General features: G+C 38.8%; 1 protein-coding gene and 1 long non-coding RNA gene across 2 annotated transcripts; both read left to right on the top strand.

The window, feature by feature from the left end:
* Nucleotides 1-18611: 18611 nt before the first annotated feature.
* Nucleotides 18612-21244, top strand: scrt1b (scratch family zinc finger 1b). Its single transcript, NM_001014347.2, is given in 2 exon segments — nt 18612-19125; nt 19926-21244. Coding segments are annotated over 2 exon segments (840 nt in total). The 5' UTR covers nt 18612-19010; the 3' UTR covers nt 20651-21244.
* Nucleotides 21245-38389: 17145 nt separating this feature from the next.
* Nucleotides 38390-40791, top strand: LOC147833378 (uncharacterized). The gene is made up of 2 exons (XR_015512336.1): nt 38390-38567; nt 40434-40791. It is a non-coding gene; the product is annotated as an uncharacterized LOC147833378 (long non-coding RNA).
* Nucleotides 40792-72089: the final 31298 nt, after the last annotated feature.

The raw sequence follows: 72089 nt of genomic DNA, 5'->3' as shown, positions 1-72089 counted from the left end.
TAAATTTAGAGATTTCCCTTTTTGCTCAGCTCCTTCTTTACCACAATGGACCGATACATTGACTGCATTACTGCTGCCGCTGCACCAATCCGCCTGTCAATCTCACGTTCCATCCTTCCCTCTTTTGTAAACAAAACCCCAAGATACTTGAACTCCTCCATCTGGGGTATGGACTGTCCTTCAACCTGGTTTCATGCAGACTTTATATTTTTAATATAAAAATACATTTACACGATACAATAAAATTTGTAATTTTATTGCAATTTTATTTGAATATAAATTGTGTTTTTATGAATAATTCATGACAAAATACAGTGAATTTTACTTACATTTTTAAGGCAATGTCACTGTGTTCTTGCTATTTGTCACTGATTTTGTTTGGCATCATACGCTAAAGCAGATGATTAAATACATTCAATCTGTCCAGTGTTAGATATATTAAAACATGAGACAAAAAACACGTGTTCTTTCACTGTGTTTTAACCATGCGGCAAAATTTCACTCTCAAGTAATTTGTCTTTCACACTGACAGTGAAAAATATGCATGATGCCACACAATCACAGCCAGTCAGGACAAATGAAGTTCGATATCCGGGAAGAAGGAGCAGGGTTTTCATCAGTGAGAATCAGCAGTTTAAATTATTGCCATGGGATTTTGGTGCTTGTCACGCTTTCATGCTGCACAAAGAGAATTACATTTGAAGTCTTCAGTAAAACACAAATTTGAGTTTTCAATAATTCAAATTCAGTTGTAATGTTGACTTGTTTTTATTTTGAATATAATGAATAGTTCTACATGAAAGACCAGGGAGATGCATACAATATTTAATTACATTCATTTGACAAGAGTATTATTTAACAAAGTATTACTTAACAAAATAAAGAATTTCTTTGGTAGAGGTCCCGTTCGTAGCTTGAATCAGAAGCTTGTGGATCCAGTTATAACTGCAGAGGACGAAGGCTGTGATGGAGCCTATCCCCCTTGACAGGGCCAACCTGTTGGTGGTGAAGTGAATGATGGATGAATGTCAGCGTCTGTCATGTGATGGACGCTGGACAATGGAGTTGGGAATCCAAATGCAGGTTTATTTCAAGAATGTACAGGCAGGCAACAGTCAACAAATAGTGAATCCTGGATCGTGGTCAAAGAACAGTTGAATGGTCATTACCAGCGGCAAGCAGCAGGGCAGAGGTCAAACACAGCAAGGCAAGAGAAACGCATTGTAATGTACACTAAACAGATAAACAAGTCTCAACCCAGATGTGTGTGTACTGTATGTGTGTCATACCGGCCAACACTCCCATTTTTCCCGGGAGTCTCCCGTATTTCAGACCCGTCTTCCGCCTGTCTCCCGTATTGTTATATTTCCCGGAAAACTACAATGCTAGCACTCATTGTTAGTCTTAAAGTGAACAATTAATTGGTGCAACTTAATTTGCGGGAAAAAAGTTTGTTTGGGTAGTCTTTAATCAAAATCTAACCATTGGAATGGCTGTCCTTCTTTAATGACATCGGTTTGACTGCGTGAGTGAAATATGCTTAGCCACGCCCCTCCAATCATTAGAATGCTGTGAGAGGAGTCCAAAAATAACCCCGCTGCATACTCAGTATTTAATTTAAATAAAATACACCTTTTGATATTTTGGGCTTTCTGGCTTTTAGTAAAGTGTTTTTTTTCTGTTTTCTTTGTCACATTGTACCAATTTGTTCATGTCGATTTTAGTTGCAGAACATTCACTCACCGGCCACTTTATTAGGTACAGCTTACTAGTACCAGGTTGGACTGCCTTAATCCTTTTTGGCAGGAATTCAACAAGATTCTGGAACTATTTCTTAGAGATTTTGGTCCATACTGACATGATAGCATCACGCAGTTGCTGCAAATTTGTCGGCTGCTTATCCATGATGCGAATCTCCTGTTCCACCACATCCCAAAGGTGCTCTATTGAATTGAGGTCTGGTGACTATGGAGGCCATTTGAGTACAATGAACTCATTGTCATGCTCAAGAAACCAGTCTGAGATGATCAACACTTTGTGACATGGTGCGTTATCCTGTTGGAAGTAGCCATAAGAAGAGGAGTATACTGTGGTCATAAAGGGATGGACATGGTCAGCAGCATTACTCTGACGTTGACATAATGCTCAGTTGGTACTAATGGGCCCAAAGTGTGCCAAAAAAATATCCCTCATACCATTACACCACCACCACCAGCCTGAACCATTAAAACAAGGCTGGATGGATCCATGCTTTCATGTTGTTGAAGCCAAATTCTGACCCTACCATCTGAATGTCACAACAGAAATCGAGAGTTATCAGACCAGGCAATATTTTTTCAATCTTCTATTGTTCAATTTTGGTGAGCCTGTGTGAATTGTTGCCTCAGTTTCCTGTTTCTAGCTGACAGGAGTGGCACCCAGTGTTGTCTTTTGCTGTTAAGCTGCTGTTGCCCATCTGCCTTCAGCTTGGACACGTTGTGCATTCAGAGATGCTCTTCTGCATACCTTGAAACGAGTGGTAATATGAGTTACTGTTGCCTTTCTATCAGTTCTAACCAATCTGGCCATTCTCCTCTGTTCTCTGACATCAACAAGGCATTTGCGCTCATAGAACTGCCCCTCACTGCATATTTTCTTTTTTCTAACCATTCTTTGTAAACCCTAGAGATGATTGTGTTTGAAAATTCCTTTCTTGCCCATTCAGGTGCTCTGTTTGAAATGCAGCAGATCATATTGACCATGGCTGCATCCCAGACTGCCTACTTCTCAGTAGGTACTGCGTTTAAATTTAAACATACTACTCGGCCCTTGGAAAAGTATGTTTTTTACAGTATGAACGTAAGAAATATGAATGAAAATTGGATGGACTACATCCACCATTTTATCATGGTCACGTGACCTACCTGCTTCAGTTACATCGCTTCACTCCCATTCATGACTTTTCTTGCAGGGCATCATGGGATAGCGCAGCGTGCATGGGATGTAGTAAGTCATTCGGATACTTCTCGCATACAGTGATGGGTTGCAGCTGGAAGGGCATCTGCTGCGTAAAACATATGCTGGATAAGTTCGCGGTTCATTCCGCTGTGGCGACCCCAGATTAATAAAGGGACTAAGTTAAAAAGAAAATGAATGAATGAATGAATATTATGAAAAGCAAACAAGAATTTGGACCTGACTTCATCCAAACATTAATTTTTTTATGCTAGAAAGTATGCAAATTAGCACACATTTAATTAAACAAACTCTCATTTGCATATTTAAAAATATCGCTCCAAAAAATGGCGTACAAAAATGTTTGCAATCCTTTATAGAATCAATTAACCGAGTAAGTATTAGTTAACAATGAACTTTTCTTTCTTACTCGATTCACCTGCAGTGTCTTGCCTTGAAGTGTTTTTAAAGCATTTACTCCCGTCCTAATTCAAGCAGCGACCGCTATAAGCAATATTATTCCAGCATCTTCAGTGTAATAAGTGCATCTATGCCAGCGCGTCTGCCAGTGAAGTGAATGGAGTCAGATGAGCTAATTATCTCTTCCAGACTTCATGCTTAAGAGCAAAGAAGGCCTTGCTCTCAGACTCCAGCAGAGAGACGATAAACTTCACAATCACACACACAAACACACACACACACACATAGACTCATCTCTAGGATCATTGGCACACACGTCTTGGATATTAGGCAGATCTTTCTTTCCGTACGCTGGTAAATTGCTTACTTCCCTTCAACTCTGAGGCTGATTATCTTCCATCAGTGAGCGCTTGGTTTTTGTAGGGTCTTGTACTCGAGGGAGCGGGTTCAGAATAAACATGCTAATCAGATTAATTCATTTGACCTTGTCCTTTTTGTCTGCGGGGTTAGAGTTCTCTGCCAAGTCATGTCTATTTTCTAATGCCTCCTTACCCTTCCCCTCCCCTTTACTTTCTCTCTGTCTTTTCTTTTCATCATGATCTGTTAATTATATGGTCATTGTCTGCTGTATGTTGTTACATTGTGCGCCGCCATTCACAGTGGCTGGTCTGATTCATTCATACGAGGAAACAATGGTGCGCTGCGAGAATAATCAGCTTTTTGCGCTGCTGAGCTTTAACAGGTCAAACGCAGAGGGCGATGGGGACAAACCCAAAGCTGCTTCTGGAGAGTCAATGAAAGATGTTTTCAGGAGTTTGATTAACAGTGGTGTGGATTAACTTATGAAGTTTATAGGACATATATCAGTTTCATGTCAGTCCTTTGTAGTACTGTTGGAGATTATTTATTTATTATAATTTATTTGTACTTTTTATTGTTTTTTGGTATGGGTTGATAATGGTTATTTTGTTGGTACTAGCCAGTATAAGTCAGTATCAAAGCCAAATCTGTAACTAGTAAATAGTAAATTAGTAATTAGTACACCAAAATGTATACTTCATGGGGAAATATTATATTGAATTTTAATAAAGAGAAGAAATCAAGAGAAACAATAACACAAAGTTATTGTTTGTAATTTCATTTTTGAATAACTTTTGATTTTAAATTAATTAAAAATATTCTTCTATTCATAAAGATAGGTGACCAAACTGTTTAATAAAACAATTTTTTGTGTAAATCCACCAAATTTTGTTATCTATATTCACAAAGAAATTGATAAAAATGATGTACATGGATATATACAGTATATATAAATATATGCCGTTGAAGTCAGTTATTAGCCACCCTTTGTTTTGTTTTGTTTTTTGTTTTGTTTTTTTAAATCTCAGTATGTCTGATTTTTTTTTTTATTCTAGAGAAAATAAAAGCAGTTTTTAATTTTCAAAAAAAGGTCAGATAGATAGATTGATTGATTGATTGATTTATTAATTTGTATAACAATTTATTTGTGGGGATATTTTTTAATATTGACCCTTGTGATTATTATTATTATTATTATTATGTAAATTTATAATTTAATAAATGTGTATTATTTAAATTTCTTTCAAGTGTATTTTATAAAAGTACAAATTAATATCACTATGTAATAGTTATTATTATTAAAAATAATGATTAAATACTTATTGTATTTAATATATTCATTTATTCATTCATTCATTTTCTTTTTGGATCAGTCCCTTTATTAATCAGGGGTCGCCACAGCGGAATGAACCACCAACTTATCCAGCATATGTTTTACAAAGCGAATGCCCTTCCAGCTGCAACACAACACTGGGAAACACCCATACACTTTCATTCACTCTCATACTTTACAGCCAATTTAGCTTATTCGATTCATGTGCATGTCTTTAAGGGGGAAACCGGAGCACCCGGAGGAAACCCACTCCAACACGGGAAGAACATGCAAACTCCACACAGAAATGCCAACTCACCCAGACGGAGCTCGAACATTCTTGCTCTTAGGCGATCATGCTACCCACTAACCCCAATAATATCTGGATGCAGCTTTTATGACGCAAGCTGAGATTGCATCACTCAGCGATGCAATGTCAGACACAATGCTCTCAAATTGAGCGAGTAACGTATCTGTGATGGGTAGGGGTGGGGTTAGGTGAGCCCATTAAAAAACATTGGATGCAACTCAGATTGCACTGCACCAGGTCTGCATCCAGACCCCTCTCACTAAGCCACCATGGCGCCCTTTTATTTTGTATTTATTTATGAGATAAATTATTTACTATTACAATAAGATTCATTTTTTAACAGTATTTAATGCAGTAAGTACTAATGATCAATACATTTGTTACAGTGTTTTGAAGTCTTTGTTAACATTAATTAAACATGCAGCTGTTCATGGCTATTTTATGTTAACTGCGTTGAATACTCTTTATGAGTGCACTATTTCAATATTAGGTTGCATTAATTAATGCTGAAATTTAACATTAACTAGGAACAAATATTCTTAACTAATGTTCAAATATACAGTATATATGAAATGTAAAAGAAAAATGGGTCAGAATAGCTAATCACTCTTGAAGAACAGCATATCTGCCATGTTAGTGTTTCTATTCCCTCTGGTTACGCTGCATTTTTATCTGACCCACAGTTCCCCAATGTTTTTTTTTTTTTTTTTTGCAGCATGATTTTGCTTAACCAATCGAGTTAAAATCTCTCGTGTCTTACGCCTAAAAATCCTTTCGCACCCTCACATACACACACACACCCTCGCAAACACACTCTCCTACAGTACAATGACAAGCCTCTCCATTATGAAACTATCTCCAGCCAAAGTGTCCAATTATCGGACCTACTCAGCTGAGTCTTCACACATGGAAGGGCACAAACCGAGGCCAGCGCACACCGCACAAAACTCTCCCTTTCGCTTTCTTCTCCCTCCTTTCACAAGTCGGGTACACAGTGTGAAAAAAAGAGCCCGGAAAAAGAAAGACGGAGGAGAGAATGGGCAAAAATCAAACACCATTTGCATAATGTGGCTTTTGTCCCCGTTTTCAGTCTCTTTAACTATCACATCTAATTAGAGCTCCAGACTGCCAGCCAGAGATAGAGCTCTTTCTCCCTCTCTCTCTCTCTCTCTCTGTGTGTGTGTGTGTTTGGGTCTGTTTTCACGATTGTGTGAGATAAAGAGGCTTCGCCGAGTCCCAGGCTGGCTCATTCCTCTCCCGAGAGACTGCTTATGACAAATAAGATTAATGTAGTCCCTCTGTCACCAGACCGCAGTCCTGCAAGTGATAGGTGACTTTTTTCAGCTGCTAGTCGAAGTACATGCTGGTCAGCGAACGCTTGAGCTGTTGGCCATTTGGACCCTGATGGAGAGCGGCCAAACGGCGGGGTCAGACACGGGGTCACCGACTGTTACCCGCAGACTGGGCTGTAATTGCGGCAGGGAATACAAACCCTGATTTAGAAATGTTTTTGTGAGACTCCTGCTCCTGTCTTGTAGCCAAGACACACGTGCCATGGGAGAAGCGTGGTGAGGGCACCCTCTGGTCTGTTTGTGTTTTAATGAAATATAATTCTGAACCCATCTGCTTGTCAGAGATGCTGCCAGGTAGGCTATGCTGCTATTCACGTAAACAGGAAATCTGACAGCTAGGATGTTTAGGGAAAATTTTTTTTATTTTTGTCCAAATATGAAGAATGATTGGACTTTATAATGAAATATAGCTTTCATTTTTTTTTTGCTGTGTTATTATTTTTGTCTCTTTTTTTTGTTAGCATTTTCCTTTGCCTCAGGTTTTTTTTGATTTGTGCTTAAGGTTGACAGCTTGACTGAACAGACGGTATTCATTATTTCTATTAGGTGGGGCAATAGAGAACTTACAAATAATCATTTGCTGGATGTTGTGCTTTTAGGCCAGACTGACAACCTCAGTAGCTATGTTTTGTGTAAAAAGATGTGAATTAGACTTATGCCCTAAACTGGAATTTCTCATAAAACATTTGCAAAAAAACGTGAAAGAGAACAATATTGTCATTTCCTCATAAACTGATGCCATATATAAGAAAGAAAAATGGAATTGGCTTGCTTTTATCATATATAATAAATTACTTGCATTGAACATTACAAGATGTCATGGTGGTGCAGTGGGTAGCACGATCGCCTCACAGCAAGAAGGTGACTGGTTTGAGCCCCGACTGGGCCAGTTGGCATTTCTGTGTGGAGTTTGCATGTTCTCCCCGTGTTCACGTGGATTTCCTCCGGGTGCTCCGATTTCCCCCATAGTCCAAAGACATGTGCTGTAGGTCAATTAAATAAGCTAATTATTGCAAGAGTGTATAGGTGTTTCCCAGTGTTGGGTTACGGTTAGAAGGGCATCCGTGCTGGATTAGTTTGTGGTTTGTTCCGCTGTGGTGACCCCAGATTAATAAAGGGACTAAGGCGAAAAGAAAAAAAATGAATGAATGAATGAATGAATGAACATTAAAAAATACAATGAACGTTAAGTGACTTTTGCAGACATGAGCCTCTCAAAACAGTTCAGAGGGGTTTGGCTGTAATCAATTAATGCATACACACTGAAACAAGTGTTGCATGCAAAACTGTTGCAAACAATTTGTTTGTGTTGAATTTAAACAAACAAATTAAGTTTAGAAATGTTCAACTTAATTTGTTTGTTTAAATTCAGCCCAAATAAATTGTTTACAACCTCTTAACATAAAGAAATTGAGTAAATCCAAGGAATCATCTTTGAATATTTTTTTTCAGTGCACCTTACCCTGCCCCTAATCCTACCCTTCACTGTGACGTCACTTTCTCTAAGTCTCAGTATGAATCTGGGAGGTAATAATACTGTGATGACAGACTTTGGCTAAAGCATTTTAGAATGACCAAAACAACATTTCACATGAGGCGGCTTGATAGCTCAGTGGTTAGCACTGTCGCCTCACAGCAAGAAGGCCACTGTTTGGAGTCCTGGCTGGGCCAGTTGGCATTTCTGGGTGAAGTTTGTTTGCATGTTCTCCCTGTTTTGGCGTGGGTTTCCTCCAGATGGTCCAGTTTTCCCCACAGTCCAAAGACGTTTTTTTTGTCACATGATCTGTTAAAACAAAATCACATGATTTTGATTGATGCACATGCTGCAATTTATTCGGTAAATGCATTTCCATTGTAGTAAGCGCACATTTTATCTTATTTGATAAAATGTTTATTCTACTCAGTTGTGCGCATATTTTTTTTTTTCAAATGCATTTTCTACATTTAATGCATTTTGTCTTCTGGGGTGCAAAGAATGTTATTGATAAAAGGGGTAAGTGTATCTAGAACAGTAATCCTGAATATCAAACTGCATTATTCAGTTAAACTTTAATCTTCATCTTATTATTAATTATCTTAACTGTTAGTTAATTAAATAAAGTGTAACTTTTACTTTTGCTAAAGCATGCACATTCATGAATAAGTAAATGTGGGTGTGACGATGGTGTAGTGGTTCAAGCCCCGACTGGGTCAGTTGGCATTTCTTTGTGGAGTTTGCATGTTCTCCCCATGTTGGTGTGGATTTTCTCCAGGTGCTCCGGTTTCCCGCACAGTTTAAAGACATGTGGTACAGGTGAATTGAATAAGCTACTTGTACATAGTGTATGTGTGTGAATGTGAGAGTGTATGGGGAGTGTATAGATCGCGATAGAGATTTTTAAATATATAAAAGCATGAACGCAGTTATAAATATATTAAAACAAGTGTTTGTTTGTTGCAGCTGGTGTATTCTGGGAAATTTTCTTACCCCTTGGTTTCGAGTGTATTCCAGAAAAATCTTCGGCTATCTACCCTTTCCCCTTTGCCCTACACCTTCAAGCTAAAGAGAATTTGGACACCCCTACTGCTTCACAGGAACGCATAAAACGATGGGTAAGGGTAAGGGCTAAGGGTTAGAATTGGAATTGGGCCTTACACTACAAAGATTTTTATTTTGCCCATTTTTTTTTTTCTCTTCAAATGTTAAGAGTGATAAAAATTATTTTGTGCTCATTTAAAATAGAGTTGCAGAAAAAATTTATTCCTCTCACACAAGTTTGCTGTCTTCAGTAGTTTGTTGTTGTTTTTGTTTTGTTTCCTGTTTCTTTTCATGCTATGAAACAACAGACCAGTTCAGAGTTGACACTTTGTGGACCAGAAGCATAATTACCAGAAGTAAATAGTCCAGAAAGATTTTAAAGTTACATAAACAATTAATCAATTAATTAAAAGCTTTTTTTTGTATTTTCTGTTATAATTTGTCTTCATTTCTTCTTATTTTTTAAAATATGTGTTTTTTTTAGTAGACTTTATTTTTAGTTTATTCATTCATTCGTTCATTCATTTACCTTTGGCTTAGTCCTTTATTAATCAGGGGTCACCGCAGCATAATTAACCACTAACTATTCGGGCATAAGTTTTACAAAATGAATGCCCTTTCAGCCACATTCCAGATTTTTAGTTTATTTTACTTAAAATTAATTCAGAATAATTCAAACCTTTTTTCCTGTTCATCATCTCAACTGATTATTTTGTTTTTGTCTCAAAAAATTTGGAAACATTTAAGATTTTTTGACATTTTAGGAAGCACATATCTGCTCACAAAGGCTGCATTAAAAAACAATAAAAACAGTAACATTAGCTACATTTCCATCCACCTATTTTTATGCGCATTTTGAAAAACGGTTGATAGAAATGCCAAGATGCACATAAATTTTGAAAATGCGCATTAAAAAAAATATGTGCGTAACTGAGCAGGATAAACTTTTTATTTGATTAGAAAAGATGCGCATAAACTCGATGGAAACCCTTTTAGAGAACAAATTCCAACATGCACATAAAAAAATTAAGGTGATTTTCTTATAAGAGATCATGTGATAATAAAATATGTGTAAATGGATGAACCAGCAGGCTGAGCACATTGTAAAACATCTAAGATGTTTTTTTTTTTTTTTTTAAACGTCTTAATCATTTTAGTTTTTGTGTTATTATATTATTAATTACCTCCAGAACTGTCAAGAACGTCTGTGCTCCACGTCTCAAGCTTTTAAACACCACCATGTGTTCATTGCGTGTCGGCATACTGTCTTCTGAGGTGCAAGCCATTTATTAAAGAAAGAAAAGACTTACGCAGCTTCTACCGCAGTAAATTCCATTTTTACTGTTGATATTTGGGACCAGTTAATCAGGAAGAGACGATTTTGTTCTTCTATTCACATGTTTTATATGCAATATTTCAGTTTTGCGCATAAAGTTTATTTACATCTTTGGATGGAAACATATCTATTGTAAAGTATCAATTTAATTTAAACTATCATTTTTTTGTGTGATTTAAATTGAAATGTGATTTAAAGTTATTTAAATGTTATTTATTTATTCTGACATGATGGTGATTGGCACTGTTGCCTCACAGCAAGAAAGTCGCTGGTTCTAGTCCCAGCTGGGTCAGTTGGCATTTCTGTGTGGCTTAGTACGCAGTTTATGGGTGTTTTCCAGTACTGGATTGCCGCTGCAACGCCATCCACTGTGTAAAACATATGCTGGAATAGTTGGTGGGTCCTTCTGCTGTGGTGACCCCTGATACAAAAGGGACTAAGATGAAGGAAAATGGATGAATGAATGATTTAACAAAAAAAAATTATGAAATGTTATGAATTAAACACAATAATCTGCTTAATGCTTATATGGTATTTATAAGATATTTAATAATTAAACATCTCTATATTCTAGATATCCCAGAGTATCTAACATTCCTACCTGTTTTATAGACTAACCATGTACTGTACCTCATGAGATTGGTGGTCTCATATGATACAGTGGTTAAACTGATGCCTTCCAGCTCACCCCATGTCACAAAGCACCCCTAATCTCCCTCATATTAATCAAAATACCCAATTCAACAGGAATCTGATCCCAGGTCATTTTCTTCCCCCACCCAAGTCCACTTTGAGCGATTCGTCTCCCCGCAGTGACCTGAAAAATCATCTAAGAGGCTTTTCAAACGAATCTGGAGGTGGATTGGTACGTGCGTGTGTGTGTGTTTACGTGTAGAAGCAGGCTATAATATCACCTCAGCGCGAGTGTTAATATCTCTCTCCCTCGGCTCCGTGTCTTACGGTTCAGAAGGATGTAACCTCTGATCACTTCTGACACACCATTGTTTGACTGTCGGCAGAATTAAATGATATCTCTCTCTCTCTTTTCTTGCGGAATTCCCAGTCTCTGGTATGTTGCTCTTTCACAGAAAGGCTTGTCAAGTATAGAAATGCAATTTCACTGATTCAAGGCAATTACCTCGGAGCCTCTCTCCTCATCAGGATGAAGAAAGTACAAAGGCGCAGATGGAGGCTGACTCTTGTAAAGGAAAGAGCTCGAGGCGAAGATCCGCCGCAGCCCCACTGACACTTGCGTGGTGATGACTTAAATCGCTCAAGCGCTCGAGACAAAGAGGAGGAGAGAATCCTAATTACCCACCATCGCTTGCATCATCCTCAATTTGCTGTGAATGTGGGGGGAAAGAGAGAGAGAAAGAGAGTTTGTAGTACACATTACATTGTTGTGCCACCCACCAACTTTGGTGTTTGTTTGCTTGGTTTGCCAATGTGGTTTGTTTTTTACTCAAAGTCACAAGAAAAGAAAAGAAAACAAAACAAACAAAAAAATAGATTGCAATGTGTGTTTTACACCTAGACCAGCATTTCTGGCCTGTTGAGAATTGCACTCAGCAATATTTAGTGTTATTATTGCGACAGCAGGCTGAAGGATAATATCCAGCAGTCTACTTTATTTGTGCGCTGAGACCACTGTTGTTGTAGCTGGAGTGTGAAGGATTGTCTATGAGATCAAGTTTTACAGCAAATTGTGCATGCTTATTTGCTGTACCTTACCTTTTCATTTTTTTGTCTACATCTGATGCTCATTTAAAGACAAATAATTTAACTAATGTGAAATGAGCTGTTTTAAAAAAAAACTTCTATGTTGTGTTCTTCTGTTAGCGTACGTTAACTAATGTAGTTAACAAAGTTGAACAAATGAAAGGTACAAAAAGTCATTATTTCTACTTTTAGACATTTTAATTTTATTAAATACATACACTCACCAGCCACTTTATTAGTTACACCTGTCCAACTGCTTGTTAACGCAAATTTCTAATCAGCCAATCCCATGGCAGCAACTCAATCCATTTAGACATGGTCAAAAAGATCTGCTGCAGTTCAAACTGAGCATCAGAATGGGGAAGAAAGCTGCCGTGACTTTGAACACGGCATAGTTGTTGGTGCCAGACAGGCTTGTTTGAGTATTTCAGAAACTGCTGATCTACTGGGATTTTCACGCACAACTATCTCTAGGGTTTACAGTGATGCAGGGTGCACATGCCTTGTTGATGCCAGAAGTCAGAGAATAGCCAGACTGATTCCAGCTGATAGAAAGGCAACAGTAACTCAAATAACCACTCGTTACAACTGAGGTATGCAGAAGAGCATCTCTGAATGCACAACACGTTGAACCTTGAGGCAGATGGGCTACAGTAGCAGAAGACCACACTGGGTGCCATTCCTGCCACCTAAAAACAGGAAATTAGGGATAGAATTCACACAGGCTCACCAAAACTGGACAATAGAAGATTGGAAAAACGTTTCTTGGTCTGAGTCTCGATTTCTGTTGCGACATTTGGATGGTAGGGTCAGAATTTGGATTTAACAACATGAAAGAATGAATCCATCCTGCCTTGAATTGACGATTTATGCTGGTGGTGGTGTAATGGTGTGGGGGATATTTTCTTGGTACACTTTGGGCCCAATAGTACCAATTAAGCATTGAGTCAACACCACTGCCTACCTGAGAGGTGTTGCTGACCATGTCCATCACTTTATGACCACAGTGTATCCATCTTCTGATGGCTACTTCCAGCAGAATAATGCACCATGTCATAAAGCGTGAATCATCTCAGACTGGTTTCTTGAACATGACAACAAATTTTACTGTACTCTACAGTCACCAGATCTCAATCCAATAAAACACCTTTGGTATTTGGTGCAACGGGAGATTAATATCATGGATGTTCAACCTATAAATCTGAAGCAACTGTGTGATCTATTATGTTAATATGGACAAATCTTTGAGAAATATTTCTAGTACCTTGTTGAATGCCACAAAGGATTAAGGCAGTTCTGAAGGCAAAAGTTCGTCCAACCCAGTACTAGTGAGGTGTACCTAATAAAGAGGCCGGTTAGTGTGTATACATACATACATACATACATACATACATACATACATACATACATACATACATACATAAAAAATAATTTCCAATTATGGCTGCACATTGTATCAAAAAAACATATCGTTATCACATAATAGCATTTGCAACATCCATATCATAGAAATATGCAATAAATTAAATTAAATTAATATTATGTGCTGTATTCATAGGTTACTCAAATCTGACCAATCAGATGGGACCTTTACTATCTGTATCCTCACCTCTGCAGGGGGTGCTGTTAGGTGAACCTTGAGCTGAAAGGCGAAAGACAAAAGAGTAAAATGACGAGAGCCAATAAGAATCAGAATTTCTGCTGAGGTTTTTTAGTCCTTTGTGGTGTTTTAAAATTTCAGATTTAATTAGCTCAGAAAAAAATATGAACTGTTTATTCTAGTATAATTGTTATAAATATTTTTTTAAGGTTTGTAAGTATCGTAAGATATATTGTTATTGCAACACTTAACAACCATACCATGTTATCATGCTGCCCTAAAAAACACTTCAAGAACAGATTTTAATGTGCAAGTCTCCATGAATACATTTAAAATATTGTAAAACCAGTGATGCATATACATTAAAAAATAAGAAAAAGAATTGTCCAGCACACATAATACATTGCTTTTAGTTAAGTTTCCAGATTTGTGTGAAAGGGGAAGGATTTGACATTGCCATCTATACATGAAACTTTTTCAAAGATGCAAAAGAACTTTGTAATTATTAGTTTACCTACTGAGCAATATTAATTAATTACATGTAGAATACTTATATATAGTTAGAATGTGGGTTAGGTTTAGGGTTAGCGGCATTTAATTATGCATGCATAAGTGTAATAAATATAGTATTTCATGATAAAATAGTACATAGAACATTTGTATGCCTTAAAATTAAGTGTTATCATTTTTTTTTTTTAAAGAAATTGTTAATGTATTTGTTATGTTTTGTAATAATATTTGATATCATAACTTGAATGATTTCCCCTCAAAACCTTGGATCACTCTTTGGGTTAAAGGAAAATATTCCCTTTTAGCCCTGAACTGAAAGAACATACACTGCAACAAGGTAAGCGCAGAACAGCATATTTTCCCAGGGTCAACTTACTGTTTTCAGACCGTTTACCTGTTTGTGTTAATCTCTACAACACTGCGACTAAACTCTTCTCTGAAACTCTTTCCTTCATTTCCTTGAAGTGATTTTTCGAGTTCCCCTTTGCTGCTCCTTGCCCCCCTCCATCTCCGCCTTGTTCCCACTAGGCTCCATCTGCTCGTGAAGGAGCCGCAGCAGCTGCAGAGCCTGAATGTGCTGCTCCTCTGCCACTGCACACGAGCACCAGCTGTAAACTAGAGCCTACGCAGCCTATAGTACTGCTGCTGAAAACACTCACAGATTAGCCAGGTGATTAGTTACTGATGGCACAGAGTGGAAGTGCCGGGTAAACAATATAGAAACTACACGTTTGTCTGTGAAGCTTACTTTATATTCTCACATATTTTATAAAGACTTGTAGTATTGCATACGGCTCAAAATTGGGTTTTTCCACAAATATGGTGTTGAAGACTCATTTCGTTTTCTCCCCAAAAACAATTTGATTTTCTGATTGTACAGAGCATTTTAAATCAGATATATATATATATATATATATATATATATATATATATATATATATATATATATATATATATATATATATATATATATAATTTTTTTTTTTTTTTTAATGAACCTCAGTCCTGATCCTAATTGTTAAGACAATTACAGGATTTTAACGCTTTAATTGCAAAATTCACAAATGATGTCACTGATTTGGTGAAAAACACACAAAATGACACATTTTTAATATAAAAAGTTATTGTGGACTGCTACCCCCTAGTCTTGGAAATGTGAACAATACTACTAACTTAGACAATACTAACTTTGATTCATTGTTAGATTTTAATTTTTTCTCCCTATTTGTTGTTGTTGGCTGTTTTTGCCCCATTGACTTCTATTATAACTACATTTGATGGTGCATCAATACACAGTCTTTGTTTTTGTTTACTCCATGTAGTTCTGAGAGCTGAGATGCAGATTTGATTTTTTCAGACACATCAAGGTTAGTGCGTAAAGAACACACACACACACACACACACACACACACACACACACACACACACACACACACACACACACACACACACACACACACTTTAATTTGCTGCTATACTCCATAAAAAAAAATCCAGAACAGAAACAAAGCTTTTTTGCACAGGCCTATTAAAAGGGTTAATGATCTCAACTAATGATCAACAGTAAAAATAATACAAATTTTATCTCTTCCCAACAGAGTGCATGATTATATGGTGTCATTGTTTTGTCATCAAAAAAATGTCTTTATAATAGAAGTCAATAAGGCAAAAACAGTAAATAAGGTATACAAAAAAATGAAAATCAATCAGAAACTATCAATGTTGTTTCACATGTTCACATGACATGAGTTTTTCCTCAAATATGGCATAGAACACTCTTAAGTTTCCCCCAAAAAACATTTAGATTTTCTGATTGTAAAGAGCATTTTAATGTAGGTTTTCCTCTGCAAGGAAACACTTGTGCAATAGAAAGGCTCCATACAGGGAAGTCTGGTGAAAGGGGTGGTTCTTTTTTCTCAAAAAGTCAACCTTTTTGCAGGTATTCACCTCATTTTCTATTTAATTAGTAAGGTTTAATAGGTTGCACTTTTTTTTTTTTTTTTTTTTGCTGAATTAGCTGGCTGGTTGGTTGGTCATCATAACCACACTTGTTGATGTAACAAAAACATTTCCTTGATTTAGAACGAAGAAATATACTTATTTTTTTCAATATAAATGTATTAAAATGCATAACATTAGGGGGAAAAAGTGGAATCTGTTGCTGTTAGAAATCTGTTACTGTTAAGTTTTAAATGAAAAACTAGCATATTGTCATTTAAATATCATTAATTAAAATAAGAAACTTGTCACACATTAAATTTTTCCTTAGTCATACTGAAGCGACAGCCAACAGAGGATTATGCTTGGTGTTAAAGCCTTTTTTGATGGGTTATTTTCACAAGTTACTGTGGCATAGCAGTCAAAATGTGACAAATGAGTTCATGTGGGACAAATTCCGGACCTTTGTCAGTGAGGGGTGGGTCTTTCACAGTGGATCTTGCGTGTCAGGATTGCCTTCTAAGGCCCATTCTGTTTTTAATGTAGATATTTGGCGCCAGTTAATCAGGAAGTGACGGTTTTGTTTGCTTTGACTTGTTGGATGGAAACGCACATCTTTATTTGCACATCTTTTATGCGAAAATCCAGTTTTGCATAAAAAGTTAATATGCATTTTTTTAGATTGAAACGAATAATGAACATACATTTTAGGGTTGAAGATTAATATCAGTTACTGTTAGCTTTTTTGTAGTATGTCAGTGCCAAAGGCCTATAGTGGTTAGTGTTCCAACAAATAGCACAGAAGTGCTCAAGGCGAATCCATGCCCTCCCTCTACTCCCCTCACTTTCCTGTCTGTAATTTCCACTGTCCAGTACATTAAAGGTGAAAACTCTGAAAAATTTATTATTATTAAAAAAGCATGTCAAATATGTAAAACTACTGTAACAGCATCTTAGTCTATTATTCTTGATTTTTTTGTAATTAAATTTACCACACATAGACACACACACACACACACACGATTACCATCACTCTTGCCACCATTTATATTGTAAAAGCAATTGCCTTTCAAATTAATATAAACAAGTGTTTTGTGGAGTTTGCAGATGTACTGTATTGTGTGGAAACTTTAGAGATGGTGCAAGTGGGGTTAATAAGCAATGTATAGGGAAATGTTTGAGCTGTTAAACCTTTTTACATCCTTTTAGAAACTTCTGAGCTATATTCCAACTAATGGTTTGTTTAATGTGCAATTTTCATAAACCTAAATCTATTACAAATAACAGAGAGATTTGGCGTTTAAAAGGATAGTTTAAAGGCCCAGATTTGCCTGAGGCTCTGGATTGAATGTAATAATGTTGTAAATAATGTTCAGTTTCTGGCACAGACCATGCATTAATTATTATTATTATCTTTGCCTGTAGGCTTGTCGCTAGCTATTGATGGTATTTAATGAATCATCAAGGTTCAAAGTTTCAGCTAAAATAGTATTGTACGGTCTGCTGAAAAAAAAGCCACCTACATCTTTTTAGAGAGTGATAAGTTTAGCAGAAGGTTTAGCAGCATTTTTGGGGGGTGAACTATCCCTTTATGTAACAGTTAATGATAGCAAGGATTAAAAAGCGGGAAATGCGTGTTTAAGAGCAGTGTAAAAAGGTAAAAATGTCAGGTATACTGATATCTTCTTGTGGCATGAAGCTATAGTGGTATTTATCTAAAATAGCAATGCGTTCCCCATTTGTACATCTGTTGCTCAAAACAACAGTAGCGTTAGCTATACAGTAAATGCCTGCTAACCTATTCACTCTATCTGTGTATCATATATATGTGATGTAAATCGATGAAAAGGGTTTTGGGACGTCTGGATGTCCCATGTGATTTGCGCAGCTTTGACAGAGCAGCAGAAAACGAGGATCAGACCAAGTTTGAGGTGATTCTGCTTTTTTTACTGCCCACTTGCTGTTGAAAAGGGAAAGAACCATTACACTTTTTTCATTGTTCAAAAAATTACAGTACACCTAAAAAAATAATTTCGCTTTGATTTCTGAAATGTGGATTTTTCAAGCTTATGAGGATCACATTGTCGTAACTCGACTTTCCTAAATATTCTTATTCCGCGGAAACATGGCGGGCGCCGTGAACGTGAAAAAATGAGACTGAGAGACGAATAACAGCATCAATAAATCATTCTCGTCCAATGTTGTTCCCGGGAGATTTCTGATGGATGAAATTAAGCACTTCCATCTCCATCTCCCACCTGATCGCGCCCGTATAAATCCCAGCAGCTGATCAGCAGAGCTCAGACATCAAACCGACCCGCGCGAGCGTAGCTCTTTCTCTCACTTTCTCTCTCTCGGTCTTTTTGCTTTAACAACATCAGTTCTCCGGAAACGTGCTTGAATTTAAAACTGCCCATTTTTGGAGCGTGTCCATTTGAGTCCGAGCGCACTCTGACACAGGCTCGGGGAGGCGGATCTGTTGCTGCTGCTGTTGCTTCAGTCGTCGCGTGCGCTGTCCAGTGCTGAAGTTGCATTTTGTCTGTGCGGATCGCCTCGTTCTCAGCTGAAGCTTCGGAGCTTCCGCGTCTTTTCCCCGGCTCAGGTGTTTGACTTTCAGACCTGCAGGATCAACTCTTCTATTGTGCGGTGGATAAAGAGAGGATAACGTGCTGGAAGAGGCTTTCAGCTCTGCGCTCTAAACATGCCAAGGTCTTTTTTGGTGAAAAAGGTGAAGCTAGATGATTTCTCATCCTCTGAACTTGAGAGCGCGTACGGCAGGTCCAGGACCGATCTCAGCTTTCGGATTCACGACAAAGGTAAATGCAAAGGAATGCGTTTTGTTTATTCTGCTCTTTTAGCGTTTAGTTAATATACATATACCAGAGATAAATATACCAGAGATTGCTACAAAAGGGGCTCGTTTACAATGTAAAAAATAAACTATGTAATGAAAGTGGTTGGATTGAGCACCCCCAAGGCTTTGCTTGTGGTTTTTGTAAAACCGTGATGACAATTTAAACACAATCAGTAAGATTCCAGCACTGAAAACGCACAGTAACCTTTGCATGAACGCTATATAAAAACATCTACTGGTAACGATGCTTAACTTCTCAGCAACTTGGAGCCCAGTCACTTCCAAATGAGCTTAGGTGTTTGTTTATTCTGCAAATCAAAGAAACGCTTAGGGCAGCTGCACGCTGCACACTGTGCTTATGGTGGTGCCTTTAGAGTGGGGTAATTAATCTCCTACTGTAAAAAAGTGCTATCTGTGCTCATACTGTAAGTCCACAGCGGATGTAGTATCCTTCACAGCTCCCTGACTTTGTCCTCAAATAACTCTGGAATAATGTGAAGCCAACCTGACACTGTTCGATGTGAAATTTCCAGCAGTGAGTGGTCATTAAGTCTAATTATATTCAAAGAGAAATGCTGAATTTGTTAAACATATAATGAATCTCAAAGAGCGCTGGCACAATCTGGTTGCCTGTCGCCTTTGCCAAGGTGGAGATAAATTGAGCGGAAAAGTGGTCGTTGCATCGCCGAACCCCATTGTCCTCAGCCGATTCCCTTGTGAATATGAATAATTGAATAAAAGATTTTGTTCTTTCCATGCTAGGCTACATCAGTGACTACATCACCCCGGCCATTTATGATGGAGAGAGTGACGGAGGCACTAAAGTACCTTCTCCAGGACCTATTTACGACAGCAACCACAGTGACTACGGGGCACCTGACTCAGACCAACCCGACAGCCCGCAGTCAGAGATCACATCCGGGTACATCAATGGCGACAATGCGGTGAGCGAGGGTTACACCGTGGATGCCTTCTTCATCACAGACGGCAGGTCCCGTCGGAAAGTGATAAGTGGCTCGCGGACCCTCCAGCGGCACACGTGCAACGAATGTGGCAAAACCTACGCGACGTCTTCCAACCTGAGCAGGCACAAACAGACACATCGGAGCTTAGACAGCAAGATGGCCAAAAAGTGCCCAACATGTGGGAAGGTGTACGTGTCCATGCCAGCCATGGCCATGCACCTGCTCACCCATGACCTCAAGCACAAGTGCGACATATGTGGGAAGGCATTCAGCAGACCTTGGCTCCTGCAGGGCCACATGCGCTCTCACACGGGCGAGAAGCCCTTTGGATGTGCACACTGTGGAAAAGCCTTCGCCGACCGCTCCAACCTGCGGGCACACATGCAGACCCACTCGGCGTTTAAGCATTTCAAATGCAAGCGATGCAACAAAACTTTCGCACTCAAGTCCTACCTGAACAAGCACTACGAGTCTGCGTGCTTTAAAGGTGCGTTCTCACCTCACTCGTCCATTGAGGCGTGACTTCCGGTCTGTCAGCGCTCACTTCCCTGTCACGTGTTAGGATGAATACGCTATCTTACCCTGTTTCACAATCAAAATGAAACCCAATAATAGCACAATTTTATCTTTTGTTTCGCAAAGTTGACCTTAAAGGAATATGGAACCTTCGCATGCACTTCAGCACCCATGTCCTCAAATGACGTTCAGACAGTTCACCTTGACGCTGCGCAGCACTCGACTATGACTGGCGTCAAATGAAGGTTTGAGTGACACCGTGTTCCTCGTTAAAATAAAACTCTTTTGTATTGTCAGTGGATATTATCATACTGCTGCAAGTGGCCCAAACATATTCGCAATCGAGGTAAACCGGTATTTATTCCATTAATTTATTTGACTTTTTGATTTATTGTATGTTTTAATTACTCCATCTAGGATGTATGATTGTCTATAATGCACTTTTTGTTTTTATTTGGCCTTTTCTTTCTCAATAATGTTGCCTTTTGGGTTATGCCAGACTTATTAACATGCCAAAGCATTTAGATCCATGATAATAATTTAATGTTTTCTTTTTTTATGATTATTATTCTTGATTTTTTGTATACCTACTTAATGCATGCAAAAAAAAAAAAAAAAAAAGAAAAGAAAAGAAAGGAAAATCTATGCCAATACCACAAAGCTTATAATTTTGCCAAAATGTAGAGATAGTATCAGGGGGCAATATTTCTAGGGGTTCTCATAAGAATATAAAAAGCAATAATCATAATGCATGGTATTTTTGAAAGTAATAAAAGTATTACCTATAGCAGTTTTTTCTAAATCAGGTATGTTTCGATCCAATACTCTCAATAAACATTTAAAAATGCCACATCAGGGAAAATGCCAATGTAGAGTTTAGTGAGACGAAATCCATAAGTCTGAACCATCTTCCTTTGCTCTCTGCTTATGCACTGCCTGCCTTGAATTTAAACGTAGATTTAGGATGTAGGCCCAAAGTGCTGTAACCCCACTCTAAGCAATTCAGAACCATTCTCTCGAAGTACGGGGCATGTAATGGCTTTTCTGAGGTTAACTCAAAGGGACACGCAAGGACAAGCAAAGGACTGGAGTGATAGGAAGGTGTACCATCTGCATAGCCGTTCTGTAATGCACTCACAGCTCAGATCCGACACTTCATTTCCTCCAGTTTGGTCGTCCCTGAGGTTGAAAGCACTTCATTGTAGAAATCCTTAAAAAGTAGCACAAGAAAACCCTAGATTCAGGTAGATGTTACCTAGCTCAATCTTCCTTTTTTATATCTTGAAAGAGGAATAACAAGCTCAGTTTGTGAGATGATCTTCATGTAGATACTCATTTGAAGAGGAAAAACCTTTTTACTGTAGTTGAATCCACTGTTTGAGGATGAAAAACAAACAAGAAAAAAATGTCCTGCGACTTTTTTGAGCCAATGTTCAAATGATGTAAGCACAAGACACAAGGCATTTTAAGCACTTCATAATAAAGGCAAAGTAAACAAACCCAGTCTGTTGCTCATTTGTCCCTGATTATTGCCGTTCCTCTGTGAAATTAGTCTATTAAAGAGGCCAATTAATCTTGGTGAATGAAAATCAATGCACACACACTGACGAAGCAACACGGGCCAAGAGATGGGACGGGCGAAAACCTGCTACGGTTATTTACGGTTCAATATATCCACTCCGGCAGTAGCAATTGCTTGTTTTTCATGTATCACCAAAAGCTGAAATAATGGAAGTCCGGAGGGAGCAATTTCCACAGGTGCTGAGTTTCCTTTAAGGTGACATTCTCGCCATACAAACTTTCCTGCATGCGTACATAAACAAAAAGGTGCTTTTGTTAACCCAAATCAACAGGTGATTCCGCAGCCCTGCAAGATGCGCCACATAAGATGCATGGCTCTCTGGTTGTACTTTTGGTGAGCGCTCATGCGAAACAAACTGCCCTTCTGTAAGGATGCAATCCACAAACACACACTACAAAATGCTGCTTTTACCGCAGTATCTGCTCGGCTCTCGTTCACCAAACTCTCCTGCTCAGGTTAATCTAGCTTGTGCAAACGAGGCCACTGGTGTCATCAATTTGCTGGGAATCATTATCCGAGCATTCTGAGCGTCTGCGCTCTGGTCTCCGGAGCTCTGGGTAATTGTGCTAGCAGGATGGGATCAGCAGGAGCCATTATTTAACCGGAGACAGCTGTGCGAGGGGCCGCACACGTTGATCTGTTTGCTGTTTCGTCCCTGTCTCTCTGCTTTAGGATCACAGCGTCCCCTGAGTGATTCCTGCGTCTGCTGTAGACTCTCTGTGTGCACTCTGAGGTCTTGACAAACCCCATAACGCTCTCTTACATCTTACAAACTTGATCTCAGAATAAACATTTTCTGAAGTGATTATCGGATCAGGGTTAGTTAAAGAAACTGCTTATTAGTGACAATGCTGTTTTTTCTTTTCCTTCCGGAAAGCCAGAATCAATATCCATGAGGTTACAGTCAGCGATGGCTGATATTGTGTCGGTGTCAAGTGATGGATTAGATCAGAGGCTATTAAAGCAAGCCTTGTATTCGTAAACACATAGATGGGTCAGAGGACAGGATTCATTAAAAGAATTTGTTGATGTACTGCTGCTAATAGCTGGGCAGTTTGTGGACGTGCCAATACACCCAGTAGAAAATGCCATTCTAGCAACTTTTACCTTGCACCAGCAAAAGGCCTCTTTTCTGTTTTTTTCTAATGAAAAAAAAAAAACCACAAACGAACTTCACATGTTAGACTCACATGAGAAACACGTGGTTTTGGAACATGTTTAACATGTGAGACTTATTTGCATTATGGTGCTTTTCTTTAAAGGTTACTTTATTTAACATTCAAGCTGTATTTTTACCATACACTTTTATAGAAAAAACAACAAAAGGTACATTAAACCATTTATTGTTCAATAATGTAATGTTTTTATTATTATTATTATTATTATTATTATTATTATTATTATTGATTATTACAATAATATTGTTTAATACAATAATATTATTAAATGATTATTACATTTTTTTTTGTATACCTACTTAAAGGTGCAGTAGGCGATTGTCCTCAAAAACATTGTTTGTTGTACTGGTTGAAAGTCTCTTCACGTTCCAGCAGTAATGATAAAAATAAATCATATTTTTATACTCTGTGCAAGGCATAAAACAAAAAAAAATATTTGTCCAATTAAAATTTGTTCGGTCGACAATTCCCGTAATTCTGATAAGTAGCCCAAACTGTCTGTCAACAAATGTAGATTTGTACAACTGTGCCTCTGTTCACACAGATCCGCCATTTGCTCTTGTATGTGTTCATGTGCACACGAGACAGCTGTAAAATCAAATGCTGAATCAAAACTTTTTGAAGTTTTAAATCAATATGGGAGTTTTTTTTTTTGTACGCTGTAGGAAGGATGACACCATAGCTAAAGGATTTCTTTTAGAGAGCAATGTTTCAAAATTATTTTCAGTCATGGTGGTGTAGATTTTGTTGTTATGAATGGGTTATATGCAAGGAAGTGTTGCTCAGCCACTGAAATTTTCCCACAAAAGAAGGATGTGACTTCAGTTTCATAAGGTTCCTTTTAAAGCATCGATAATGTAGATTTTTTAATTTAACAACAAAACATCAGTAAATTTTCTATCTAGGCTGCTTTACTGAGCTTGAAGTTGCTTTTATATTCACATCGGTTCATTTTTGAACAATGTTAACCTGTGATGTGCTCTCTGTTTTATTTACCATGCCACTTTGAATATTCGGTCTGAAATAACACGTAAGCATGGCTTAGTAATAAGTGTAATTCCTGCACTCCACTGGCTAAGCACTAAGCATACAGTAGTCATTTTAAGACAAAGCGTGTGAGAGAGTGAGACCAGCGATCCTTGCATGCATGAAATATTGCACAGTATGACAAGTTTTGCTTGCTAAACAACTGAAAACATGCTAGATGTAATACAATTTTTCATTCGGAATTGTAGAATTATAATGTACTATAAAGTGATATTATTTTTAACAGGCGCTTGACATGAACTAGTGGGTTGTCTGCTGTCATCTTTAAGGTGCGCGTTTGTGTTTCAGGAGGCGTGGCTTTGAATGGCAGGGGAGGGACATTTTTTTTTAGCATTTTGGCAGATCACCTACTGCACCTTTAATGTATGCAAAAAAAAAAAAAAAAAAAAAAAAAAAAAAAAAATATATATATATATATATATATATATATATATATATATATATATATATATATATATATATATATATATATATATATATATATTTGGGTTTGATGTCACAACACTACATTATATCTAACATGCTTTTGTCAAAAGTTGTGAGAGCAGCAACTTTACCCTATTACCCTGCAGCCCAACACCGGTTACTCACTAAAGTGCCTGGATGGGAGACCATATGGGAAAACTAGGTTGCTGTTGGAAGTGGTGTTAGTGAGGCCAGAAGGGGGCGCTCAACCTGTGGTCTGTGTGGGTCCTGATACCCCAGTAAAGTGAAGGAGACACTATACTGTCAATCCCTCCATCAACCTTTACCGATCATGGCCTCGATCATGGTTTCTTTAATTTTTTCACTCATCACTTTAACACAATTTCATTGAAAATAAGAAATATTTAATATTTTGCCATTTTGTGCTTGTATGATTTTTGCTAAAGTAAGTTTTGAAGTAAACATAATTTGATGATACCGGACCACGTTAGAACCGAACAACCCTCTTGAAAAATCCCGGGGGAAACCAGCAGAAATCTGGGTTGATATAGATTTATCTAGATTTTTTATTTTATTTTTCAGTCATCAGTTAAACACAATTTCATTGAAGTTTGGAAATATTTAATGTTTTACAATTTTGTGCTTGTATGATTTGAATTGTTATTGAAATTGGTCTAATAATTTTATCTCCAACTGTATATTTTATATGCTACAATATATGGAGGCTATAATACACTCATAAAATGATTTTTGCTGCTTGTTCAAACTACCTGAACTATCTTTCAGTTCACTTAAATTTTCACAGTGACTTAATGGATTTTCTGTTGGGAAAACATGAATGAATTGTGTGGAAACCCTGCATTTTTACATTGTACACCACAAAATGCTGGGTTCCACACAACTGCTTCACCCCAACACAAATCGATTAAGTTAACTTAATTGTTTTTGCAAATTTAAGTGGATAGAACATAAAACAATTAAGTTGTCTCCAAAAAACATAAAGAATTGTGTTGTTTCAATTCCAATAAGTAGTTTGGACGAGCAGAAAAGATACAATTGAGTGTTTATCCTACCAGTCAAAGGTTTGGGGTCAGTAGGATTTTTAAACGCTTTGAAATAAGCTTATCCTGCTCACCAACACTCAAAAATATATGTATTTTTGCTCGTTTAAACTACTTTTTTAAAATTAGCTGAAACAACACAATTCTTGAGATTTCATTGGGACAACTTATTTTTTTATGTTCAATCTATCTAAGTTTGTTAAAAGTGTTAAATTAACTTAATCAATTTGCGTTGGGACAACATGAATAAATTTTGTGGAACCCTGCATTTTTACAGTGAAGGCTGCATTTATTTTATCAAACATACAGTAAAAATGTTAAAATTCGAAATGTTATTGCACTATAAAATAACTGTATAAAAGTAGTTTATAATTTAATTATTTATTCCAGTCATTTTAAAGATGAATTTTCAGCTACATTACTACAGTCTTTAGTCACATGATCCTTTAGAAATCACTCTAATGTTAATTATTACTGTTGTTGTTATTATTATTTTTAGTAATAAAAGCAATAATGACTGGAGTAATAAATTCATTTGAAAATACATGCAATGAGTAAAAAATAAATATTTAATAAATAATTATTTAACCCTTTTTTTTACATTTAATCAATGCCGCTTTGATTAACAGAATAATTTTATTCGAAAAAAAAACTGACCCCAAACTTTTGACCGGTACTGTACATCACATGACAATATCACAAATGCTTATGTCTGATTTTCATAAGTTACGCATTTTACATTTTAGAGATGCGGAATGGAAGTCAGTCATGTTTCCCTACAGCATATGACAATTTCTAGCATCTGCAGTTCCTTTAAAGCAAGGAACTATACAGTATATGACATATGTATCCTCCTCAGTATATACTCTCAGCTGTCTGTCATATGTTTCATAGTCCAGTGATTTCCTTGCTCTATAGATTTCTGTTTTAAGCCAAACAGCTTGCATCTTATTTTTAAATTCATACTAATCCATACGTGTGCTTTCTTATCGACACCTGTAACATAAAATGCAGCGTTTCCTCTGATGCTCTCATCATGCAGAAAGCGTTGTGTGGATGTCCGCATTGGTGTAGGTGGAGGTCTTGAAAAGCAATGTCTGCAGGCTAACTTTGCTCAGACACACTTCAGTAGCTACAAGTAGCAGCCGGGCGCTCAGGAAAAAAAGAGGTTTTTTTTTATAGCTGTTTTGCAGCAGCCACTTGAGAGAGAGTTACATCTGATCAGAATAGACATTGTGAAAGGCATCATTTTTCTGTTATGTGAGCTTGCATGTTATATGCTGTAGATTTCATTATATAAAATTAATTGTTAATTTTTTTTCAGTGGACAAAAAATAGCTTGATCAGCTTAAATTCACACATTTAGCATTTTTTTAATAAATATTTTTAAAGGAGTTTTTCACCTTTATTATGACAGGACAGTAAAGAATTCAGACAGCAAAGCATTGGGAGCGGAGAAAGGGGAAGGATTGCCAAAGGACCTAGAGCCAGGAATCGAACTCAGGTCGCTGTGAGCAAGTTGGTGCTATATGTCAGCCCGCAGTACCACTAGGTTACTGGCGCTGACCACATATTTGGCTTTTGTCAAACGTAAACTCTTTGGGATATCAAAGTTGACAGTGCTAGTCACATAGTTATTCTTTAGGTAAACAATTAATTGTTGCAAGTTAATCCACTAAAAAAAGGATCATGTTTTGGTAATCTTCAAAGTCTGATCATTTGTTTCCACATTTGGAGTGGCTGAATCTCTGTGGAAATCATCTTGATGGCTTCCATAGCAATATTTGTAACCATGCTATGAGGTATTAATGCTCAGTATGAAAGTGAAACTGGTAACAATTGATATTCATTGGAGGAAAAACAAATGTGAAAGTCAAGCTTTCCAGGTTTTTTTAAAATATATTGTTGTGGGTTCAACAGAAGGTTTTAAACAAGTGAAGGGCTAGTGAAAAATGAAAATCCTGTCATAGTTTACTATCACTTTAACCTCAAATTGCTCCCCGAAGAGGTCATTAGGCATTTAAAGCAATGAGAATTCATTCTAGAAATAAGATATAAGCGTCCATATTTACATAGAATTCAAGTGCGCGATTTATCTTGCAGACAGTGAGTTGAAGATTCAAATAATTCATGAGGCCTTTCAGTCATTCATAATGAGGTCTGTGTATCTATGAGGTGTCTATTTTGAGAGCGCTCCGACTTCTTGTTGCTCGCTCTTGCTCTGTTGCATGGCAAATATTCCCAGGCAGAGAATAGTGTTTTCAGGACTCTGGGAGGAGGAAGGGTGGGATGGAGTGAGAAACGGTGGGAGGGATGGAGAAAGAAAGAGAGGGAGAGAGAGAGAAAACGAGGAAGGAGGGAGGGAAGTTGACCCAGTTTGGATGACATGCAGCTGAGAAAGCGTGTTCTAGCCTGAACAGTCAGTACATTTTTAATGGCTCCTTTTGAATATCTGTATGAGAGGGACGGTTCAGTTCCTTAATTGTGCCTGAACAAGGCTTCTGCCCATTAGTGTGTATAGGCCAAGTGCTTGTGTGCAGCCGTTGTCTAATGTTAGGCTTGAAGGAGCATTTCTGAAGAGCCCTAATGTTCTGATTATTGCAGCTTTGTGGCGTGCGCCTGTTGCAACGAGCTCTTCAAAGTTAAGTTTGCAGTCGTTGTATTTTAACTCTGTTGTGTTTGAGCACCTTTCCACATTGTACCGCAGCCTCTCAGCATCGAGCAGGCCTGGTTGTGCACTTTTGTTTCCGACCTTTTGATTTAACGTGGCTGAGGAATTAACACATCATGCATATTCAGCAGGCGAGAAGGCGGAGCGATGGCCCCACAACAGCCTTTGATGTGCGTGAGTCAGTGGTTGCGAGAGGCAGAGATGCTGCATTAGCGAGGCTTTGGAATGACTAAGACCTATTTATTCTCCTCCGCTACAGGAACGTGCGGCTCCTCTCACTGCAGGACCATTTTTACACTGACTCTCGAAGGTTTAAATAGAGCACATTCCGGTGTACAGAACTGTGAGCTTTGTGAAGTGCCTGCCATGTCCACTCTGATTATTCATGCAGGTTTGAAGGCTGGAAGCTTGACTAGAGATCTATTCATTAAAAAAAATTTAATAAAAATGACCTGAGCACTTGTTGAATTCAGTCAATAGATGAATGTAAAGGTAATTAAATCAACTGAGGAAATACAACTTAAATTGGTTTAAATATGGATAAAATGTATTGCACAAAACACATTATGGTAAAAATAGACTTGATCTAAATGACTTTAAAGTTGACAATAGCGTACATTGATGAAATATTTGAAACCAAACAAACAATTGTTAATTAATAGTTCTGTCAATCGAAATTCATTGTATTTGCAGCTTATTGCCAGTGTTTTTGGAAGTTGAGAGTTATACATTATTGGAAACCTGGATAAATAAGCTTTTCAAGAGTTCACACTTAGCTGATGATTGATAATAAAGCTTGTTTGGCATGCTGTCCCAGGAGAGAGCCCTGAGCTTGAGATCCTCGAGCCCTGGGCTCCATCCTGTTTGCAGGGCGAGAGAGGAGTTTGAGCTCAGGTAGATCTCGATGAGCTCCCTCGACTTATTTCTGGCTAATGACAGATATAGGATGGCTAAAGAGATACGCTCGCTAAGAGCTTGATTATGGTATCAATTTAGTATGTTCAATTTACGTACTGTAGGTTGTGTGTTTAGTAATAAGAAATAAGAAAACTTTGGACATTTATAGGGAATTAGGAATCATCTGATTGATGAATCATTTGTGAGCTGATGTGGGACCAGCTGTGATCAATCATGAACTTGTAATCCTCTCAAAATTAGTTTATAAATAAACTTCACTTAGTTGATTTGTATGATTTGTTACAGCAGGGTTATATTTGGCCAAGATACTACTGTTAAAAAAATCTGGAATATGAAGATTAAAAATATATCTAAAAATTGAGGACATTTTCTTTAAAATTTTCTAAAAATTAAGTTTTGATAAAATTTACTAAATCTTTTCACGGACACTTTATTTAAAGGACACCTGTGATGAAAATCATCTTTTGTAAGCTGTCTGGATGGAACTGTGTTTAGGTATAGTGTGTCCACAGTCATATTAGAGTGATATAAACACAATAAGTCTCTTTTTTTTAAACTTCCTGACGTTAAAATAGGATTCAAATCCCTCCCGTTTAAGGCCCACCGCAACGTGATTTAGGAGTGCGGTTTCCCCACCCACTCAATTGACTAACAGCCGCATAAGCTTGCTGTGATCATCAATCATCATCAAATGTGATCAAGAATGAGTTTTACAAGTTTAAAACGTTTTTAAAAAGTGCATGTTTGTACTGAATTTATCACCATAGCCGTGTGTCAGTGCAATTCTAAAAGAAGGTGCTTCAAGCGCAGTTTGTGGACGTTAAATCAGGTTTATTTTGTACATTAACATAACGGAAATCCATACAGCAGAGGATATTAACATGCACAGTTGTGTTCAGAGCAGAACATTCCAATATTATGAAAGGTAAAATAAATAATCTGATGGTTTTTTTTTTTGTTTTTTTTGGAGATTGCACATTTTGGAGACACAAAAGAAACCTAAATCTTGAAAAAGGGGTAAAATAGGTGCCCTTTAATATCCTAATAATGTTTTTGCAAAAAAAGAACAAGCTATCATTTTAACTAATACACTGTATTTTTGGTTATTCCCACATATATGCTGTGCATTTGCAACTTAAGACTAGTTTTATGGTCCTGGGTCACAAATGTCTATAATAGTAAAACAAACAAAAAGTTAAATTGTGAAAAAGTAGAACTCAAGGTCACATACAATTCACTTCAAAAGAGTAAATACTGTAGAAAACACCCATGAATTATAAGCAGTGGGCAGCCGTTAATTATATATTTTTTTCTTTGGCAGGTAATATGTTTAACCTCACCTCAGAGTCAACAAATGACCGTAAAGGAAGATTAACGGATAAAATTCAATTTAGGATACAGTTTATGTGACGGTTACATGAAAACAAGGGTACATGAAAAATGACTAAACTTGCTGGACACATGTAGTAGTTTATCATTGATGATTTGGTTGTCAAGAGCTCATGCATGCCTAAAGACTGAACAATGTGCAGGATGTCACCTTTTTCACATTTTTCTTCTTAAAATGGAGGTTTGATCAGTTTACCTCAAAAACACTACTCTTGTGTAACTAAACAGCCAAAATGCAGTTGTGTATTTACATCTTGCAATTCTCTGCTTATTTTTTAGATTTGTGTGATATGAACTTGCATTTTTCAGTTGTTAAAACAAAATTGCAGGATACAAAAATATCAGAATATAAACTCGCAATTTTGATTATACTTGAAATTTAGATCTTTTTCCTTAGATCTGTGAGATATAACCTTGCATTTGTGAATTATGAAGTCCAGTTCTGAAGAAAAAAAGAAATAAATTGAAAATCTCAGAATTGCAAATTTGACTAAATAAATGTATTACACATTTTGTTTGGTTCATGGTCTCTTAAAGGTGCAGTTTGTAATCAAATCAAGTCAAATCACTTTTATTGTCACATCATCAGCAGCATGTGTACTATGATGAGTGAAAAGTTTAGGTGCTGGCTCCAGACAGTGCAAAACACAACTACATACTCCAAAACAAAACAAAATACTATTAGCATGTAGGATTAATACCTAGGGCTCTATTTTAATGATCTAGGCCCAAAGTCTAAAGCGTATGGCGCAAAAGCATTAAGCCTAAATCAACTTTTGCTATTTTACGGAAGGAAAAATATGGTCTGCGCCCTGGCGCATGGTCTAACACAGGGTTGTGCTTATTCACTTAATGAGTTATGGGTGTGTTTTGAGCATAACGTGTAATAAACGAATCAGAGTCTCATCTCCCATTCCTTTAAGAGTCAGTTGTGTCATGCTATGGCCCATTTGCTATTTACATGGCAAACTTTGTAAGAGGAAAAACTGAATGCTTTACTGGCAAGAAAATAGTTAAACAGACCATCTGCAGCACGAGGATGTGTGTATTAAGCAATGTGTAAGCGTTTAAACTTACATAGTTAGGCACATAACTAACGTGCTCTGCACTGAACTGTAGACCTGCTCTTAGTTGGGCAATGGTGCGGTCTTTTTCAGTTCTTCAAAATAGCACCGAACCAACAATGCACCTTAACGCTCCTCTATTTTAGACCAGCATGCCAATCAGTACACAAAGTGGTGCAAATGGATTTGCTATTTAAACAATGTGGTGCAAAAAGTGAAACCTACTGTTGCGCGGGTCTGAAAATAACAACAAATCGTGCCAAACACGTCTTGCGCATTATTGTAGCAGGTGTATAAGGGCCTGAGTGTTTAAACTAAGTATTGTGTCCTAATTCAATACATTGTTATTTTTTACCTATAGCCCATCCTCCGATGACTCCACGCAAATGCAGGTTGTCAGATTGAAGACACCAACAGGAGCAAGCTTGCCTAATGATCGATCCTTACAATGGAATCTGCCTAGCTAATCTTTACGTGTGGATTTTTTTTTCTAATAAAATAACTTTGTTATAATTTTAAATCTGTATCTTATTTCGGAGTCATCTGCTTATTTTGAAGCAGCCATTATGCCACAAAGGCAACCTGGGATGTAAAAATGTAATTGTAAACTGGCAGTGGGCAGGGTTACACAGACCAAAACAAAGACAGACACTCTGACACGGAATGCACATTTATAATGTATAAATAACTTCAGCATTGTCTTTCCAGATAAACAGCTATGTTCACTTAGCATGTTTCTTAAATAGCTGTAAACATATATGTTTAAACTTTAAAAGAATCAAAAACCTACATACAGTACCATTAAACTGCTAGCAGTGTTTGTGAAGCTGGTTTCTGGCTTCTGGAATAGCCTTAGCACTTAAAGGTGGTACTAAACGACAAGTTGGTAACAAGTTTGTTGCCTGACCAACTTAATATAGTTTTACTGAAAATGTGCTTCCCAGAATTTCCCAATTTCTTTAATCAGCCACTTGATTAACCAGCTTAATCAAGTCCTGTTGGATTTCACCATCTACACTTATAAACAACAGCAGGTGTTTAATCTCCAAAGGAACGCTTTTCTTTAACATTGCTTTTATGAGACGCAAACTATCTTACAAACTGCCTATGAGTGAAAGGATCAAGACTCGGCTGTTGACTGAAATTTGACTAAATCCACGTTAGTGGTGGCCAGAGGCTGTTTTGAGACACTTATTGTGAGTATAAACTTACAGCGTGTGTCCTCTGAGAGATAACGCTTGTGTCTTTGTGTGTATGAGAGAGAGAGAGAGAGAGCGCTGGGCATCTGAATGGAACAGTCAATGGGATTTGGACGCTCTGGTGTCTCCACGCCCTTGGCTCTTTTGTTTGGCTCTTCGATCTTCCATCTCTAACTCTTTATCTCACTCTTTTTCTTCCTGGCTTCTCTCATTCTTTCTCCCTTCCTCTCACATTCTCTCATTTTTTCCCTCTTAAAGAAACAGTTCACCCATAATCCCACATCCCCAAATCTTTCTAAACCTGTTTGATGTTATTGTTTTGGTGTAAATTCATGCAGCTCACTTAATTTTATAATGGATCCATCACATAAAGATTATCTTATTGTTCTCTGCTATTGTTGTATAGCTGTGTTAGTGAAAAATGAAAATTCTGTCATTATTTATTCGCCCTCCACTTGTTCCAAACCCGTTTAAGTTTCTTTTTTCTGTTGAACACCATTGCCATTGACTTTCATTGTATTTTTTCCTACTATAAATACAGTGGGAACCAGTTAACAGCATTCTTCATGATATCTTACTTTTTGTTCAGAAAAATAAAGCCATAAAGGGTTGGAACCACCTGAGGGTGGCTTAATACCAAGTAAATTTGAGTTTCTGAGCAAACCATCCTTTAAACCTCTGCTGTATATTTGAAGTGTTGAAAGTATACAGAAGTTACTCAATGATAATCATTTTCAAAGGAGCTCTAAAATGCCATGCTGTACCAGTTTTGACTTTATTAACTTCAAACACCGTTGACTAGTATTTCAAACCAGCGTCATAAGTGGCATACTTGAGCTGCAGGAAGAAGACTAAGACCAAATGAATCTGAAAAATGCCAAATAAATCTATTTCATTGCTTCAGAAGGCCAGTTTAAAAGTTGGACTTCTTCTATGGTGCCTTTTGAAGAAGTACAGATATGAAACACAATTCAAGTTCTGCAGGTCCTTTACTGACAATGCGTAAATGAAAGAACAAAGATATATTAAAAAAAAAATTTAATTATTATTATTTAGTTATTACACTCACTGGCCACTTTATTAAGTACACCTTACTAGTACCAAATTGGAACCCCCTTTGCCTTCAGAACTGCCTTAATTCTTCATGGCATAGATTCAACAAGTTACTAGAAATATTCCTCAGAGATTTTGGTCCATATTGACATGATAGCATTACGCAGTTGCTGCATATTTGTCGGCTGCACATCCATGATGCGAATCTCTTTTTTCACCACATCCCAAAGGTGCTCTATTGGATTGAGCTCTGGTGACTGTGGAAGCCATTTGAGTACAGTGATCCCAATTTCATGTTCAAGAAACCAGTTGCACATTTGACTTAAGGTTCAATGTGTTGTGCTTTCAGAGATGCTCTTCTGCTTTCCTCGGTTGTAACAAGTGTTTTTTTGAGTTACTGTTGCCTTTTCTATCAGCTGGAACCAGTCTGGCCATTCTCCTCTGACCTCTGGCATCAACAAGACATTTGTACCCAAAGAACTGCCGCTTACTGGATATTTTCTTTTTTCAGACCATTCTCTGTAAACCCTAGAGATCGTTGTGTGTGAAAATCCCAGTAGATCAGCAGTTCCTGAAATACTCAGACCAGCCTGTCTGGCACAAACAACCATGTCGCTTTCAAAGTCAGTTAAAGCACCTTTCTTCCTCATTCTGATTCATAGTTAGAATTGCAGCAGATCGTCTTGACGATGTCTACATGCCTAAATGGTTAGAATTTTGCGTTAACGAGCAGTTGGACAGGTGTACCTAATAAAGTGACCGGTCAGTGTACATCAAAGTAGCTATACATATTGCACAAAAGTACAATTTATTCAAATAAGGCCTATTTTTTATTTATTGGCCAAAGAAAAGGCTTATTCACAAAATAGACAAACTTAATATACTGTATGTGACCACAAGACAATGACAAAATTTTTTACATACAAATGTGAAAGACTTCAGAACTGGACAGCGCCCATGCGCTCCCATTTACTTACAGTAAGCCATGCCTGTTTGTAATTATGTAGGAACCCACTAGACGTACATCTTGACAACTGTTTTTGTTATTTACAATTTAGGTGCAAGAAGAACAGATCACTCGCTGTCAGAGGGAACTACTATTGCGCTAGTATTACGTGACTCACACTAATTGTTTGTTCCAAGTCATCTTTTACAACCTAAAGCAAATTAAAAATGACATATTTGGCAAATATATGTTTGGACAATGTGTTTCTGTGGCACTCTCAGTTCTAAATGCTGCCTCTTCCTCGAAACAACAACTGTAGGCATTTTAAGAGCAACATTTAAGAGTTGTGTTATTGTTGTTAATGGTGCAAAGACCTGTTATATGAGTAATACAAATGTTAGTAAATTGTGTTGCGTAATTCATTGAAATACTCCTCTCCTGTTTAATTTCCATCTGATTGGGAATGTTCTACAAATGCATATTTATTAAGGTCAGGTGCAAAAATAACCACATCTTTTTACAGCTATTCTTATCTGTGCCTGTCTGGTTTGCTGTTGGTAAATCTCAAGGCTCAATTAAAAATAAAATAACTAGTTTTGAACTTGTTTTGAAAATGATTTCAGTATTTTTCTAACTATTTTCAAACTATTTTCTCTGCTTTGGGTTTTTATTGTAATGTCATCTCTTAATTCTCAAAGCAAAATAAAAATAAAATATTTGTCAAAAATATGTTTGGATGATGTGTTCCTCTGGCATTATACTTAAAATTTTACATGTGGAAAAAATCTTGTACCTAATACCATGCACTTTATGTTCTATATGACGGCTCCACCTGGAAACAACAGCTGCAGTCATTTCAAGTGCAACATTTAAGAATTGTTTTTAGGTGGAAATGTTAGTAAATTGTGTTGGAAGATTCATTTAAATACTCTCTTCCCATTTAACTTTTGTCTCACTGGGAAAGTTGTATAAATGCATGTTGGAGTCAGGTGTAAAAGTAATCAATCCTTTTTAGGAGCTATTTTTCTCCGTGCATGTCTGGTAAATATCACAATTACTGTTTTATTGTAAAAAAAAAAAAAAAAAAAAAAAACAGTTTGCACTGGTGTCTGGCCAATGGTAGATGAAGATTCGTAATGAGTCTGCTTTTGGCCTCGATGAAAAAAAATAGTTTTGAGCTTGTTTTGTAAATGATTTCAGTATTTTACTTTTTTGAAAGAAAAAAAAACTGTTACTGTAGCTCACACATTCAGATTAGTTTGATTCAAATTAAACTATAGTGCATTTCTGAAAACCATAGTTAGCCAACTAAGGTCGAAAGTTGAATCATCACAGACATAGTTTGTTGATTTGGCGTTTTCCCAAATTTATCGTTCCAAGAAACATTCTCAAACTGCGCTGCAAACTTGTATGCATGCAACTACACCTCTAGAACTGTTGTTAGAACCATAGTTCCTGGTTGTGTTCTATTTCCAGTTATTCCCCCTAAGCCTTATTCATTTCGAACATACCAACATTTAAACTTGTAAGGATTTTAAAAAGACCTCATCAGTCATCTCTCTTAGATGTAGTTTGCTTTCAAAGTCTTTTTTTACAGTTTAGTTTTAGCTATCTTCATATTGACAATTTCGCTCCCTTCGCAATGCTCTTTGAAAACATCAATACCTTTTTGAACACAGCCGTGGCTCATGACGAAAGCTATAAGTGACCTATTATTTAAAAGTTTAAAAGAATCTACGTTATGTCTCCAAAGCTGGTGAAAACAAAGATATATATATATATATATATATATATATATATATATATATATATAACATACGTTAATGCTTTTAATTTATAGTAGCTTATTTATTAAGAAATGTATCTGTACTATAGGCATATAAAACATGGACCTGTTGCCTAGAACATTTCTGCAGTGGTTTGAATGTGTCAAATTGTAAAAGTAGACTTTTCAAAAAATTTAAAATAAACAAGACCCTACTTAATAATAATAATAATAATAATAATAATAATAATAATAATAATAATAATAAGGCAGTTTATTCCGCTGTGGAGACCCCGGATTAATGGAGGGACTAGGCTGACAAGAAAATGAATAATAATAATAATAATAATAATAATAATAATTATTATTATTATTATTATTATTAAGTAGGATTTATCTTAATTTCTTAATAAATAGCGTACTGTAAATAACAACCATTAACAGTTTATATGATTTAATAATAATAATAATTCGTTACATTTATATAGCACTTTTCTGGGCACTCAAAGCGCTTTACACAATGGGGGGGGGAATCTCCTCATCCACCACCAGTGTGCAGCATCCACCTGGATGACGCGACGGCAGCCATTTTGCGCCAGACCGCACACCACACACCAGCTGATTGGTGGAGAGGAGACAGAGTGATGATATGCCAATCATGATATGGGGAGGGTTAGGAGGCCATGATGGACAGAGGCCAGTGGGCAGATTTGGCCAGGATGCCGGGGTTAAACCCCTACTCTTTTTCGAAGGACATCCTGGGATTTTTAACGACCACAGAGAGTCGGGACCTCGGTTTAACGTCTCATCCGAAAGACGGCGCACACTGAGCAGTATAGAGTCCCCGTCACTATACTGGGGCATTAGGACCCACACAGACCGCAGGTTGGGCGCCCCCTGCTGGCCTCACTAACACCACTTCCGGCAGCAACCTAGCTTTCCCAAGTGGTCTCCCATCCAGGTACTGACCGGGCGCAGCCCTGCTTAGCTTCAGTGGGCGACCATGTGAGAGTTGCAGAGAGCTAGCTGCCGGCTGTATTTATATATGAGATTAAAGTGTTAGTTAAGTGATTTAATTTTTAGAATAGAATTAGGAATTTTTCATAATATTTGTAAAGGAAGCATAGGCCCCACGTATATGTGCTGTTTGAATATATTTAATTAATATGGAAAATGAGTGCATGTTGCCAAAACTAATATTGGATTTTTTTTAATGCGTGTGTATGTAAAACAATATGATTTGCACCAGGGGCGTAGATTTAGGGTGGACGGAGCGGACGTGTCCCCACCAATATCCACCAAATACTGAAATGTCCCCACCAATAATTTAATTCACTTAAAAAAAAAAAAAAAAAAACATTGCGTTGTCAATGTAAACCTAGACATGCTGAAAGGGTTAAATCATGTTCTCTCCTCGAGTTGCACCGCCCTCAAACACATATGAACATTGTGATGGGTTGTGCCTTTCCCTGCTGTCATGTGAGAGGCTGCTTTCAGATACAAGTAGCGCCAAAACAACTGCTCGGAGGTAATTTCCCGATGTGCGTGGGGTGTGTGACACGCACAAGTGAGGATGGCGGTAGCAAAAAAAGGTGGACATAAAGAGCGTTTTTCAACAAAAAGTGTAAGTCACATGAGCTCAAGTTCGCTAAACTGAATGAGTCCGTCATGATAATGCCGCTATTGCTAGTGTTTTCGCTGCTTTTATGGTCAGTTTAACGTTAAAGCAGACTGATATATTATTATACAATATTCCCTGAAAACTAAATGCAGAATAAATACCTGTAAATGTATATAACCCTGTCAGTTCTCCTAATCTCTAGAGTAACATCTCCAAGTTCGGGTGAAACAATTTGTCAGAAAAACTACAGCCTGTGCTCCATCTTTTAATAATACTATGAGACAGGCTTAATTTGTATGAAAATAAACGAAAGTGTTTATTAAACTCTCTCTTTATCAGTTCATTAACATTACACTTTTAGGCCTGTGGCCAGCTTATTGAAAGGAGGGGTTATTTGTTTTCTGAAAAACTGCACCTTTTTGCAGTTATTCATCTGATTAATTATTCATTCTTATTAATTAAGGTATAATTATTACATTTTAGTGACATATTAAGAACTAATTTTTGCTGGATTATCTTGTTGGATAGTTTGACTATTGGATATTTTTGATGTACCAAAAATATTTCCTACCATTTTGTCAAATTGCTTTATTTACACATGTGCATTTAAACTGTAAGCTTTATTACAGTTTTGTAAATAATAAAAAATACTTAGAATTAGAAATTAAAACTTTAAATTCTTAGAATAAAGAAATGAAGAGTTCAGATGCCTAAAGCTCTAAATGCCATGTAAACGAGCATTTTTTCTCAGCCTTGTATATTTATGTTCAGTTATTTCACTTTAAAGGCAATGAAAAGAACGTATTAGTCACTATAAAAGTTAAATCCACACACAGAAGTTGGAGAAAAATGCTAATTTTAGAAGAAAATATTAAATGGCATATAGAGGTTTTTGCATCTAAACTCTTCAAATATGAAAATCCCAAAAAATTATCATAATTTTCTTTGGCAAATCTGTTAAAACTTGATAAAAATTAAAAACTGAAGCCTATAGGCAAATAAAAAACTGGCCAGCGCATGATTCAACCTTCCTCAGTGAGAATTTGGCCATTTGAATGATAAGATAAATTCAAATGTAATAATAATAATCAAACTTTTGGTCTTTCAAACCACCTGAACCCCCTTGGCTAAGCGCCTGACTATTTAATTTTACTTAATAAATTGTATAAAGAGAGGATTAATTAATAATATATTTGAATAGCAGTTAAATAATTTATATTATATATATATATATATATATATATATATATATATATATATATATATATATATATATATATATATATATATATATATATAAACAATATTCATTCCCAGTCCCCACCAATGTCAAGTCCAAACCTACGCCCTTGATTTGCACAAAAATTATAGTTTAATTTTTTTTTTTTAAGAATTTGTTACTCCGCCCCATTTAGAGCATCATTATGGACTTTTTACATTATATCCAACGTGGTTCAAATGATGGATCTGCTACAAAGCAGCTATGGTTTTGGGAAACACTTGTCACTACATCATTCTTTTCCCAAACATCGCATTATGATAGTTCAGCTGCGAGTTATGTCATTGTTTGGGAAACGCACTCCTGTATCGCTCATTTTTTTACAACAATTATTGTTATAAAGCAGCATTATAAAAGTTGCATGTAATTACATTACAATGAAAATCCAAAGAAGAAAAAAATGGTTGTATAGATTGTACTCGTATATCAAGCAAATAATGTACATAGCAATTGCACAATAAAAATAAAATGTACTTTTTTATATAAGAAGTAATATTCATGTATAATCCTTCTTCAATGAAGTGATACATTTAAGCACACCCACATACAGTACATACATCTGTTTTTAATTTTCCCCATCTTTCCCTCAGCAACAGGATTTGGACCATCATCCTTTAAACTGCGCACCCTGACTGATGTCCTGGAGGAGAGCTCAGCTTCTGCTACATGATACTTTTTAAATCACTGATGTAGGATCAGCTTTCCCAACAACAGACTAAGCTTTAGACTAAGCTGAGCTTTAGACTGTAGATTAAGCAGAACATCCGTACTGTTCTGGGAACAGAGTATAATGCATACAGTACAGTATATCAACAGTGACAATGCAGTACTGGCAGTAAATGCTGTTGGGAACACTGAGTAATGTAGCTCATCTGATTCTCAGCATCAGTCACTGTTGATTTGCTACTTGTATCTCCCTCCGGAAATATTAAAGCCTTTGAATCCTTACAGCATGCAGTGGTGTGTTATTTTAGTTGCCTCTTTTACACATGCAGTCTCTGAAAATTATTGGTAAATTATGTTTAAGAGATCATGTGTAAACAGTTTTCAAGATACCATTAAAGCTGGCAATTTTTCAGCATGAGACGTAGCAACATTACTGTAAATTACCGCTATGTGTGAACAAAGACAAGGATTAATGATACTGTAGGAGAACATACTGTATGAGGGAAGAATCTGTCAGAACTGTTTACAGTAATTGCTGCTGCTTTTGCTTGTATTTCTGTATCAACATGCACTAGATAAACTTCTTATATACAGATACATACAGATTTTCCATCTGGTTTTAATGCATAGTAACTGCAGCAATATTATTATTTTTAGCGATGCTCCGATCATACTTGTCAACATTGGGATGATAAAATAATGGACACCCCAACTGCCCACTCCTCTCGGCAAAAAAAAAAAGAAAGAAAGAAAGAAATTCCTTAAATTACTATATAATATCATCTAGAGCTGTTTTATCATAAATAAACAGTTGAAACGGTCAGAAATATGGTATAATTAATATTTTTATTATTATTTTAAAAAGATACAATAAATAGCATACATTAGAAAAAGCTGCAAATAAATAATATTGTATAATGTTAAATTATATTATAAAGTTATCAAATCTGGTAATCTGTTCTTCACTGTATAACTTAAACATTCTGATTAAAGAGCACCGAATGAATCTCTCGTTTACATTATTCCTTTATTTACATTAAATAACAGAAGTGTCACTTTTAAATGCACAGATCCATAATGAAAGCATTTGATTGCTTTCCAAACTTTTATACTCATTTAAGACAAAATTTAAAATTCAAGACAAAATAAACTTTTATGTATTATGTAATAATTAATTTAAACAATTAATCTAATAATGTAATAATGCTTTTAATAATTAAAGTAACAATGTAATAATTAATTGTAATGATTAAAAAAGTAAATAAATACAGTGCTCAGCATAACTGAGCACAGGGTTTGAAAATTAATATTTTTTTCAATTTCTCAGTGAATATGGGCAATGTATTTTTGCACATTTAAACAAAACAGATTTATTAAAAATATATATTTATTAAAATATATTTTTAGTCACCAAACATATTTAAAATTTTAAAGAGAATACAATTAAATTCAAGCAATTTATTGCAAAAAAAAAAAAAATTCTTGCTTCTCTTGATTTTCCTCATTTTAAAATTTATATTTAATATTTTTCTATAACATATACATTTGGGTGTACTAGTTTTTGGACTGTTATAGTTAGTTATTTTGATAGATAAACTCCAGATTTAGCCTCAGTACTAACTAATTTAATGTATATGCACAAATATAATATTGTATAGCTTCCTATTAAAAATATGAATGTAAAAGATGTACGGTCCCACTTTATATTAAGTGGCCTTAACTAATATGTTATTACATAAGAAAATAAATACAATGTACTTACTGTGTTTATAATGTATTTGTGAACACTTGTGGTGCTTTTGAGTTGGGATAGAGGTTGGGTTATGGACAGGTTTGGTGGCATGGGTAGGTTTAAGAGTGGGTTAAGGTGTAAGGGATGGTCAACAGTGTGTTTACAAATGTAATTACAAAAGTTAATTACAGATGTAATTACATACATGTATTTAATCAAGCATAAGTACACAGTAAATACATGTATTTACACAATAAGTACATTGTAACAAACTATTAAATCCTGTGTAAGTACATATTAGTTAAGGCCACTTAATTAGTTAAGGCCACCCTAACCCTAACCCTAACTTAATATAAAGTGGGACCAGATGTACTTACATATGCTAAGCACTGTAAGTAATAAAGTGTAAATACATTTAAGAAATATATTTAACCCAGTCATTTTGTTTGTGAATTTTTTTATCCAAATTTAGGTTGAAACAATTTATTATGAAAATAATTTATTATAAAATTCTGTGTTCATGTAAATCTAAATGCTAAATTTTTTAAAATTTTAATAGTTTCATCAAACACATGGCAAACCATGTAACCTTTTGTACCATATTAAAATGCAATTATATTCTTCAACATATTTCACACCAAGAATCAACGCCATACCTATCGCTGCAATCTATTTTCCTCACCGACCCTCTCTTCCTCTCTATCTTTGTCTTTTTGTCTCTCCATCTCATTCTCTCTTCTTTCCTTCTCTCTCTCCAGGGCATTTTCTCACCCAAGATTAGACTACCTGCCTTCATCATTACACAGGCATTAAATATAGCACAATAACCTCAAGACGAAGAGCGGGGAGAGAGGTTATAAATTACACCCTTCTTTACAGACACACAGGAGAGAGAGAGAGAGAGAGAGAGAGAGAGAGAGAGAGAGAGAGAGGACACTGCTGGAATTATTTCAAGCCGATCAGTTCTGTTCTTTCTTTTTGAGTTAGGCAATAATGGAGGCCGTGAAGACGTAAACTGACTCTTGAAGACACTACACGCAGTGCTGATTAACTGCTGCTCAATGCTACACATCTCATTTAAAAAAAATCAGCATTTCTTTCTCTCAGTTCTTACCATATGATGGCCTTGTCTTGACAGTGTGTTCAGTTCGATTTACTCTGGCATTATGGCCTCTGTGATTCGCTTAGCCTCATGATGCTTTGGGGAATTGCACATTGTCTATTTTGTTTAAGGTTGTTTCAGTTTAGATCAATTCAGTTTGGTAAAAATTTCCAGTGTGTATAGTCCAGTTTAGCTCACTTAGTTTCCCTATAGCATTGCGAGAATAAGTAGATCACAGAGAGCTAATGGTTTCAATCTACTTAGTCTTTACGATGCTTTGGGAAAATTTAGCCCAGTTCACTTCTTCTATTTATATGATTCAATTTCTGCACTTTTGAAATCAATTTAGCTAGGGTTGAAGTTCTTTCAAGATAAAGAGTATTCACCCAATTTTAATTGGAGTCAGTTCTGACCTGCATCATTTAGATTAGTTCAGTTCTGTTCTGTTTATATTGTGTCATTTAGTACTCCGATACAGATTAACTTTAAATTAAGTGTTACCTCAGTTACCGTGCACTGTTCTCAGAGGTTCACTTATAAAGTAATCACAATTTTTACTTAACAAATATAATAATTTAGAATTGTCAAATTTTTGTGGTGTTTTTTGACCTCATTGGAATGATGTGTTTGAATGAGTGTGGCCAGTTGTGGGCCCATGTTAACATCCACTGCTCTGATTGGCTGACAGTATTGCATATAATCAAAGCTAAACATACAGTGAAGTAGAAGTGGGTGTAGTTTTTTTGGTCTTTTTGTGGAGGCGGGGCTTAGCCACCCAACTGTGTCATAGAGTAGAGCAAGTTCTGAAGCTTGCAGGATGTTTATATGGTAATATGAGCTTTTATATCTCAAAAGATCAATGGATTTTTGGTTTCTCAGTTGATGACCCCTTTAAAAGGTCACGAAACACCAAAACACATTTTTTGAGCTGTTGACAGTCATATATGTGTCCCACACTGCTAAAAACACTACTAGGACACATATTTCACTAAAAAGTGAAAATTGGTTGTTTTTGTGTTATTTCAAGCAAATTCGTACTTCTGGTTTGAAACGAATTTTTGAAGCTGCGTCACTGCCATAAGATCTTAGCGTGTATTCCAGCGTGTAGACTGGACGTCTGTACCTGGGAGTTCCTTATTATGTCTCTGAGTGTGCTGCGTTCATTCATGAGTATGACTTGGTTCAAACCAATCAGCGCACTCTATTATGTATGCGGTGCAACTTCATTAATATGTATGATAGCTTCCAAGACAGTTTTTATGAATTACAGTGTTCAGACGGCAGAGAGACACCACGTTGTATTGCCAAGCAAGAGAACATGAATTGTTTGAGATACGTGTCGTCAGTGTTGCGTTTATAATTTGCTGCAGTGAAGGTTTTGTTTTCACTTTCCCTCTATGAGAGCGCATATGGACTCACGTGTGGATTACAGTGCACGCGACGCGCCATAAAAATACGTGTATAAGGAACATTGTTTACCCAAGAACTTTTCTCATCTGGAAATGGTAAAATCTAGATTTGCCGCTCGTCTCCATTCAATAAACACGGGGATCCAGTTTGTGTTGATTGTCCTGTCTCTACAGATTTGGTAAGTGAGCGACTACTGGTCTTTGTTTGTTTATTCAGACGCAAAGTTAATTCGTATCGTCAGCAGTACTCTTTCAGTGTTTAAAGATGGACCTTAGTCAAATGATTTCTAAGTTACTAAAGTTTACCGTACATTTAATACCACTACAATATTATGGACTGAATAATCCTCTGTAAATGCTGCTCTACTGAGTGTAAACATGTAAGCACCACAACCAAATTTACCATCGTGAAGGATTTTTGCCGGATTTTTTCTGCACACACGGCTTTCTGACGCTACCTACCGGGTGCGGTGTGGTAACAAACATTGCATGAAAGATACACCCTTCCAGCAATTTCTCGAATCAAATATCTCATTTGTCACGAGGGGCATGAATGAAATTCCTGAATAAAAGAGCCACACTGCAGTTAAAGTCCACCATTTAATAATTTGGCAAATAATTGGATTACTGATGTCTATGTAAACACAGTAACTGTCTTTCTTCTCTGCGACTGTGTTTGTTTTGCCTGTGTGAAAATCAGCACCTGCTCAAACCGACACTGCCATTTTTATGCAAATTTTTCCATGCTCCGACACTCCCCTCTTAATATAACTGGACACGCCCACTTTCCAGTCTTTTTCCAAAGAAGAGATGTGAAAACACCCTGCTGAAACAGATTTAAATCCAATTCTGTTTTTTTTTTTCATTCAGTTCTCTTAGATGAATTAAATTCAGTACACTCCAAAAATTCTTTTGCTACTTGTTCAATGTACTGAAAAACACACAAAAAAAGAAAATAAATTATCTGAAACAACACTGTTCTTAATATTTTTTTTGTGGGACAACTTAATTGTTTAATTTCAATTGATTTATATTTGTTACGTAAATTTATTCACTTTGTATTGAATGGATGTGCATGAATGAGTTATGGAGAACCCTGTATCTTTTTTATTTTTTACAGTATAGTTTGATGCTACTTAATTGTTTTGGAATTAGTTCAGATCTCTCATTTATATTCAGATAATTTCACTGCTTTTTTATATTTAAAAACTTCAGTTTAGTTTTATTCAGATGATTGCAACCCAGGCTCATTCTGAAAACATACCAATTTTGCAATATGCAGTTCTTGTTTTTCGCGAATCTACCAGAGGCCGCTGTGTAAGCTTTTTCAGATCTCAGATTTCTCTTGTGAGTGCCATATACGTACCTGCTGTTCTAGCAAAAATACACCAGAGGCCGCTGTCGACCTACTGACTGACTGACTAACCGATTGACTGACCCACCCTCCTCCTTCCCTAAACTCAACCAACAGTGTTTTCAAAAGCACTGATTGACCTGCCCACCCACTTCCCTAAACCCAAATGACAGTTTTAAAAAGCAATCCAGAAAAAGGAAAGCCCTCACCTGATTTTCACCACGTTTTCAGATTTAACCACATTCTTACCCTGTTATTTACTTGTTTATTTATTTATTTTATTTTATTGCTTCTGTTTTTGTCTCACCTGCTTTCCGGAACTGTTTTTTACTGGTCTCAAACCCCATCGTTGTGGTCAACTTAGTGTGTATAAAGTCTGCCGACATACATGGCAAGCTACTGGACAAACTGGTAGCATCGGGAAAGCTATCCATATGGAGGCAATCGGTCAGCTGGTAAGCGCGAAAAGGAACTGCATCATACCATCCCGTATAGTTTGTTTCAAAGACAAAATGCAGTCATACACACTTCTGACTACGTAATTCGCAATCTCCAGAAATGTAAACAGGGCTACGTTTTCAGAATGAGCCTGTGTTGGATGATTACATGATGATGTTCAGGTAGCTTATACCTGAATTAAGTTAAGATCTTTCCTGTTTTCTTCAAATCGGTATTTAGGTATATTCTGTTTTATGCAAATGAAGCTCCGACAGTTCCGTTCAGTATGTTCACTTAAATGTAGGGTAGTGGAGTTTGCTGATAAGGTTAAAGCAGCAATGCTCAAATGTGCATTGCAGTCCAATGCAGTACAGCATGAGAGAGAGAGAGCAAGAGAGAGGGAGAGAGAGAGGGAGTAAGTAAAGTGTTGTAAATGTTGGTCTGTCTTCTGTGCATGTTTTCAGCTTCAGTGGGTCAGGGTGAGTCGTACTTCGAGCTGCTCTGCCAGATCAGCACTTTCTGCTCCAATCAATGCAGCCGGGCCTGCAGCAGGAAACCAGGACGGGCACCTTCCTCACACACTATAAACATACAAACACATATGGCGAATGCTCGGAAACACGTAGGCTATCTGTGAAGTGCCTGCCGGCATGATGTACGATTAGGAACCTAATCACATCAGCTAAAATCCTGTGAGATTTATGAAGCAGCATATATAGACCTACTTCACACATTTACAGTATCTAATAATAGTTACTTGTAATCTAAATTAGAATACAAAGAATTCTGTTTTTTATTATTACTTCCTCCAGTTACCCCAGACTCACCCAACCTACACCTCTAAAATAAAACAGCATATTTAGGATTTTTTCTAAATATTTTTTAATAAACAAGGACATCCCAAAAGAGAATTGTTGCTGCCCATCATTGGAAGAATGTACTGATACATACAATTAACAATGGAGGCCCTAATTTTTCACTCAAATTAACATTATTGGGTAGATTTTCTATCATATGCCAGCATGGTTCATCACACATTACTAAGTTATTACATTGAAACACAATAATAATACATTTAATCATCAGCGTCAAAGTTAAAATTTCAAAGTAAACCTTTAATTATGTTAAACGCTGCTTTGCAAAAATCAGACCCTTTTCCAGTGTTATCTTAACCTTTTCGGAAGTTCAACTAATAGTGTCTCAGGAAAGGTGCATGGAGATGATCCAGTGGAAATGAGTTTGTATCAGACTGATAAATCGTATCATTTATATATTTTTATTTTTATTATACGCTTATGTAGTCTCACCACTGCATCAGGACCTGTACTCAGCCGGTACAGTTTTCAGTCATACAGTAAGTAAATACTGTTAAATTCTGCCCTATTTACAGTAGTTGAATAGTAGGTGCCATATACTGCATTGGTTTAACAAGTTAAATTGTTCTCTGATATCTACATAGTAGGTTTATGGCTTTAGTAAGTTAAAAAAAATCTTCAGAAACGATTTTATAAGCTCATTTATTACTCCATAAAATACCCATAGATTCAGAAGGTCCATAATTGACCATATATGGCTCATGTCATGAATATAAATGAGCTCCGTTCTGACAAGCCGCTCTTACAGACACACTCACACAGCATGATGTAGGCTGAACATGGACAAATATAAGCCCAATCAAAGTAACGTTAACCTATTTTGCTCACCAGATCTGTTGTGGATAAAGGCTAAATTATAAATAAACTTGACAAAAGAGAGTGATAGAGATCCATGGCATTGTATTTTGAAGCTTTAATCAAAGAAAACAGCCTGAGGCTAGTTTGAATGTGCCCAGTAACGCACAGATTGGGGCATACATTTTCAAAATAAAAGTCCCACATACATACTAAGTGAAATGTATGCTTAAAAATTAACTAAGGAAAGACATTTATCATTGTTGTTCACTAGAAAAACGTTGCTTATCAAACGCAGCATCAGGCGTGCATATTAATGACCTCAGAGCTTATAATCTCAGAGCTTGATGACATAGCTGTTCATCAGGTCCGGATGAACGACCCAAGTACATGTAAATACGTACATGCAAATGCAGAGGGCGTCTGTTTGTTTTGTCTTCTGATTGGCCCGTTGTACACCAGGGTTTTACACTCGTGGAATTTACATGAAAACGCTGGTGTCTGCAAGTGAGTCTGTCTGCGGTCTGCATGACGGCGGCATAAGATGAAGGGGCAAAACCTGTAGCATGTTAAAGGCATAACTTGCAGTCATCGAGATTGCATTGAACCATGCAACATGTCACAATGAGATGTTGTTGGCAAGATGGCGGAAATACTTACTAGAGAACATTTTCACTAAATGATTCATTTGATATATTATTACATTCATTCATTTAGCAACTCAATCACCATGCAACTCGACTCGCTGACTTCTTCATCCTTTTTGTCATGACAGTTAGCCTCCTCTGCATGGCCCCTGAGGTTGGAAATAACAGTACAATGGCGTGTGCGTCAAAGATGAAAGCCTGGTATGGTTGGGTTTAGGGTTGGGGAATGTTTTGATGTTAATAACTGTGATGGTTGGGATTAGGGTTAGGGAATGTGTAGACGTTAATAATAACTGTGATGGTTGGGTTTAGGATGGTTGGCTTTAGGTGTGGAGTACGTGTACTGTAGATGTTAATAACTGTGATGGTTGGGTTTAGGGTTGGAGAATGTGTATAGATGTTTATAACTGTGATGGTTAGGTTTAGGGTTGTGGTAGGTATAGATGTTAATAACTGTGATGGTTGGGTTTAAGTGTGGAGTAGGTGTAGACGTTAATAACTGTTGTACAGCGCAATCTTGCAGACAACATAGTTTAGACATGTCTCCATAACTTCAAGTTGCACCTCTAACGCACTACAAGTTATGCCCTCAAGGCCTCTTCAAGTTACGCCCCTGTCTTGCAGTCTGCAGACAGACTGTACTTTGTGTCTGAGGCTGACAATATGACCCTTTCCAAATAGGTCTACTAATCTTTTATTATTCTATTATGCCTTGGTATACCCAAATTTTCATTATAGGGCACCTTTAATGTAAAAAAAAAAAAAAAAGGAATCAACAATCACTGATTTCTAAGGTTCTTATTAGTATTTTATGGTTATTTTAAATAGTTTGTTTGTTTCTTTGACATTTTTGTTTAACCTTGACTCGATAAACTTTTCATGTTGAATCTGATGCAAAACATACAAGAAGCAACATACAGTAACAGTATTCTTAACATTTTGGTTGTATATTTTCAGTATTTTGTAAGAACAAAGCCATAAACTCATACAAAAATTTGCCAACACAAAACAGCATATGTGAATATGCGTATATGAACAAACAAACAAACACACACACACACACACACACACACACACACACACACACACACACACACACACACACGAAGCATAAGCTTGTAAATCTTGTGTAAATAGAGTAGTTGTGATCTGCTCTCTGAAGCGGCAGGTCTTAGTGACCTTGCCCTTCCATCATAACGGGGACACAGCGGGATGGACACAGTGGAGAGATGCGAGCCAGATGACTCAGGGTTTAGTTAAAACACCCCATTCTGTTGCACAAAACTTAAGAAATTTCTTTTGAAATATAAACAGGAGTCTGAATTTGTTTTGTTTTGCTTGGGACAGATGCTGGTGGTCAGACTGCACCCCAGGGGGCAATCGAGGTTCACATGAATCAAATGGCACTTAGCAGAAAAGCAGCTTATGTTAGACTCAATGGAAACACACACACAAATAAAACAAATGCGCACAGCCAAATGCTCAAGAGGTCAGTTTATAATATTTATAGTCCCAGCTCAAGGTCTTGTGAAAGATAATGCCACACATATCAAATCATCTGTAAATAGAAAATAACACCACACCAAAGGCTGGTGCATCAGAGGCTAAATAAAAACCCTGCAGTTAAGCATACTGATATTGCACTCTAACTGTAGCATCAAAGTTTATTTGTACCTATCCACTCAAAGCTTTTCACTTTTCAAAATCACTTTTATGCTAAAGATTTTATTTTTAAAAAGTGATCATACATTTGAAAACTGAGTGAAATCAGTAATGCTCATTTGGCATAATGTAGTTCCCCTTCGGGGGGAACTTCAGCACTATAAGTGGATTTGATTGTAAAATCCACGCATTGGGAGGTTCGGTTCAGAAGCTACTCGTCTGAAAGAGTATTGAACGGGCCAATTAAGAATGAATTGGCAGCGCAAGCCTGCGCAGGTGAGCGGCATAAGCAATCAACTGAGTATATAAGCTCACCTGGCGCAGCAGACGCTATCCTTTTCGCTTCAGAGACTTTCTGATCGAGTCGATGAGGGTTCCTCCAGCTGTGACCAGCGATTCTGAGCGAACGAGAGCATTCTCCCGGTCCAGAGTGTGTACACGCAGTGGCAGACGGTCGAGCTGGGTTTCTCCCTTGCCTGGCGTTCTTTGGGTCCGGTCCTCCAGAGCGGTGCGTATAGAGTTGCAAACTTCACAGAAAGAGCAACACAGTCGTGCAGCACGTCCTTATCAGGACGGCGCTCCGACTGTGCGTTTCTGGATGCGGTGGTTTCCTGTCCTCGGATGATGGGCGCGGGCACTGTGTTACATGTCTGGGGGTCCAGCATGTTAATGCGCTGCTCGCGGGCAGTTCATGTCGTCATTGCGATGCCATGACTGTTGCGCAAGATCGCGGTTAGCCTTTGCAAAAGGGCGAACCACCCCAGTTGTCCCCTGCTCTGCAGCGGGCACTCGGGCAGATCTGAGGGTTTCAGCGAGAGATAATCCGTCGCCCACGGGCCCGCGGACCTCCCGCTCCTCTAAGCGCTCCATCCAATCTTCGGGCGGGGGAAGCGATCCGTCTAACAGATGGTAGCCCTTACGCCCGATGACACCGGAGACCAGATGTCCACCGCGGCATCGGAGGGTGGGCTTTCATTGTCCGATGATTCAGACCCGCTCGCCCCCTTCGGGCTGGTGAGCGCTGTCACTACGGATCCTGAAACGGACATGTTAGCCGTGCTTTCCCGGGCTGCTTCGGCCGTGGGTTGGAGATGGTTTATCCCCCAGCTCCGCGGCCGGACCGACTAGAGGGGCGTTCCCTTCTTCCCGGAGGTGCACAGTAGGCTCACGCGGTCTTGTAAAGCACTTTTTTCTGCTCGTGCTGCGTGTTCCTCCACCCTAACCACTCTTGACGGTGAAACAGCCAGGGGGTATGTGGCGATTCCTCAGGTTGAGTGCGCGATGGCGGTAAATCCGCGCGGCGCCTCTTCTTGGCGGGTTCGCCTCGTCTCCCATCCAAAGCCTGTAAGTTATCTACCTCCCTCGGAGCTAGAGCTTACATAGCTGCGGGCCAGGCTGCTTCCGCCTTGCATGCGATAGCCACCTACCAGCGCTACCAAGCGCAGGCGCTGGCCGAGCTGCACGAGGGTGGGTGCAACCCAGGCTTACGAGCTTCGCACCGCCGCCGACTTAGCTCTTCGGACTACTGAGTCCGCTGCGTGTGCGTTGGGGAGGACGATGTCCACATTAGTGGTCCAGGAGCGCCACCCCTGGCTGATATGCGCAAAGTCGACAAAGTCCGCTTTCTTGACTTCCCCATATCCCCAGCCAGGTTCGGCGACACTGTCTGTGAATTCACCCAGGAATTCAAGGCGGTGAGAGAGCAGTTGGTGGGTGATGTCTTATCGGCAGTCCGTAGCCCGCTCCGCCCGCCGTGCCATTCATACCTGCTCCTCGCCGAAGGCGCCCGCCTACGAGAGCTGCTCCGCCCCCGCACACGCCTCAGGCGAAGCGAGCGCGTCGGGCACCTCGGAAGCAGGCAGCCCCCCTGCCCAGAACGCCGCTAAGTCCGGCAACGGACCGCGAAGCGCCCCTGGGACAGGCCATCTGGAGAAGAGGGAACTTGCTCTTTCCCCGCTGGAGGGCGGGGCCCCATTTCCAACGGCACTTTTTACTGCCATGAAAACATTATGAAAGGGCACTTTTCACTTCCCCAGATGTGACAGCCCGAAATCTGCCAGTCTGGGACGCTATGCTTTCTAGCTTGCAGATTCGGTGCGTTTCGCCAGTGGCTCACGAGCGCTGGGAGGACGGTCTCCTTTCTCCCACCCCTCGAGCCTCCCCTCCGGAGCTCGGGTTTGGAGTGAGAGCAAATATCTCACCTCCAGCTTTTCCGTGGGACCCGCGAGCTTCCCGGATCAGCACACCCACTCCGCGCTGCCCCACTGCTGGTACGTCAGCGATTGTAGCGATGAGTCCATTAGCGAGAGCTCTGCCTGCCTGGTTAGCGCGGGCCAGCTCTTCGCGGTGGCTCATACGCACAATCAGACTCGGCTATGCGATTCAGTTCGCGAAACGGCCCCCCCAAGTCACGGGTGTGTATTCACCAGGGTCAGCCCCCTGTCCGCCCTTGTCTTGCGAGAGGAGATTGCTGTCCTCCTGGCGAAGGATGCAATCGAGCCGCTCCCTCCAGCCGAGATGGAGAGCGGGGTTTACAGCCCACGCTTCATCGTGCCCAAAAAGAGCGGTGGGTCACGGCCAATCCTAGATCTGCGCGTTTTGAACCGCTGCCTGCACAAGCTGCCGTTCAGAATGCTCACGCAGAAGCGCATCCTCCGGTGCGTTCGTCCTCTGGGTTGGTCTGCAGCATTAGACCTGATGGACGCGTATTTCCATGTCTCCACTCTTCCTCGCCACCGACAGTTTCTGCGGTTTGCGTTTGAAGGTCGAGCTTGGCAATACAAAGCCCTCCCCTTCGGGCTCTCTCTGTCTCCGCGGGTCCTCACCAAGCCCGCGGAGGGTGCCTCAGCGCCCCTTCGGCTCGCGGGCATCTGCATACTCAATTTCTTTACGACTGGCTGAATTGCCCTCTCTTTTGATTATGCACAGAGTTGATTATGCACAGAGACAAAGTGCTCTGGCACTTCCACCTGTGGGGGTTTCAGGTCAACCGAGAAAAGAGCAAACTCGCCCCCGTGCAGAGGATCTCTTCTCTCGGGCTGGAGCTGGACTCGGTCACCATGGCAGCGCGCCTCTCCGGAGAGCGCGCTCAGCTGATGCTGTACTGTCTGAGAGAGCTCGACAGTAAAATAGTGGTCCCACTGAAACTATTTCAGAGGCTCCTGGGGCATATGGCATCCGCAGCCGCTTCATGCCGCTCGGATTATTCTATATGAGACCACTTCAGCACTGGCTTCACGATCGAGTCCCCAGACGCGCATGGCACGCGCGCGCACACCGAGTCTCTGTTACTGCGCTGTGTCGCCGCGCCCTCAGCCCTTGGAGCGACCCCTCGTTCCTACAGGCCTGGGTGTCTCTAGAACAGGCGTCCAGTCTTGTTGTCGTTTCAGCAAACGCTTCCAACACGGGCTGGGGGGCTGTGGAAAGGTACCCAGTTGCATTGGCATATCGCCTGGAGCTGTTGGCAGTGTTCCCCGCTCTCCACCGTTTTTTTCCGGTGTTGGAGCGGCAACACGTGCTGGTCAGGACGGACAGTACGGCGGCGGTGGCGTATATCAGCCGTATAGGGGGTATGCGCTCTCGCCGCATGTCTCAGCTCGCCCGCCGTCTGCTCCTCTGGAGTCATCCGCGGCTGAAATCGCTGCACGCCATTCATATTCAGGCAAGCTCAACCGTGCAGCCGATGCGCTCTCACGGCAGCCTTGCGTCCTGGAGAATGGAGACTCCACCCCGAGTCTGTTCAGCTGATATGGGCGCGATTCGGGGAAGCCCAGATCGATCTGTTGCTTCCCCCGAGATCGCTCATTGCCAGTTGTTCTTTCCCTGACCGAGTGCTCTCGGCACGGATGCACTGGCTTACAGCTGGCCTCGGGGCACGCGCAATACGCGTTTCCCCCAGTGAGCCTGCTCGCGCAGTTACTGTGCATGGTCAGGGAGGACGAGGAACAGGTTGCTGGTTGCGCCCCTCTGGCTCAACCGGACCTGGATGTCAGAGCTCTCCCTCGCGATAGCCCTCCCCTGGCAGTCCCTTCGAGAGAGCACCTACTCTCTCAGGGACAGGGCACCACCTGGCACCCTCGCCGATCTTTGGAGATTTTTAGACGCGAGGAAGACTTGGGTAACCTCCGATTGCGGTGGCTAATACCGTCACTCGGGCTAGAGCCCCCTCCCCGAGCGCGCCTATGCCCTGACGTGAAGTCTATTCACTGAATGGTGTGTCTCTCGCTGAGAAGACCCCCGTAATTTGCCAGATCAGCGTTGTGCTTTCTTTACGCCGAGAGAAGTTGGAGAGCAGGCTGTCGCCCTCCACACTCAAGGTTACGTGGCTGCCATCTCCGCTCTCATAACGCGGTGGCTGGCAGCACCGTGGGAACGCATAACCTCATCATCCGGTTCCTCAGGGGCGTTAAGCGAACCCCGCCCCCTCTCATGCCCTCTTAGGATCTCGCCCTCGCTACACAAGCCGCGTCAGATCCCTTCGATCCTCGACTCAGTATATTTCTGTCCCTGAAGACAGCTCTGCTGGTCGCGTTGATATCGATTAGAGGGTCGGGGACCCGGAGGCATTTTTCGGTCAGTGACTCGTGCCTGTAATTGGGCTGGCTTCTCTCACGTATGAGACCCCGCCCGCGATATGTGCCCAAGGTTCCTACCACTCCGTTTTAATACGAGGTAGTGAGCCTGCAAGCGCTGCCCTCGGAGGAGGCAGACCCAGCCCTTCTTTATTGTCCAGTTCGCGTTTTGCGTATTATCCGGACCGCACTCAGAGTTTAGATCATCTGAGCAGCTCTTCGTCTGTTATAGCGGTCGGCAGCAGGGAAGTGCCGTACCGAAATAAGTTCCCACTAGATTGTGGATGCCTTTCTTTCACTATCAGAGCCGAGATGAGCCGCGTCCCCCGAGAGCGCGTGCGCACTCCACTCGGAGCTTCGCATCCTCTCGAGCGCGCGCACGCGGCGCCCCTCTAACAGACATCTGTAGAGCTGCGGGCTGGGTGACACCCAACACATTTGCAAGGTTTTACAATCTGCGAGTGGAGCCGGTTTCCTCAAGGGTATTAGGTAACCCTTGGTGATTAAGGAAACAATTCGGTAGGGTGTTGAAACACGCTTGCTGCGCCATTTTCCCTAACACGGAGATACGTGCGCCTTTTTATCTGTCAGTAAAGTTCCCCGTCAGGTGAGCCCTGCAGATTCCTCCGTGGCCCCCAGCACTGACTCAGCGGAGGAGTCACTTGCTGGCCCACTACGTTGTAGGTCTGCCCGCTGGTCAGCCCGCGTTTTGGGTAAAGGTGCCTGCTATGCGTGGTCCCCACTAGGCGATCCCATATGCTTATTCAGCCACGGTTAAGTCCCCCCCCCCTGGGCGGACCCGTGTCTTCCCTCCCCGCTAACCACTCTTTTGCTATGCGTACTCCCCCTTTTTAGGGCTAGTCCATATGTAAATTCTGCCATCTATCCCCCCTTGGGTAACGGATGGCCTCCGCAGCGTCCTCCCTATCGGGATTGCACGCTTCCCAACGTACTGTCGTATTTTCCTAGAATTATCTAGATGCTCACGACTTCCCAAAAAATATATATAAATCCGTAAAACTTCTGTTGAAGTAGGATAAATTAGGGCCAGGGACACGTTGGAGGACCGCGCCCCCCATGATGTGGGTGTGTCACGCTTGCTTGACTATCTCCTCATCGGGGGTGTTGGTAAGGTGCAGTCATTATGGCGCTTTCAATGGGCTCCCAATGCGTGGATTTTACAATCAAATCCACTTATAGTGCTGAAGTTCCCCCCGAAGGGGAACGTTCGAGGTTACTAAAGTAACCCTTCGTTCCCCGAGGAGGGGAACGGAAGCACTATACTCCGTCGCCATAATGACTGTCCCTTAGCTGTTGAAAGTCTCTTCAGCTTAAAAAGGATAGCGTCTGCTGCGCCAGGTGAGCTTATATACTCAGTTGATTGCTTATGCCGCTCACCTGCGCAGGCTTGCGCTGCCAATTCATTCTTAATTGGCCCGTTCAATACTCTTTCAGACGAGTAGCTTCTGAACCGAACCTCCCAATGCGTGGATTTTACAATCAAATCCACTTATAGTGCTTCCGTTCCCCTCCTCGGGGAACGAAGGGTTACTTTAGTAACCTCGAACGTTCACCCCTCCAAATCACAGTTGACAATACCAAGCATCGAGGTATGCAGTCTGCTTCTACAAACATTTGTGAAAGAATGGATTGCTTTCCAGAGCTCATTCAATTGATAGGTTGCCACCTGTACAATAATCCATACATTCATGAAATGCCCTCACTATATCCAACTTTAATGTCATTATGACAGAGTGGAAGCAATTGAGAACAACAGCCATGAAAAATCACAGAGTGGGGTCAGTATTGAGTCATGCACACAAGTCCCCAAGTCCCAAGTCAATCACTACAGGCTGTTTAAAGGGGTGGTCCACAGTGTACTTTTAAGGCTTGGTTGATTTTGTAAGATGCAAAGCAATGTGTGCTCATGCTTCATTAGTAGAAAGTCATATTCTTTTTCATATATCTTACTTTGAAAATTTACAACTACTTGGCTAACATGAAAACAACTGTCATATTTCCTAGATCCTCTGAAAGGCCCACCCTCAAGAGGCTCTGATTAGTCAGCTAATATGATGTGCTGTGATTCACGGATCACCTTTGATGTCACCACGTCACGCCCCTACAAGCATGACCTTTAGTGCAATGTAAACAGTTAATCAGAGTACCTGTTAGCTGAAACAGTTTGTGCCTGAATGAGACAGATAATGAAGAGCACACAGCTGAACTTCATGGCTGCTCTCTAAAATAAAATTTGACAAGTGTCTTTCAGACATATTCAGATGAAGCTCGAAAAAGTAATATGAAACATTCACATATCTTTTGCAAGATTGCTTTTTGAGATCTAGAACAATGGAAAAGCAGTCACATAGAGAGACACTGAAAGCGACTGAAACATATGAATTTGTTGCTAAATTGTTAACGGTGCCAAACAACATTACCCGTTGTTTACATTCTTGTTTACACTTGCTACAACATACCATTAAGGCTAGAAACTGTGCATGTAATTGATCAATTTTAACAAAAAAAAACTTACAGGTTGTGGCACGCAATCCACAGCTTCTTCAGTTGGAGGAGTTTTTAGCCGAATCCATCACTGAACTGGAAGAGATTCTGGAACCTGTCCTTTGTCAAGTGCTAGAGCTATATATTTTTTATAGTTCTCTATAACAAAATTAAAATTAAATTGCAAGCACTTCTCTCCTTTTGTCATGTCCTTTGGAAGCCCAAATACAGAAACAGAACAAGCTTTGTGGAAATCGCAGCGTTTGGACAGCATTTTAACTATTTCTGCTATAACATTACAGCCCCTCTGACCATGCCTTGTTGCTGTGTGGGGTGAATGCACAGGGTAAATGTGCGAAACCTGAAGCATTTGTGATCTCACTAACCTGGGTGTACATTTTTTTGTAGTCCCCAAACTTTGTTTACTGTAGGTTTTGCTAAGCTAACTCTGTAAAAGCCCATGTCTCCCTTTGCATTGAACTTTGGGCATGTTACATTCAGAAATGTTATTTATGTTCACACAGCTACATTACACATTAACTAAAGTTAAAAATATGATAATGTAGTAGAACTCCCTTTTTAACTTCATGTGGCCTTTAGATTAGCTTAAGAACAGTCCATAGAGAGCTTAATGGAATGGGTTTACACGGCTGAGCAGCTGCATCCAAGCTTTAAGGCTCGTGCACACTGAGACGTTTTTGCTTGCGTTTTCTGTCAACGTTTACAGCCTCATGACTTAATAAATGGTGTCAGTGTGAGGCGATATGAACGTAGAGCTGCTTATTGCACTTTGAACAGTAATCATTTCTTCATCGCTAGAGCTTGAGCTGCTACATGAACCATCTATGCTTGTTCGAGTCACCAGTAACTTTAACAACATGCGTGTGAACTTCCTTTCTTACTCTTTTTCTGTGTTACAAGCTGGTGTCGGAAACTTAAAGTTGTGTAGCGCCATCTAACGTCAAGGAGTGATTTTGCATACTCTTCTGCTTGGCGCCAGTGAAAATCGCTTGGGTTTAAATGCGGAAAAAGTATCGTAAAACGCTGATGATAAACGTAAATAAAAAGCACCTAGGTGTGTAGGAGCCTTAACCTTACCGAATGAAAAGCAAAGGATGAGATGCAGTGGTGTAAAGCACACTTTTACTGGACTCTTTAGCAGAGACATGCTCTCTGGTGTGACCAATCACACTTCTTTGTCTTGCAATCCACAGTGTGAGTCTTGATTTGATGGTTAGCATGAGAATGGTGCTTGTCTGATTGGATTCTTCCAAGTTTAAAGTTTAGTGTATGGGGATTATAGTGTGTGTTGATTTTCAGGGTTCAGCCATGGAACACTAAATGCTTCAGTAAAGCAAGTACTTTGTGGGAACCATTTGGACATGGTGCCTTCCTGTTCCAACATGTATTCCAAAAAATATATGGAGTGAGTTTGGTGTGGAGGAACTTGACTGGCCTGCACAGTGTTCATAACTAAACCCGATAGAACACCTTGGATGAATTATAGGAGAGATGGCCAGGCAAGCATTCTCTTCAAACATCACTGCCTAGCCTCACAAATGAGCTTACAGTAAAAACGAATGGTCTGAAATTTTGCTAAACACACTCTTAAACCTTGTGGAAAGCCCTCATAAGTCAAAATTGTTATGGCTGCAAAGGGTGGATCGACTCCATAATTAAACCCTACCACTTAAGATTGGGATGTCATTAGTTGATGTTCATGTAAAGGCAGATGTGTCAAAACTTTCTGCAATATAGATATCTGTATCTTAGATCATAGATCACATACATAAATAAAGGTCTGAATATTAACACAATTTACACTCATGTAATAAAACACACTTTGTTTTTAACATTTTAAGCTTTTTTAATATTCAATACCCTACCCTCATCGCTAGTATTTCTTTAAACTGTTTCTGATTGTATAAAGGTATATGGATATGAAGGTATATGGATGAATGTATTGTTTGTTTTTCTGTGTGTTTGTTTGTGTGTGTGTATCTAAAAAGTCTGTTGTTTTGGCAGTCGCTTTGTTAGTTTTCCTCAGGGCAGGACTGTGTGATGTCTGGTTGGAAACAGAGAACCACTCAGAGCTCAAAATACACTCACTTCAAACGTGAGCCCAGCTTAAGCTACTGAGTCAGAGGAATAGACTGTTTCAGACAAGAAGATGGTACATTTTGAGCAGTTTACTCTTAGAACAGGACCATAGTCAAGGACTGCAAACATCCGGGTTATGTGTTGAGTAAGGCTCACTAAACTCTTCAGTACACTCCTTAAAATGAAGGATTTCAAATTGGTGATACTATTCAAGAACCATTTTTCCTGCTCCACACAAAAGTGAAGAGTTCTTATGAGGAACCTTTTTCTTAGTGTGTAGAGCATTTTTAGAATCTAAGACTCTTTCTCACTATTAAGAACATTTTGTGGAATGAAAAGGGTCATTGGATGTTAAAGGATTTCCATGGAACCATTTATGCAAACAAAATAATCTTTATACTCATTTGGCTGGATTTCTCCTGTCATGTGCATTTTTGAAGTAATGACATTTGACTTATTAAACCATTATTTAATTATTTATACATTGTTTCACAATTCAAAGTGATAATTTAAAGAAAAGAACTTTAAAAAGTAACCATTTTTTTGCAATTGCCCTGTTTAAAAATATGTTTGTAATTATTATTGTGTGTGTAAAATTTAAGTAACACTAGTTTAGGTCACATTTTTGGCTCGTTTCCACTGAGTGGTATAGTACGGTCAGTACGGGTCGGTATTGGTCACCTTTATCAGGCTTGCATTTCCACTGCCAAAAGTGTACCAATGGGCGTGGTGTCCGACAGAAAGTTTCAGTTGACATTATTCTCGCTCGAGGAGATGTCAGAGTAAAGCTGTATGGGTCATTCACATATCATATTAGAAGCACTTCTCACAAAACAGATGCTTTATACCAGGGGTCACCAATCTTGGTCCTGGATGGCCAGTGTCCCTGCAGGGTTTAGCTCCATTGCCGCAACATACCTGCCACGGTGTTTCAAGTATACCTAGTAAGACCTTGATTAGCTTGTTCAAGTGCATTTGATTAGGATTGGAGCGAAAATCTGCAGTACACCGGCCCTCTAGGAACAAGTTTGGTGACCGCTGCTTTATACTCATAAATACTTCTGTATAAATGTTCATTACTAACCTTTCTATGGACAGAATTTGATTATAACTGCAGATCATTGTGAAATAGTCTACTGCTACGTCTGCAATTATATAAAATAAATAAATAATATAAACATATTAAAAACATACAGACCCTTACAGTCTCTGATATGATACCAATGACAGAAAAACAACACACAGCATACATTGTCCATATTTGGCTTCAAAAACAACATGCAACATATAGCCCAGTCAGTGCAAACCTCTCATCTGTATCTTTAATCTTCATCAACACATGTAACCTCTTGTTGAAAGTTATTCCATCATTCAGAGTTCATAATAGTGCAAAAGGTGATGATACTAGTTAAAAATGGCAGTTTGTACATGTTTTAGGTTGCTGAAAAAAATAATTTGGTCCTTTGTTTTTTCCGGCTTCTCCTTTGTTTATTTTGCGCGTCACTCTGGCGTTTGTCTGTTTCTGAAAGAATTGGATGTCAAAAGCACTTCAATAATCATATGCACAATATTATCATTAGCTCAAGAAGTTATTTCAAATATAGACATGCGGCAAGCACATGCGAGAAAGTGAAACCGCTCATGCTTTAGACTGCCTTGTAAACAACTACGGTGCACATGGTAGATTTTACTCTTCTACTTGGCTTTGTGGCTGTTCATCAAGATGATGACAAGGTTTTTTTTTAACTCAGGTTGACTATGGCTCTTAATTAAATGTTTATATTATTACAGTGTAATGTCACAGCTGTGTATTTAAAAATGGCGCTTCCTTTGTTTTCATTCTCCTTATATACATAGCTTGTGCATGAGCTAGTGATGTATCTCTGTAAACCAATAGCATTCAGCTGCGTGTCTTGCTCCACCTTTTGGTAAATTTTGTTTTGCTATAAGTACCCTTTTAAAAGGGTACTTAAAAAGTGGTACGATACGGTTTTTTGTTACTTTGTGACAGTGGAAATGGCCATAAAAGTGTAATAATCCATACCGTACCACTCAGTATAAATGGGCCTTTTATGGAATTAACAAACCATTATCTATAACACTATTAGCTTAATAAACTACTAATTATCTGTTTATTAATAGTTAGTAAGGCAGAAATTGGGTTTAGGTTTTATATCTTACAGTTAATATAATTATAGGCAGGTAATAATCGAGTAGTAAATAGCGTGAATTGTGACCTAAACTAAAGTGTTATCAATATTTATGTATTCACCTGGTGCTACTGGTGTGATGGTCAAAAAAGAAACAGTAAAATAAATCAATAAATTATTAATTTATATATCATTAAAATAAAATTATCATACTAGTCCATCCATTGATTGGATTAATGACTGTAAACAATCAGCAGGAAGTGTGTTTCACAAAGCTACAACCCAGATGCTCCAGTGGCTGTTTCTGCTGATTAGTGGTATCATGACACTTCAGACACTTCCGTCCCCTTCAGACAGACCCTCAGACTGAGTCACTCACTTCAATAGTGCATCTCTTCATCTCGCACATAAACAGAGCAGACAGGTCAAACACAGAGAACTGAAGCAATCTTTTTTTTTTTCATCTTTCAGGGCTGAATAGAATACTACTAAGGGCAAAGACGGATTTCTATCAGCCTTTTCTGCACTATAGGCAAAACCAGTCTAAATGGCTAAATAAAATTGCATTGAGATTCTTGAAAAAAGTACGCAAATTGCACAAAAATACGCATATAGTAAACAGAATATAAGTAAACTGTCAAATATTTTATATTCTAAAACCACATATTACGTCAATCAGACCAAAGATTCTCACAGAAATCAATCAAGTTTGGTGAAGAAAAAATCATGGCTCTCCATTACCTCAAAATCAACTAAATTCAGAATCATCTAATAGCCGCTTCAGAAAACAATTAAAACGTATTAACTGTGTGTATCTGAATCGAGCTGCGAACTAATGAGGCTATTTGAATCTTTCAAACTGTTTGAACAGTAATTTTTATGAATCAAGTATTACAAATATTGCTGCGTTTGTTTTGGAGATATACTCACCTTGACGCTAACACATGGGGCTCTATTTTGCCGGTCCATGCGCAGAGCGCAAAGCGCAGGGCGCATAACGCAGGGCGCAAATGCTTTCAGGGCATGTCAGAACGCATTTTTGCTAATTTACGGACGGGAAAATCCACTTTGCGCCGTGGCGCATGGTCTAAAAGGGTTGAGTTTATTTTTTAATGAGTTATAGGTGTGTTTTGAGAATAAACCAATTAGAGTCTCATCTCCCATTCCCTTTAAGAGCCAGCTGTGTCTCGCCAAGAGCGCATTCGCTATTTACAGGACGTAAAGTAAGTCTAAGTGGAAAAACTGAGCATTTCACTAGCAAACAGTTAACAGTTAACAGTTTTTTTAACAGAAAACTGTTAAACAGAGCATCTACTGCATGAGAATGAGAGATAATGGATCACTTTCACTTTCGCTCTTGGATAGGGAAACCTTTACGCACAGACATCAATAAGTCTATAAATAATGAATTGCGTTTGTTAAGCGCAAATATTCATTTCAAAACTATTTCTAAATTCAGTTTTAATTTCCAGCAAACGAATAAATGAACAACAATAACGAAGTGTGTTCAAAAAGCAGTGATTTTTCATATTTATGTAGGCTAGAAAATAATATGTTTTGTAATATTTTAATCCTTTATATTTATATCCTATATCTATCCTTATTATATCCTATATATATCCTTAATATTTAAATTTTTTCATATGTAAATATATTTGCCTATTGCTCTCTTGTGCATATTAAGCAGTGCGTAAGCGAGGCGCAACTCTGCGCCGGAGATTAGACCGGGTTTGTTTTGGTCTAATGAAAAATCTATTTTAGTTCCTCAAAATAGCAACGCGCCAGCGGTCCGACCTCAGAACGCCTTCCTTTTTAGACCAGAACGCCAATGGGCGCACATATAAGCGCTAAAGCAATTGCTATTTAAACAGCGTGGCGCAACGCCTCAAAATGACTCTTGCGCCAAGCTGAAACTAGCAAACAAGTATTGCGCCGCGTCTTGCGCCACATTGCACCGGGTGTATGATAGGGCCCATAGACTTCATATGTAATAATAATGGAATAATTGTTGATGGACTAATAAAATATTAGAAAACAATACACACCTGAGGTTAGGGCTGGGCCAATAAATATTATATTGAATTGCGATAAAATTTATGTCAATATAATTTCTCTATATTAATCTAAAAGCCAATCACATAGCAGAAATGTACAACAATGGAAATCTAAAAGTGTGTTGATATTAGAGTTGGCCAAAAACGTTATGCCATTTAATGTTGGGGTACTATTTTAAATCTGGAAAGCATTAACAACTTATATCGGATTAAATATCGTTACCGTTCAATATGGAAAATAATTATCTTGATTGCATTTTTACCATATCACACAGCCATACCTGTGGTGGGGATGCGGTCACGTTACAAAGCGGATTGGTCATTACATTTGTGTTAATTATTTTCAGGCTTTGGATGATGTAAGAAGTACTGTATTACACACTGCAGTGTTTTGAGGGAAAAAAAACAGCATGTCGTGAAATACAACAAGTGAATAACGTATTTAGGGGTGGTAAATATTAGTGGTAATTATTAGCGAACTCTAATCATTAAACGGCTTGTCGTGAGTTATTCTTTGCATATAAATGCACACAAAAAAACTGAACACAGCTTTTCCAGCCTGTGATAATGTTTAAAGTTGGTGTTGCACACTTATTATTTGGACCCTTTTAGTCACAGTCAGGAGCCCTGTTTAATCTACAGAGTCCATCTGGAGCCAGCCAGAAGCAATACGGTGATGCATTCTTACAATTTCTGTATTTAGTAGCCTATAGTTTTGCTAATTTTCATCAAATGCTGATTGCGCCATGAATAATCTATTTACTATGTCCATCACATATTGCGCCTCTGTCATCAATTTATTGACTAATCTAGTTCGTAAAGACTAAGTGTGAATTTGGACCAGGTCTCTTGTTTCACTTTAATAGGGGAAGGCAAAGCTGTTTGGTCTGTACTACTTTGCAGCCCCTGATCCTCATTAAAGCACAGAGGTCCTTCCTGAGGCGCTGGGTGAATCTGCAAAGAGAAGCAGACAAAGGTAATAGCTACAGGCTGCTCCTTTTGCTTTGCCCAGACCTTTTTATCAAGCCTTATTTGAAGACATCAAACCCCATAAATTGGGACGGATGTGTGTAGATGGAAGAGAGAGAGAGAGGGAGCAAGAGGGGAGGGATACAGGACAAAAGCTGGTGTTCAGGGGAAAGGAAAGGGGTTATAGCATATCATCATCATTACAGTGTGTCAGTCTGTAAAATTAGTGAATCTTAATTTGTAGTTAAAGTATGTTGGCTCTGGAAAATGGAAATGACTCACTTTAACGATACATTGGATACTTTATTTTTTTTATTGCATTATTGTATGTGTAGTAGTTTAATTGGTTTGAAAGTACATTAATATGAGCCAGTAGTCTACATGTTGTAAAATTCAAAGCAAATTGTATAAAAACTTTTCCAAAAAATTCAAAAATGAAGTGTAACTTAATTGAATTGAAAAAGAAACATATTTCTAATAAACATATTTTTAACATATTGCATGGATTAAAATGTCCCTAGAAAGTTTTAAATGAAAATTCATGAAAATGAACAATGGTTTAAATGTTTTTTGTTTTTTTTTATGTGTGTGTGTTTGTTTTGTTTTACAACAAATTTCATTATTAAACTATGGTTATTGTAGCATGACCATGGTAAAATTGTGGTAATTTGGAATTTTTGGACAGTGAGTCTGGACACTGCAAATATTAAATTTAAAGTATGTTTAACATGTTTTTAACATGTTGCTATAATGTTTTTTTCCCTATATTTTATTGTATATTTCTGTATAATCTTTACATCAGTTGCAGTTACACATTTTGAGAATATTGTATAAGAGAACATTGCGTTAACAGAACTATTATGTAAATAACAACAATAACAACAGCAATAATTATTATTATTTTTATTATTAAATCATTCATTTTCCTTAGGCTTAGTCCCTTTATTCATCAGGGGTTGCCACAGCGGAATGTACCACCAAATTATCCAGTATAATGTTTACTCAGCATTTTACTTCCTGTTGTAACTCAGTACTGGGAAACCTCACATTTTACACATCAACGTGAACATGGGGAGAACATGCAAACTCCACAGAGAAATGTAAACTGACCCAGCCAGTATTCAAACCAGCGACCTCCTTGTTGTGAGGTGACAGTGTTTATTACTGAACCACCACTTCACCCTATTATTATTATTATTATTATTATTATTATTATTAGTAGTAGTAGTAGTAGAAGTAGTAGTAGTAGTAGTAGTAGTAGTAGTAGCAGCAGCAGTAGTATTATTACTAATACTATTATTACTACTACAGTAATTTGATTAAAATCGATTGAATTGCATTGTGTGCTTACACTATTGTTTTTAAACATCACTGGTCTTAAAAACACATTTTTTTGCACAAATACAGTTTTGGAGGAAGGGGGTGAAGGTCTCATTTGAGGGTGGCTGATATATATGACAGTTTCCAAGGGTGGAGAACTTCTGAAGATGTCAAGAGCTGCCTAACCCGTCACCTCCACACACATACACACAAACACACACTAGTTTAAAGGGCAGGTGATGACGTGTGACCGGTGTGTGTCTGTGTGTCAGTCCTGGAGAATGAATAAAGAAGATAATACAGGACAGCAAGCACTGCATTAGTAGACAGCATGTGTCTACCAGGGTGTTTTTGGGTACATTCATATTTATATGTATGCGTCTGTGTCTTAGCGCCTCTGACATCTCTAGGGGCTCTCGTTAGGAGGTTTTCCAGACTGTTTGTGTGTGGTTATGTATTTGTGCCTAAGGGACACAGCATGGGAAACAGTTCAAGGCCTAATTTAATTGTGGCTGTACAGAGAGACCTGTAACATTTCATTGGTGTATCAGTGTGTGTGGTTGTGTTTGTATGCGTGTTCTCATCTGTATTCTGTGTGTCACTGGGGCACAATGATCTTTTGTTGATCTCTGTGATGATGAGTCTGCCCCTTCACATATATATCCCCTATGGTCTTTTGAGGGTCCTCTCTTTTTTCACAGCCTCTCAGAGTCCTTGAATTACTGAAGTGCTTTACACATTGATGATCATTACAAACACAACATCATAAATGAAAGACTCAGTTCTTTTCATAATAGAAGACTCAAATTCTAATTCTTTGATGAAGAGAAATAGCATCATTTATAAAAAAAAAAAAACATTTTGTAACATTATGTATGTCTTTGTGACACGTCTTTGTCAGTCACTTTTGAGAAAAATATTGCATTCTTATTACTGAAACCCAGTGTTTACAGTAAAAGCTGTAACCATATTTTTAAAGACATAATTTGAAGATATTTTACTAATACAAAGTTCTTTCATGAGTCTCTATTGAATGTGCAGGATTATAAGTTCTTTCCGATTTGCTTTGAACTACATGGCACAGGTGATTGGTTGCTGTCACCCAAACATGTAAATACCTCAAGGTTATTTGCTTTGCAATTTAAAGTATGTATTTGGATACCCTCCTCCACCCCAGCACCACCTGTGTATAGACCTGCTACATTTACGTGTTACGTGTGTGTTATGTTTGCAGCAGCAGTGTGTTTTATTCTCAGACAGCATGTCTGTGAATGTGCGGGCAGTAGTAAATCTCAGTTCATGCTCTGCACTGATTATCAAAGCAGCAGAAGCGCAACAGATATATGCTGCCAAGATCAAATATACAAACATCTGTATGCTCAATCTTTTTGAGAGTTGACAAACACTTTCACACACAATAAAGCAAATCAGCTAAAATTATTTCCATTTTCAGAATCAGAAAGATATGATTGTTTCTCTTTTCAGCTCTTAAACGGTTTATAGTTAATTAACCTAGAACCAGGCAACCAACCAACCAACCTAGAACCAACCAACCAGCCAGTAAAGTCAACCAACCTAGAACCAGCCAACTAACCAGTCAGTAAAATCAACAGACCTAGAACCAGTCATCCAACCAACCAGTAAAACCAACCAACCTAGGACCAGCCAACAAACCAGCCAGTAAAACTAACCAACCTAGAAACAGCCAACCTGAACCCAGCCAACAAACCAGCCAGTAAAATCAACCAACCCAGATCCAAAAAACCAACCAACTTAGAACCAGTTAACAAACCAGCTAATACAACCAACCAACCTAGAAACCGCCAACAAAACAGCTAGTAAAACCAACGAACCCAAATACAACAAATAAGCCAACCTAGAACCAGATAACCATCCAGCCAGTAAAACCAAGCAATTCAAATACAACAAACCAGCCAGTAAAATCAACCAACCCAGATCCAACAAACCAACTTAGAACCAGTTAACAAACCATCCAATAAAGCCAACCAACCTAGATAGAACCAACAAAACAGTGAGTAAAACCAACCAGGTAGTAAACCCAACCAACCCAGTTCCAACAAATCAGTCAACCTAGATAACCAACCAGCTAGTAAAACTAACCAATCTAGAACCAGCCATCTAAACAGTGAGTAAATGTAACCAACCGGGAACAAACCCAACAAACTAGCCAGTAATACCAACTGACACTGATCCAACAAACCAACCAACCAACCTACAGTAGAACCAGTCAACCAACCAGTCAGTAAAACCAACCAACTTGGTTCCAACAAATCAGCCAACCTAGAACCAGATAACCAACCACTCAGTAAAACCAACCAACCTAGAACTAGCAAACTTGAAACCAGCCAACAAACCAGCCAGTAAAATCTACAAACCCAGATCCAATGAACCAACCAACTTAGAACCAGTTAACAAACCATCCAATAAAGCCAACCAACCTAGATATAACCAACAAAACAGTCAGTAAAACCAACCAGCCAGTAAACCCAACCAACCCAGATTCAACAAATCAGTCAACCTAGATATCCAACCAGCCAGTAAACCCAACTAATCTAGAACTAGCCATCTAAACAATCAGTAAATGTTACCAACCAAGAACAAACCAACCAACCAGCCAGTAATACCAACTCACACTGATACAACAAACTAACCAACCTAGAACCCGCCAACTGACCAGTCAGTAAAAACTAACCAACCTGGATCTAACAAATAACCCAACCTAGAACCAGATAACCAACCAGCCAGTAAAACCAACCAACTTAGAATCAGCAAACCTGAAACCAGCCATCTAAGCAGACAGTAAAATCAACCAACCCAGATTTAACAAACCAACCATTTTAAAATCAGTTAACAAACTATCCATTGAAACCAACCAAACTTGCACCATCCAACCAACCAGCTAGTAAACCAACCAATCTAGAACCAGCTAACTAAACAGTGAGTAGAACCAACCGACCTAGAACAAGCCAGCCTATCAGCCAGTAAAATCAACCATGCAATCAAACCAGAACCAACCAACCAATGATCTTAAATCCAGTCTGTAAACAAAATAAACCAAACAATCAAAAACAGACTGAGATTTTAAAACTAATCCCTAAATAAAATGGGTCATGCCATGACAAGGTCGTTTTGGGCGATTAAACAATTGAAAAAATATATATGACATTGATAAAGAGCAATGCAATAGAGCTTTCTACAAGGGGAAATTTTCTAAAACACGTTGAAAATGGACAATGTGCTGCTATATTTGGAAACAGAAGATTGTCAGGGAGGTGCAAAAAGGCTGAAACCAAACTGTGAAGTGTAAGACGTCATGATTCTGTTGTTCTTCCTGCAGATCCACCCTTCCTGTTCACCATCGTATTTGTTAGATGATGCTATTTTAAAACACACAGTCAGAACGCTCAGAGACGTCTTTGTAAAAGCCATCACGCTGGTCAGAAAGCAACCGATCTGAGGTTTTATCTGCCATTGAGTCTAAATCATTATTCACAACGTGGACTTATTTGATCAGTTTTAATATTTGCATGTCAGATGGATGTCAGGCTTCTGTTTGAGTACCTGAAACAGGGCACACAGGCTTTTTTCCCCAAGCTGACTGACGGGGAAGGTAATGAGCCTGTATTATAACTGTTACCAAAATTAGCCTCCTGCTGTTGAGTGCGTCTTTGAAGGGTTTTCACGGCTCATTCTATAGTTACTTTGCATCTTACGCTTCCTCTTGGAAGGATGACAGCCAGCTCTCTTGACCTGAAGGAAAAGATGAGAAGAGAGTATGACAGCCAAGCAGATCTTGTACACACACATATATACAGTGTGTACACACATACAGTGTCCTCTAAAAGCCTCATAGCTATAAGTGACTGCAAGGTATCTCCACACTGTCAGTCAATCCCAGTCGAGAACAGTGATTCTGTGTCCGTAATGAGAGTCTATGAGACTTCAAAGCTTCAGTAACACAAGGTGAGTGAAAGGAGGGTCACTTGTGGGTCAGGATTGTAGACTGCAAACCAGAGTCATCAAAAACATGTTAATGATACGTCTTAAACCAAAAATAAACATGGCATGTGGAAGAAAGAGGCTATGTGTTCAACATATTTATTAGACTCTAAAAACAGGTTGATGAGGAGAGCTTTTACAATGAACAGTTGTTCTCACATGAGGTAGAAGACAACAAGGAACTTATTCAAATGTTCAACAATGATTTATTAACAGATGGTAGAGATCCATAAGATCCAGACATTCGCCTGATAACACAAAATAAGTTCATCTTTATTGCATGTGTCATCTGTAGGCACTATTCATATATTATGTAGAAAATAGAGCTACAGCTTTATACCTGGTTGCAGCAAGGTTCATTTATTGCTGTCCTTGCAGAATTTACTGTATCATGAAAAACTATTCATGAATTCTAAAATATAAATGTCAAACCATGTGTTAATTTTGTCAACAAAAATAAGGGCAGAGCATTTTTATTGCTTATAGCTTGACATTAACAGAATTTTAGGGTCCTATCATACGCCTGGCACAATAATGTCACGTTCAAAATAAATGTTCGGGTAGATCCAATAGCGAGTGAACAAAGGAATTTATTAAACACAGTCAAACTCAAAAAGGCAGGTGTAACAAAAGAGTGAGGTGCTAAGGCTAGGGGAACAGGACAGGAATCAAACAGGAAATCAGGCTCTAGCAGAAGCTCCTCACGGTCCTGAGCACAGACAGAAAGACACACATGAGCACACGTAACGAACTGACAATGAACATTAAACACGTAGCACTTAAATAGTCACGATGATGTATATCAGCTGGCGAAAAATCAATCCAGCGGAGTGACGTAAGGCCACGTGACCAAAACAACACACGTGGGCCACAAAAGCAAAACAAACCCACATGATCACACAGACACTCCGGAAGAGCGCACAAACCTGCAACCGTGACATTACCCCTCTCTCAAGAGCACCTCCTGGTGCTCCCAGAAGCGCTTACCTGGCGATTGTAATCATCGATAAGAGAGTGATCCAATACGTCCTTTGCAGGGACCCAACTCCTCTCCTCCGCACCATAACCTTCCCAGTCCACCAAGTACTGAAATCCTCGCCCCCTCCGTCTTGAGTCCAGAATGCGCTTAACCGAATAAACGGTCTCCCCATCTACGAGACGCGGCGGGGGGGGAACCGGAGTGGGCGGATTAATCGGCGTATGAAAAACGGGCTTTAATTTGGAAACATGGAACACGGGATGAATTCTCCTGTACGCTGGAGGAAGTTTGAGGCGGACTGCCACCGGACTAATGATCTTGATGACAGTGAATGGGCCAATAAATTTGGGTGCAAGTTTATTACATACGGAACGCAAGGGAATATTCTTAGTTGAAAGCCACACTTTTTGACCGACGACGTAAACGGGAGGCTTCGACCGGTGGCGATCGGCTTTAGCCTTAGTGCGCGCACCCACTTGGAGGAGGGTCTGCCTGGCCCTGTTCCAAGTGCGTCGGCACCTCTGGACAAAGGCGTGGGCGGAGGGGACCGCGACTTCGGATTCCAGACTGGGAAAAGCTGGTGGCTGGTAACCTAAACTACACTGAAACGGAGAAAGGCCCGTAGCCGACACTGGTAATGAATTGTGTGCGTACTCCACCCATGGGAGCTGCTGACTCCAAGAGGAGGGATTCTGGGAAACCAAACAACGTAACATGCGCTCGAGATCTTGGTTTGCCCTCTCAGTTTGTCCATTACTCTGAGGATGAAACCCAGAAGAAAGACTTACAGTCGCTCCTAATAAATGACAAAATTCTCTCCAAAATTTAGAGACAAACTGGGGCCCCCTGTCAGAAACCACGTCCGTCGGGAGGCCATGAATGCGAAAGACGTGATTAA

This window comes from Danio rerio, chromosome 16, assembly GCF_052040795.2.
Source record: "Danio rerio strain M-AB ecotype USA chromosome 16, GRCz13ab, whole genome shotgun sequence".
Taxonomy (NCBI): domain Eukaryota; kingdom Metazoa; phylum Chordata; class Actinopteri; order Cypriniformes; family Danionidae; genus Danio; species Danio rerio.
Note: the sequence above shows the minus strand (reverse complement) of the source record. Positions and strands in the feature narration are given on the sequence as shown.